Source organism: Diadema antillarum, unplaced genomic scaffold, assembly GCF_040938485.1.
Source record: "Diadema antillarum isolate AM-2024a unplaced genomic scaffold, OU_Dant_1.0 seq00000654_RagTag, whole genome shotgun sequence".
Classification (NCBI taxonomy): Eukaryota; Metazoa; Echinodermata; class Echinoidea; order Diadematoida; family Diadematidae; genus Diadema; species Diadema antillarum.
In genome coordinates, this window is record NW_027271567.1 from 368,338 (window position 1) to 440,426 (window position 72,089).

Here is a 72,089-nt window from a genome sequence, read left to right on the forward strand (position 1 = left end):
ACTTTTGGAGATTTGTTTTTATTCCATGACTCAGTTTGTGGTTTGTTCAAAATAGGACTCATAAATACTTTCTAGACAGAGCAGGGTAAATTTGCTTTTGCTGCAACCATTAATAATCACATGTCTGACTTCACAGCAAAGTGAAAAGTTGTGAATTGCACTTTTTTCACATTCCTACAGGTGTCTCAGGTCAGAATGCCATATGCCTGCAAGCTGCTGTTCCAGGAACTGATGTCGATGTGCATCGCCCCACGAATGATGGTCCTTCCAGCTTAAATCCTCTCAGAAGCAGCAAATTGATAAGGAAAATAAGCAAATTTAATATGAAACCCTGTATTTTTCACCTTCGCCAACATTTCTTTAGATATTTCACATGTGGATTTGTCCTGTGACTGATCCTAAGGTGCCTCACTTTCCAGGAAAAGTGGGTAGTGCTTACGTGAGATTGGCAATAGTGGGTAAAGTTTTGGTTCTTTTTCCCTCCAGAACCAATCCTCTTTGCAGAACCAATCTTCTGTGCAGGGTCAAGAGGACAGAGCTGCCGGGTCTTTCTGACTCTGTGGTTGGCTTTCTCAAAATGCAGACATCTTTTCATGTCTCCGTCAAGAGAATATGAATCCCTCCCATGACTTGGGCTCTATTGTTTTTGCCTATTGAGCTGCTTGTAACATGCAAGCATCTCCCTGATTGCTCTGTGGAATGTTCCAGAGTGTCATGAGTGAATTTTGGCAGCCCTTAATCAAGATTTTGGAGCCATAGTTGGACTTGTTAAATCTTGAAAGTGTTGCCATAAAGACAGGTACATTCAAAGACTCTGGGTTCCAGTACTAATTTGACAGGAGAGTTGCTGAATGCACTTTGCCATGCCGTGTGGCAATTGAATGGCTCCCTTGATGTGGCATGGAAATAAATTGAAAGGGAAGTTGATAATAGATTATAGAAAATAAGAAAGAATGAAACAACCTGTGTTAATTTAGATTTGTGGTACACTGAATGGGAGAGCCCCACCCCCCTCCCCACCCAGCAGTAGTAGGGACTTGAAATTACCGACAGTAGTTGTGGAAATTTGCTGCATTAAATATTTCTGTTGTTCTGACTCTGAATTCATGACAATATCCTTGATGAGATTACTTGTGTATTGTACACATCATTAAACCCAGGATCAAAAGATTGATTTACTAATGATTATCAGAGAAATGGAACATTTTTAAGGTATCGAGAAGGAAAAAAAACGAAGCAAAATAAAAACAAAATAATGGAAGTGAAGAGAAGGGAATGATTGTGGTTTGGATTTATGAGGGTGCTTTCATAGTTCGAGATTCATCAAAGGAATGAGAAAGACAAACTGCATAATGGGATACAACAGGATTGTGGGCAACAGACTCATCAAAGGTTTCCCTCCAACATGAAATGAGTTCTATGTCTGTGGTTATTATCATTACTGTAAAACATGATATATTCGCGGCATGAATTTTTCGCGATTTGGAGCCGACGGCCTTTTTTGCGGCATGAAATTTTCGCGAACTGCCACTGGCATTCAGTGCATATAGTGTACAAAAGAACTTTCGCGTGCATTTTAATTTCGCGAATCTTCACGCTCGCGAAATTCGCGAAATTAAAATGCACGCGAACATTTCTCGTTTTACAGTATTCACTACAGCCATTAATGACCAAGAATATGTGGAGTTTTAACTTGCATGCAGGCAGCAATTAAGTGCAAAGAGAAAATGCTGAAACTCAGTGAGCATGAATATATTTAGACATTTGTTGTGAAGCGCTATTTTGTTTGGTGCATTTTGTATTTCACTGGGTCCTTGAGTGATTTGCCTGAAGTTGCAGAAAAAATGGTAAAGATACAACAGATATGTGATGTCACCTTGTTAGTCCCTACTTCATCAATATTGTCATGGGACTATTGTCATTTTGAGACATTTTTGTCTGTAAATTCATCTGTATAGAACAACATGCAATTGCAGGTTGCACATAATTTCAGTGCTGCAAGCAATCCATATGTGTATGTACAAGCCAAGGGAATTAACCCCCCCCCCCCAAAAAAAATAAATAATAATAATAATAAAAAAAAAATAAAATCAGCAACAACAGTCTGAGGAAGAAGAGTAAGTAGCAGGTGAGAAAGAATGCCAACCTACTGAAACTCAAAGCAAACACACGAATATGGTGAGCTCTCGATGAAACAAATCACAATTGTGTGTGCACGCTAAAATCTGAATTGTGAGAAAAGTGTTCATCTTCCATGAGATTTCATTTAAGCCGGCTAACTTTGAGTAACTCAAATATTTCTGCTATCATGAGATTTGACGGTAATCTCTGCAGGTTTCAAAGACATTTTGAGACTCGTGCTGAGCTGAGCAACAGTCAATCATAAAAGGACACTGTACTTTGACATGTAGCTGTTGCCTGTCATTGTATGTAGGGTGAATGATGCATTCTGTGATTTCTTTTTGTCTGGAAGCTCACATGTAAATACATACATCAATTTTGTCAGCAACAATGAATCACGTGCCTGGCTATTTGTTGTTTGAGTTTGAGCGTCCCTTGTCGCTGTTGACTTTGGCTGTATGGTTGTACTGCGTATTCCTTGTGCCGTGCTGCGTTTCATTGTGTGCAGTATACAACAATGGTTCACTCTGATTGAAAATATGTGGATTATTGAGCATGTGTTTGGAGAATGCTGTGGAGTGGGAACTAGAGAATGGATTTATTCTCAGAAAATTGCACTCAATGACATTTTTTTTTTTCAGTCTCTGCGTTTCTTTGTCTGTCTTGAAGCGACCACGGGTTATGAGTGATAAAAAGTAGAGATGTTCACTCTTGTAACTTCACACGCATGGAAAATTTCACAGCCAGTCTAACACACATATCTGCGTAACATGTTGTGATCTGCATACATATCGACAATTGTATACATACTGTACGTATCTATCCACCTACCTACCTACATATATACTTACACTTGCATGCATACATGCTTATTACATACATACTTGCATACATACACACATACAGATAAACAAGGTACATATGTACGTATATGCCCTTGTGCTATGGTCACATGCACCCCTTTGGTAGTTCGAGGCCGTGTATGAATTGCAATTGAGGAAACCCATGCAGCCAGCCCCACTCAAGGTTTGATGAGCTTTCAGATTTCCTTGGCCGCCGCAGACCACATGTCTGAAATTTCAAGCTTGCGCAAAATTGTGATTATGAAGTTGAAGCATTCCATGTTTCCATTTTTTTTTCCTGCTGTAGCTCTAATGAACTCGAACATCAGTGCTTGGAAACAAACCGATGGCTAAGAGTGCTAATTTCTCTACCAAACTGCACAGTTATCATGGAATCTATCATATTCAAACTTATAGAATCTCTGCAGAAGTAACTTATTGGTCCTCATCTGGCCTACGGAGAAAACTCTAGCTGTCGCCTGATGAGGATCAGGCGCAGGGGTCGTGGAGCGTTTTTCAGTGGGAGGGGGTGGAGAGGATGCGGGGGTTGTCAAGGTTGTCAAGGTCAAGACAAAATTTTACTCTGAGTTTACAAGATTTCATAGTGTTCTATAAGTTCATAGTAATGTATTTTAAGTACAAATTACAATAAAGGGCACATTGATATACACTACACATATGCGCGCAATTCATTTTCTTTTTTCTTTTTTTTTTTGTAGGATGTTAATGTGCGTTACAAAGTACTAGTATTTGACATTATTCTGAGTGGAACCATTACCTGACCTTTTTCAACCCTCACCCTAACCTTTCCATCAGGCGACAACATGTAGATTCTGTGCTATCAAACTAAAAGGTTTTTATCCTAAACTAGCCTCTATTCACGCTTCATAGCAAACGACAGAATGAACTCACCCAGGTCTCTCTGGCCTGGGGTCAATGCAAATACAGTTTGCCAATTATCATTTGTCTAGAGATATGACAATATATCTAGAGCTATTTGCCAGAGGCGTCCTTTTTTTTCTCAACCTTCCTTTCCAAGGTGATGATACTGCAATAGGCTATAGGTGTATCATCAACAAGTGCCGTTGCGGTGTAATCGGAATAATGCATTCTGTTATTGTTGGCGTTCACTATGCGACACTTTACAATCATTTACAAGAGTCGCTGAATAACGGGGGGGGGGGGGGGGGGCTGCGGCCTCCAGTATTTTTTGCTCTTGGGAGTATATTACACATCAACTATTTACCTTCCCCCATTGGTCCGCAGCTCCCCACCCCCCCCCCTCAAAAAAAAAAAAAAAATCGTTTTGCGGCCCTGATTTAAAGTACATTCCACTCCATGTTCAAGTTGACTTTTATGGAGGGATTAAAATGTGACGACAGTGCAGTCAAAATCGAAGGTAGAACAAGACGATCGGGCTAAAGTTTTACAGGTTTTAGCAAAAACAGTCGATCACAACACCAAGCAAATAAATTGAGGTGATAATTTTGTAGCCTCAGAATTATCCCAGTGACTGTCAAAAATGTTTCATTTTCTATCCAAATAAGAATCAACTGAAAGATGTAAGAGGGATAATTTGTATCTTTCCTATTAAATTACTAGTCGTGTATCTGCGCTAAAATAATTCCATGAGGAACAACGGCTTTTAGTGATTCAAAGACACCTTAATGTATAGCATGTCAGCTATCAGATGAAGCAGAGTTCCTTCACAACTACCACCCCTTTGGAAATGGATATATTGCCCTTTTATGATTTTCTGGGATAAATATGTATGCGGAACATGGTATTATTGTTACCATAAGTTCATTTACAGAACATACTAATCTATTCACAGCAAATGATGAAAGGCGATGGTTAAGGCCTCACCTTAATAGCAAAAAGATGAAAGACACAAAGAGATAAATGAAATGCAAATAGAAAGTTCAAAAGAGCATCGATTTTGAAACGAAATCATTACACACTGGCAATGATTGCAGTAATTCCAGTTATCGCCCTTTTTTCCACCTAACGACCGCGCTCGCATGCGTGCGCGCGCGCACACATATATATAGGCTACACACACAAGTATTTCACACAATGAATCGACGCTCTTGCTGATCTAATGCCGACTGTTGCGACAAGGATTGTCGCCCCGACAAGGATTGTCGCCACCGGCTCGGGGGCGACAATCCTTGACGGAGTTGGCGTCAAGGATTGTCGCCCCGTCAAAGATTGTCGTCTGGCGACAATGACGAGGGCTGGCGGCAAGGATTGTCGCCCACCCGCCCTCGAAGCACATTTTGCTGGGTATATCGTTCTTGACATAGTCATTGAAATACCAACACATAACTTACATGGCTACATCCATGCAAACATGCTGAGGTTTCAAGGATGTGTGTATGTGCGCACGCACATGATAATTCAGCGTCCGTTTGTGTGTGTGTGTGTGTGTGTGTGTGTGTGTGTGTATGATGGAAGAATGTGTTTATTATGTCAGCGTATGTGTTTTGGCTGCGCGTGGGGAGGGATACCTAGTAAAGCTGTTGCTGGCATAAACGTTATATTGATTTTAATGAGTTTGACGGATTTGTATATGAATTCGGAGTGGTGCTTGCGTACGGGCGGATGCTGCTTTTATGTCTTATGTATCAACATTGGGAAGTCGCTTCATCAGGAAGGAAGGTGGTATCGGTTCGGGTTTGTGTGTGTGTGTGTTTGTGTGTGTGTGGGGGGGGGGGTTACATTTCGTTATTGCGAAGGTTCGTTATTGCGAATTTCATTTTCGGACAACGGCGTAGCCAGGATTTCATCTTAGGGGAGGGCGGTTAGTCTGCGAGGGAGCGAAGCGACCGAGCCCGAGCGAGCGGAGCGAGCGAGGGGGGAGGGTGTGGGAGGGGGGTGTCCCCCCTCCCACGGTAAGAACTTTTTGCATTTTGATGTTGTAAATGGTGCAATTTGATGCATGTTTTTGCGCGTTTTATCGACGTGAAACAGTCCCACTTGTTTATGGTAGCAGTTTATTTTGATGTAGATTATTATTGAACAATTTGCCTATAAAATGGTATAATTTAGATACACTTCTTGTATGAATTCTTTTCACTGAATATCATGAACGCGACTGAACCCGAGCGAGCGGAGTGAGCGAGGGGGTAGGCCAGGGTGTGGGAGGGAGGTGTCCCCCCTCCCACGGTAAGAACTTTTTTTTTGCATTTTGATGTTGCAAATGGTGCAATTTGATGCATGTTTTTGCGCGTTTTATCGACGTGAAACAGTCCCACTTGTTTAAGGCATATAGCAGTATATTTTAGTGTAGATTATTATTGAAGAATTTGCCTATAAAATGGTATAATTTAAACACACTTCTTGTATTAATTCTTTTCACTGAATATCATGAACGCGACTGAACCCGGGCGAGCGGAGCGAGCGACGGGGAAGGGGAGGGTGTGGGAGGGGGGTGTCCCCCCTCCCACGGTAAGAACTTTTTGCATTTTGATGTTGTAAATGGTGCAATTTGATGCATGTTTTTGCGCGTTTTATCGACGTGAAACAGTCCCACATGTTTATGGTAGCAGTTTATTTTGATGTAGATTATTATTGAACAATTTGCCTATAAAATAGTATAATTTAGATACACTTCTTGTATGAATTCTTTTCACTGAATATCATGAACGCGACTGAACCCGAGCGAGCAGAGTGAGCGGTGGGGTAGGGGAGGGTGTGGGAGGGGGGATGTCCCCCATCCCACGGTAAGAACTTTTTGCATTTTGTTGTTGCAAATGGTGCAATTTGATGCATGTTTTTGCGCGTTTAATCGACGTGAAACAGTCCCACTTGTTTAAGGTATATAGCAGTATATTTTAGTGTAGATTATTATTGAAGAATTTGCCTATAAAATGGTGTAATTTAAACACACTTCTTGTATTAATTCTTTTCACTGAATATCATGAACGCGACTGAACCCGGGCGAGTGGAGCGAGCGAGGGGGAGGGGAGGGTGTGGGAGGGGGGTGTCCCCCCTCCCACGGTAAGAACTTTTTGCATTTTGATATTGCAAATGGTGCAATTTGATGCATGTTTTTGCGCGTTTTATCGACGTGAAACAGTCCCACTTGTTTAAGGTAGCAGTATATGTTAGTGTAGATTATTATGAAACAATTTCCCTTTAAAATGGTGTAATCTAAATGCACTTCTTGTATGAATTCTTTTCACTGAATATCATGAACGCGACTGAACCCGAGCGAGTGGAGCGAGCGAGGGAGGAGGGGAGGGTGTTGGAGGGGGGTGTCCCCCCTCCCACGGTGAGAACTTTTTGCATTTTGACGTTGCAAATGGTGCAATTTGATGCATGTTTTTGCGTGTTTTAACGAGTTGAAACAGTCCCACTTGTTAAGGTTGCAGTATATTTTAGTGTAGATTATTATTGAACAATTTGCCTATAAAATGGTATAATTCAAATACACTAGTCTTCTTGTATTAATTCTTACACTGATTATCATGAACGCTGTCTGTTCAGCAATCAAGCAGAAAAAGCATGCACACGAGGGTGTAGATAGGGGCATATCCACTGCCACACGAAGGTGATTTTGCGTTTTCAGACTTGAAATTCAGCGATCTGGTGCAAAGTTTTGGTGCAATACTTTTTCATCGAAGTGTTAAAATCACGGAATTTAGGGTACATGCAGGTAATATGAGACTGCAGGTAATATGGCACGCGTGACTTAAAAACCCTTATTACTCCACCTGAACCAGTCCAAAATGCATATAGCGCCATCTGTAGTTTTATATCATCACTGTGCTTAGTTCTTGATGATTTTCCTGCTCGCTGACTGAAAGTTTGGTGAGAATATCACCAAATACTGAAAAGATATGTAAAAATTACAGTATTTTTTAGCCTTGATATAAGATTTGGCATTTCACCAAGTAAGTAAAGTTATTGTGTGTGAAATCAATTCTTTGCATTTTACGGAAGCTCATTGAATGGTTTAACCAAAGAAAGTGTGTTTTGGTCTATATACTGTACTAAATATGTGTTATATGGCTTCAAAGAGGACCAACAAGACCCAACAAGCTGCAGGTAATATGAGACGTCAATATGGCGGACAGGTTTTATTGACATCTCTCATTTCAAGTGACTTGCCCAATTAGATAGAAGCCAACATCAAAATACCTCATTTTCTTCTCCGAGTTTTTTATATTCAAAGTATATAAAAAAAGTATCACAAAGTACAACACAGCTGTATGAACATGTATGTAAATTAATATTTGTGTACTTTAGATAGGGTGCTTCCAAATTAATGCCACAATTAATTTGGTTTGCTATAATCTTCAGTTTAAGTGTTATTTTATATGTGTTAGATACTGTACACAATTACTTCAAACATTTGAATTCACAATTTTCATAGTTTTAAACATAAAAGACTGGGGTCTCAACGTTTTGTGTGATATTTCCACGGTTTTTATTATTTTTTATCAATTTTCTTTTTGCAACTGAGCTAGGCCAGGCCTAGCTCAGTTGCAAAAAAACAAACAAACAAGAATGATAAAATATAATAAAATGCCCATCAGGATTATCTTTTTTTCTTTGAACTTTTGTGCAACATTTGATACCAATTTTGTAAAAATAAAAGTAAAAGACCTTTACGTGATAATCTCATGTCGGTAATGAAATCTCATGTCGGCGTCAAATTTGAGAATTTCTGAGATTTGTGTACAAACACACGGAAAATGGCGTTTCATGCTTAAAATCAATTTTTGGCTTAAAATTGTGTTATTTGTCTCGGTTTTAGATAATATTCATATGATATCTATTAAAATTAGATAGTCAAACAACACCAATAGAAAAAAATCATGAATTTAAGACATAAGATTGTCATTTTAACATTGACACAATGTCTACCATGCACAGTCTCATATTACCTGCACATGCAGGTGATATGAGACTTCTGCGATGATGTCATAATTTGCATATTACCTGTCAACAAAAATATTTGATTGGTGCAAATGCTATATAAAAGGAAGGATGAATAGTTGCTAATTCCCCAAAACAAAGTTTGATGGGTTTCTCTTTATGCATCTTCATGCCAATTATGCAAATGAGCTTAATAGTCTCATATTACCTGCATGTACCCTAGCTCTCATTCCGAATGTGCACCATCTGTGTGTATGTATAAAGTCTAGTGAGGTAGAGCTTAGGGGAAGGGGGATTCCCCCTCCCGCTCGCGGAGCTTTTGCGTTTTTAGAATTGAAATAAAGCGATCTGGGTATAGCCACAGTCTACTTCTATGCATGGCGGGGGGGGGGGGGGGGGGGGGCGGGCGAGCAGGGAGAAGGCATTGACGAGTGTTATCTCCACCCTTCTCTTCCGATGGAGCTTTTGCCTTTTTAAGGTTGAAATTGAGATATCTGGTATACGCATATTTGATGGAATCAACAATTTTGGGAAATCACCAAAAAAAAAAAAAAAATGGGGGGGGGGCTGAGGGAGGAAAGGGTCGATTAAAAGGGGAAATTCCCCTTATACATGAAGGAACCTTGAGTTTTCGGAATATAAGTGATAAGTCTTGTGTACTCATAATTATTCATAATTTTTTGTAAATCTAAAAAGTGTACTTAGCTAGGGAAAGAGGCACGAGAGATTTTGCATATTTTGAATTGAAATTCAACGATCTGGTGCACACTTTGAGTGAAATATTCAAAAAAATATCTTATTGGATGAAAGGTTGCAAAGGAGACCCGCTTCATGTGCATGCATACAGTATACACGCATTTTTTTTTCCGCCTCCCAAATCCCCGGTCCAAATCTTAGGGGGGGGGGGGACCGCCCCCATCGCCCCCCCCACCCCCCCCCCCCCCCCCCCCCTGGCTACGCCAGTGTTTTCGGATCAACGAACCTTCGGAATAATACCACAAATGTTTGGATTAACGAACCCTTTTTCATTTTCGGATTAACGAACCTCTAGGTATAGGGAATTGTGTGTTTCGAATAAATGAACCTTTGGAAAAACGAACCTTCGGAATAACGAGCAGCACCCGTGTGTGTGTATGTGTGTAGGTGTGTGTATGTATGTGGGTTGGTGAATGTGGATGTGGGATGATTTAGGTTTTGGTTAATCGGGGGTTGGTGGGTTGGGGGTTTGATTTGAAGAAGGATAGTTATAAATGGTATGACAGATTTCGGTAGGATTTAATATTTAGGATAGATGTAGATTTGTTTCGGTTGGGGGGGGGGATTGGTCGGGTTTTGTATGACTGATTTCATTTTAGATTTGTATAATGTATTTGTGTGGGTTTTTTTATGTATATGCCCTTGTAAGTAAGAAGGTGTTACATGATCCAAACCAATATATTCAAGGGATATAGGTTTGGTAGGGCCCTACATGTCAAAACTTTCTCGTGAAGAAATTGTTAGTAGGGTTGGTCTATAATCGAGTTATCTATGTTGAAGTGAGATCATTTGTAGTATAAATTGACAAATGGATTCGTTTGTGATTCGAACTGCCATTTGTAATGTTTTTGTTTATGTTACACCCAGATTGGGTCGCTTTATGAATGATTTGAATGAAATCAATTAATATCAAAGAAAAAAAAATGTTGACTCAGAGGTGGTTTATTTGCATTATGAGGATTTGAGTGTTTGTTGGTGTTTTTTTACACTACGTATGTATTGGCGGTGTGCATATGACAAAGAATAGTGATATGGAAGTTATAGTTAAGACTGATGGAAGAATATGACTACAGTGAAAAAATGAACAAAGACAGATAACATTTAGGGAGGGTACCTCCCTCGTATGCCTTTTCTCTCGGTCTCTCTCTCCTAGCCCTCCTCACCGCTGAAATTGACACCCCCATAAGTCAACGCTGCTGTGAACTCTATAAATACGTGCTCACCACACGTTGAAGGCATTTTCATTGCCACAGTAGTGCCTGCTGCTCAAAAAAGTTTGTTCGCACAAACATCAAAACACAAACACAAACAGACACACGTACGCATACAGGCACACGTATACACACAAACAAACAAACCACTACCACTATACAACCACCACACATGCACAGTTTCTACATATTGTATTATTATACTCACACACACACACACACACACACACACACACACACACACACACAAACACACACAGCTATACGGAAACTCATACACAAGTCAATTATTGTACGCACCTACAAATCATACACAGCACATACCATGCAGCTCCCAACACACACACACACACACACACACACACACACACACACACACACACACACACACACACACACACACACTCATAACTTACCAGTCATACCCATCCCACCAAAGCATAACACCAGAGCAACCACCCCTAGCCGGGGGCGACAATCTTTGACGAGGCAACAATTTTTTTTTTTTTTTTGCCATCATAGATTGTCGCCATCGAGGTCGAAAATTGGGAACTGCGCAAGCGTCACAGATTGTCGCCAGTCGTCAATCTTTGACGGGGCGACAATCCTTGACGCCAACTCCGCCAAGGATTGTCGCCCCGAGCCGAGGGCGACAATCCTTGTCGGGGCGACAATCCTTGTCGCAACAGCCGACCTTCCCCTTCTCAGTCCAGGGGCGATTGAGAGACAGTCTAGACACAGTCTGTTTCTTTTGACGGAAATATCAAAAGGAGTAAGTCGAGCATGGAACTCTATGCGTCTACAGTATGCGGCAGTGAAATGTGGGACAAGGGGAGGGTGATGAAGGATGGAGAGAGAGGGGAAGAGGGAGTTTGTGGTGATTTCGGTAACAAAAAAAAACAAAAACAAAAACCCACCTCAAAATTTGCAAGGAAATTCGTCAGAAAGGTGATACGATTGTATTGTTGGTCTGCCGTATTGCCGTTGCACTACTACGGGGCAGAGGCCAAGACGTGATTTTCCAACAGTGGAGGCAGGGCGGGAGAATTCTGTTCATTTTCTTCACGCCTCCTTCAGGACCATAACTCGGGTACAGTCCTTTTGTTCTTTTTGTTTGCATCGAGTTTGACAAGGTCATTCTACTAGTGTTTTGTTCGCAATATGATTTGGGGCGAGACGTTTGCATTTATAGTTTCACTATTTTCGTATAATGGTTGTGCATTCTGTGTGAACATCACCGTGGGTATCATCGACAGAACTTTGGAACTTTTTTGTTGTTGTTGTAGAATCGATATTTTCATTTTCATTTCATTTATTTTCACTTAATAAAACATGCATACATAAAATGTGACAATGGTATGACAAGTATAACATGACAATGTGACAAACAAACAAAGCAAACAAGCAACCAAAGATATCAAGTGAAGAGGTTAGTGAGAAGGCAATGGGCCTTATTTAAAACTAACCCCGGAAAAGTAAATACAGCGTAAATACAGAGAAAAACGTTGGCACACACACAAACACTCACACATACACACACATGCATACACAGACAAAAACATACACCAGCACATTAACAATACACAAGATGCCATTTTCACAAGCACACCCTATCTTGCTAGTCTCTTATAAATTCATAGAATGATATCGATAACTCCCAGAATGCCTTTCAAGTAAAATACGCTTGAAAGCTTTCTTAAAACTTTGTACCGTTTTTTTACATTTCACATCAGAGTGGATGGAATTCCAGATTTGAGGGCCTTGAAAAAAATATTGACTTTTTGTAGGAGGATGTTTGAATCTGAGGTAAGTAAAAATTTCTACAAATTCTTGTGCCTTAATTATGATTATCTTTGTTTAGTTTAAAATAACCAAGTAATGATACAGGTAAAATGCCATTATAACATAAGAACATAATCACTGCACTTTGTAATAAATATATATCATACACAGTTAAAATAGACAAAGTAGAAAATATTGGAAAAGAAGGCGCTCTCATATACGGTCGGTGAATGCGAGACTATTCTAATAGCTCGCTTTTGCAGTTTAAATAGTCTCTGCATATTATACTCACTATAGATTTCCCCCATGCTAAAATACACTTGTGATAATTCAAATGTGGTAAAATAAGGGTGTTATATAATAGTAATAACAAAGATCTAGAGTATGACCGTAGTCTGTTTAAGATCCCGATACTTTTTGATATGTTGTTGCAGATGACACCAGTGTGTTCCTTCCATGACAAACAGTCATCAATTTCAACCCCAAGAAATTTTACATGAGAGGCACGTAGTATTCTATTTTCATTAATATGAATCACAATTTCATCTTTATTTATGAGCTTATTTGAATACACCATATAATTTGTTTTATTTAAATTCAATGCCAATTTATGTACTTGCAACCATTCCATAAGTTTACTTATCTCATGATTAAATGTATATTGTAAAATATCAGAATTACAGTGGGACAGGAACACACTTGTGTCGTCAGCAAACTGAATAAATTCAAGCTTGCCTGAAATATTGTACATATCATTTTCATATAATATGAATAATAATGGTCCAAGGATAGAACCCTAGGGCACTCCACACCTTATGGCTTTCTGTTCAGATTGTATATCATTTAACTGAACATGCATGCTTTCTGGCGATTAGATAACTTGTAAACCATTGCTTATACACCGCGAATTCGATAATCATATAATTTTTGTATCAATTGGTATGGTCCATCATATCAAAGGCCTTACTTAAATCAATAAATAAGCCAACCATTATTTCTTTTCTGTAAAAACATCAACAACCTTATGTATGAATTCCAATAAAGCATGGGACGTGGAATGCCCACTTCTAAACCCATATTGATATGGCGATATTATATTACATTCGTTTGAAAAATTAGACAATCTGTTGTACACACATTTTTCTAAAACTTTGGAGAAAACAGGCAATATTGAAATGGGACGACAATTGGAAACATCATCTTTCTTCCCTTTCTTATAAACAGGCACTAACCTGGCAATCTTTAATTTGTCTGGAACAACACCAGTAGATATAGACAAGTTGAATATTTCTTTCATTGGATAACAAATTACATGAATTACTTTTTTTTTATCATATCAGCCTGTATTTCATCAAACCCAGAACTTTTACCATTTTAAAACAAGTTACAATCTCAATGATTTCTTTTGGAACAATGGGAGAAAAGAAAAGCAGTGTGATCATTCATTATTAGATATTTTTTGAAGTCATTCGAATGCTCAAATTGTGATGAAAGAGTAAAACCGATATCAGTGAAGTAATTGTTAAAAACATTACAAATATCATCAGTGGATTGCACTGGGTGATCATTCCACATTATCTTGGTAGGATAGGTACAATTACAATCCTTTTTGTGTAATGATGCATTCACATTCCACTTTCTTTTCATGTTTCCATGAGCAGAAGTATATTTGTTCATTATAATAATTCCTCTTAACAATCTTTACTTTATTATTAACAATGATACGGTATGTTTTATATACACTCAGTCTATACTGGGTTCTGTTTAGTAAATATTTCCTATACAATGCATGTTTCTTTTTGCACATCTTCTTTAATTCCTTTGTAAACCATGATTTATTCCTATGAGCACTATTACATACAATTTTCTTCTTAGAGAAACATGAAGTATGAATACCTAAAAAATGTGTTTTTGAAACAAATTCATAAGCAATATTTGCATCCTGATTTGTCATCGTCCAATCAGCAACACTAACATTATGTACAAATTTCAACACATTTTTTTCATTGTACTCCCGCACACTAAAATATGACTTCTCTTTGTCTTTATCTATAACATAATATTTTGTTATAAAAGATATTGGGAGATGATCACTAATATCCGTCAAAAATATTCCAGAGTAAATATCATTAATATCGTTTGTGAAAACATTATCTATAAGAGTTTGTGTAGTTTCCGTTTTGCGAGTGGGACCCTAAGTCAAAGGGGACAATGAGTATGTCATTAAAACATCTAAAAGATCATTGGCATTGTAGCAAGACTGAGCATTCAATAAATCTATGTTATAATCACCAACTAGATATAAAATCTTATTCTCTCTATTTTCAGCGTCTAAAATTGGCACAAATTCATCAAGAAGACATTGCACAGAATAGGCAGGGGGCCGATATATCACTCCCAATATATATGATATTTTTCATTGAATGTACTATCTCAATAAAAATAAATTCTATAACATTTGTACTCACATCAGATTCACATCTTCTTTCAAAATTAACACCATCTTTGATATAAATGCCTACTCCACCACCTCTCCTACCTTCAGCTCTTCCATTTACAATGAAATTATAATCATCTATATCATGCATTTGATTATATGTAGATGACCATGTTTCAGTTACACCAATAACAGTGGATTCCCTTTCAATACCATCCAAAAACATATTCATATTATCAACATTACTATTTATACTTCTACAATTTAAATGTACTCCAGAAAATTCATGAGCAGAAGAACTATTGACCTTGAATTGACTATCAAACTGATTATATTCATCTGGAGTAAAATACGAAGACACAGGCCCATTTTCACACTCTGTATTATCTGTATGAGAAGATAATATTCTGAAAGACCATGAAAATCAGTACTGCTTAATGTATCTAAAATAGTAGCATGATTAGGCATCATATATCACACAAACAAGGGACAAGGCCACACAAGCAGACAAACACACACACACACACACACACACACACACACACACCTTGCAGGGAGGGAATAGAAATACAATAAAAAGTCACTTATTCAAAAGAAAAAATGTTCACAAAAGATAACCTTCATAAATCGGTCAGGGAACCAAGATAATAAAATGTGACGGAGTCCCTTTTTGAATCACGTAGTACATAATGCGTAGAAAAAAAAAATATACCACTATGTAAGATATTTGAGATCACTAAGGCAAGAGAAATATCTAGATAGACATCTTAAGTGCTCCTTATTATCAATTAACTATTAGTCTCCCTTATACTGGCAAGCTGTGGATTGCCTTGCTAAATAATGAATATTCATCGTTACAAGAACTCTTTAAGCTTGTGGATAGGCAGCTGCTCAGCTACCTTAGAAGTTACATCGGGGTCATCCCATAAGACCGACACCCACACGCGTCATACAGCCCACGAGTTCGACATTGAAAACAGGTCCATGAGTTATACAGCTCATGAGTCATACAGCCCATGAGTTCGACACTAGGCAAATAAAGCCCATGAGTTCGACAGATTATACAACACGGGGTTTAATGTGTCGGTCTCGTGGGCCTTGTTTGCCTGGTGTCGAACTCATGGGCTGTATGACACGCGAGCTGTACAAAGCGTATAAAAAAAAGGTAATCCAGCTTTGGAGGGTTGCCATTTCTAAATTGTGAGTTATGAAGAGCACAATGTTGATTGCAATGAAAGGGGAACTCTTCTTCTTTCCATTGATACCTAATTATGTTGACAATTATCATGCATGACTGAGCACATCGAATTTAAAGACAACAATAACACATTGCACTTTTTCCAAATTTGCGTGTTATTGTGAAGGAACAATGCATGTCTCACTGCATGGATGGGATCTGTCAATGAGAGTTGCCAAATAGGCCAGCCTTTACGAATGCAGGTTTGTGTTTAGGATCTGTGTGTAGGGTTTGTGTTTAGGTTTTCTCCTAACATTTTACGGTCCATAACCTTTAACATGGCCTTTTGTCCGATAACTTGGTCGCTCCCACAGAGGCCAACCCACACAATCCATTTTTACACATTCAACACATAGCTCCCAGTGGCAAACCATGTCTTGAATATGAAGAGAATAAAATGGATAATGGTTTTCGGCTTAGTGGGAAGGACCAAGTTATCGACAATATGGACATGTTGAAGGTTATGAACCATAAATCGTTAGAAGAAACCCTAAACACGGATCTGCAGTTGTGCAGGCTGGCCTGACGATTCGACCACTTTCATTGACAGATCCCATCCATGCAGTGAGACATGCATTGTTCCTTCACAATAATACGCAAACTTGGAAAAAGTGCAATTTGTCATTGTTGTCTTTAAAGTCGATGTGCTCAGTCATGCATGATATTTGTCAACATAATTAGGTATCAATGGAAAGAGGAAGAGCTCCCTTTCTTTACAACCAACATTGTGCTCTTCATAACTGACAATTTAGAAATGGCAACCTTCCAAAGCTGGATTACCTTTTCTTTTTTCTTTTCTTTTTTTGATACGCTCTGTATAACTCCTGGGCTGTATAACTCATGGGCTGTATGACTCGTAGGCTGTATGACTCGTTGGTGTCGGTCTCGTGACGTGCATCCGTTACATCTAAGTCATTACAAGAAGAAGAAGAAGAAGAAGAAGAAGAAGAAAAGAAAAACAACAACAACGAACTTGGACCGTCGTGGGAATAAAAAGGCTTTTGTACGTTTTGACGCCATGCGTGACAAAAGACCCGCAAAGTCCCTCAAGCCCTATACCTCCCCTTGCTAACTTCCCCCAAATATTTATGCTCTATTTCACCTCCATACCTGTCCTCTTCTGTCCTGCAAAGTCGTTTTAAAATCTAATGCATTTGCAATCAGTTACTGGTCCTTTCTCCATAGGTGCAATCGAATTATGTTCTTGTCATTATGGGCTTTATATTTAACGATCTTTGTTTCATAGACGGTTATCACGGAAGTGAGAAAAGCATGTAACAATGTTGTTGACATTTGATATTTAAGGTCAGTATGATCCATTTTGTTTTTACGTGGTTGGTTGGCTTGTGGGACCCTGCTGCTCCAGTATGCCGTTGACTGCATGATAGTTTTTATTCATGTTCCATTTCATTTTTAGCTTTAATCATAAAAGACCAAGCAAAGAAGATAAACAAGTGAAAAGGAGTGTGATGTTTATTCAATCTTATCAGATTCTTCCTGAAAGTCGGGATTAAGGTAAATTTAAGGATCATAGTTTAGTTACTGGAATCAATGCAGTTGTTTAATCCTGATTGAACCTCTATTTAAACGTTAACATTGCCAATAAGTTTCAGTTTCAGTTTCTGTTGGGCAAGATAGCTTCAAATTAATAAACCAGGAGTAATCTTATGGCGATGCTGGTGTATTTATGTTACGGAATGATATGGGCAGGATGAAAAAGTACTGCTCGCATATAGACTATTAAAAAAAAAGGCTTTGCTGGATATAAGATGAGACCGTGTTGTTATTATCATGGAGGATATAATTCTTCCTAATTTTATATCTGTTTTGATGAACATGTTAACGCGGAAGATATCTTTTACGTGGTGATCTACCTTCGACGCTATTATTAAAAAAGAATTAGCCAAAATTTGTCTTTTTCATGAATGTTTCGCATTGAGTTAAAATTTCTAGACATGATAATTATTTCATGGTTCCTCCTACCATTGCTTTTTCTGTGTAACTTAATATCAATTGTAAACATGTACAATGATTAGAATTGCATTGGATATGCAAATTTCATTCATTTATTCATTCATTCATTAATTCTCGTACCTTCTGAATGTACCCCGTCTACTTCATAATCTGACTATTTTTGTGTCATAGACGGTTATCACGGAAGTGAGGAAAGCATGTAACAATTTTGTTGACATTTGATATTCAAGGTCAGTATAATCCATTTTATTTTTACGTGGTTGGTTGGCTTGTGGGACCCTGCTGCTCCAGTACGCCGTTGACTGCATGATAGCTTTTCTTCATGTTGCATTTCATTTTCAGCTTTAATCATAAAAGACCAAGCAAAGAAGATAAACATGTGAAAAGGGGTGTGATGTTTATTCAATCTTATCAGATTCTTCCTGAAAGTCGGGATTAAGGTAAATTTAAGGATCATAGTTTAGTTACTGGAATCAATGCAGTTGTTTAATCCTGATTGGACCTCTATTTAAACGTTAGCATTGCCAATAAGTTTCAGATTCAGTTTCAACTTATTTATTCATTCCACAGACACACACACACAAAAAAAATCAAATGGGTATTGTATGCAAATGTACCAACCTTTTACATTTAATGAGCTGCAAGAACGATAAAAAAAAAATGAGCGATTTCTACCTTCATAGACAAAGTCTGAAATGTTGATAGACAGCGTCTTAAATGTGGAACACGTGGCCTTCATTAGAGAATGGGAAGCACATTGAGAGATAATGACCTCGAGTAAACACTTGTGTGTAAATATGCAAGTAGACTTTGAGCACACACAAATTATTGAAAATACACAAGTGAAGCATACAAAGACGCCGACGGATATAATGTTTGTTCATGGTTGGGCAATGGAATTGAAATCATCATAGTGAATGCACAAAATATGTAGGAGACGTTAATGCGATTTCATGTCATGATCTGATGATTGACATTAGAAATGAACTCCCCAAACATGCACTAACGAGTCAACAGAATTCCTTTTCACGGGATGTCCTGGGCATATATCTTCAGGCCTATTGTCTCCCCCCCCCCCCCCCCCACCCCTCTTTCACATACATCCGGGAAGAGCATAAAAATACGACACAAAACTGTTACACTAGCCCTCTGAATTCCGTGAAAGTTTGTGCATGAGAAAAATTTCAGTTCAATATCTTAATTAGTACTTTTTTTCCACTGGCAGGGAATGGAATTGTATATGGTGTGCCCGTATCACGATATGAACGATGTTCACTGAAACCTCCCCTGGAACCATTCCCCAGGAATACCGAGTAAACAAAGTGAGGTAAGTTTAGCTTCAAACATCAAATACTCTTAAAAGATGAATTAAGAAACGTTCTTATTTTCATGATTGTATGAAATCATGGTCTAAATTAACAAGGATATAATTACGAACGTAAACACTTCATCCCACAATATTTCCTAAACCCTTATGATTTAAAGTTATTCTAATGATTGCAATTTATTAGCTTGAAAAAGCCTTTTGCAGAAGCACAGGTAAGTCATGACGAATACAGCTCGTCTAAAACTAAACGTTTTGAATGTTTACACAAAAAAAAGGAACTGTAATCATGTTAAAGCATAACAACAGCAAAATGATACCCTTCCTCAATTATCATGATGGCAAGTCTAAAGGCTTACAACAATGCTACCAGGCAGTGATAGCTCAAAATATTTATAAAAGAGATTAAATGTGATTAATTGACAAATTGCCCTACATCGACGAAAGCAATGAATTGATCAGTATTGAAGTATAGTCATGACAAAAGAATCGTGGGTATACATACTCGAGCAGGATTCGAACTTACGACCTTTTGATTTTCGTAATTTTTCACATTTGTGAGTTTAGGCCCTGTTGCGTGTAGGGATTTTTCAGCACGCAAGGTAATTTTATGCGGGCAGACAAGGATTTGGGCTAGTATTGTCTTACCTACTGGACGCGTGTTATTTACGTCCTACTTACGTTCTAGTAACGGACAACATACGGGCACTGTGAAGTACATGCGTTACAACTACGTGTTACCTGCATGGGAGTCGCCTGCGAGATGCGGCCGCTACGAGCCTCCTACTGGTGTTCTGCTTGGACCTCTGCGGACAATCCCCGCGACTCATCCGGAAAAGGTTTTGACAATGCTCAAGGACTTGTCATACCTTTCCGGGCAAGCCTTGCTTGTGGAACTTTTTTGCTACCCGAAGGTCCCCGTAGATGACACGCACCCGACAGTACCTAGCACGTCTCTCGCCGGTGGTTTCCGGGACGTGTGCACGCAAGTCCACTTTACCCGCAACCACGATTTGAGCATGCCATCCATGCAACTGACACACATGCTACACGGAATACACGAGTAGAACGTAAGTAGCGCGGGTCCAGCAGGTAAGAATCATGCAAAATTCGCCCAAATCCTTGTCCATCCGCAAAAATTTTCCTGCATGCTGGAAGGTCCCCACAGCAACAATCCCGCGTAAGTTTGCTATAGGAAAGGCGTATAGGACTTGCGTGCGCAAGTCTGGGCAATTACGGGCGTGATACGTGCTAGTTGTGAGGGCCAGCTACGGGAACCTCCGGGTAGCAAAAATTGTTCTTCGCAAGTCACACGCAAGACTTGCCCGAAAAGGTGTGACAGGGCCTCTTCTTCCGTCGATGTGGGCCAATAAAACTCGCAATAAAACAATTGCAACTCAACATGAGTAACCAAGTGGTTAAATGTGCAGATAAGAGGATTGTTTGGTAAGGCAAAACCATGTTATAAGGCAGTGTTTTGTCTGGGTCTGTCTTAGACTGACTGAATTCCTAGTGATGGCTGATAATGGTTGCTAGATAGATAATAAAAGAGTTTATCACCTCATTTTGACATAAATATAAATACTCAGGTGCTTTAGCTACAAGAGCTGTGATGCGTTTGTATTGATTATGATGGTGACTGATCCATTTAAAAGGGGTGGCTAGTAACTGATCAGTGGGAATCAGTGGGAATGCTGGGGGATGATTGTTCCAATCCCTGTGAGATTCATTTAAGAGTACATTTTATATAACGCCTGAAGAGATCCTTGCCATTTGATTGGTTGTTTGACATTGATCATTCGGCCCATTTCACTATGATGCCAATTGTGGCTCCATTTACCGTGCAATTTTGGATCCATACGATTTGCTCCATTGCACGCTCGCAGAGAGCCCGGCACACTGCGCGTGTTAAACGCGCTTGCGTTTGCAGTGTGTGTATGCGACAGCGCGCTATAAGTATTCAAAGCGCTCAGTGAGCACTCTCGCGATCTCAGATTTTCTCTTGTTTCTAAATCAATAAATCATCAGATGACAAGGATCTATTTCAGGCGTTATATAAAACAAATAATAAATGTTTTTCATTCGTGCGATGGACATAATATTTCATTCGGTGAAAGATGAAATATTTGATCCATTCAACGAGGCGCAGCCGAGTTGAATGGATCATTTCATCTTTCACCTCATGAAATATTCTGTCCATTGCACTCATAAACATTCATTATTTGTATAATATTATCATATTATAATAATAATAATAATTAATTAGTTTAATCATAATAATATGATAATATAATGTACTCTTAAATGAATCCCACAAGGATCGGAACAATCATCCCCCAGAATTCCCACTGATTCCCACTGATCAGAGACTAATTACTCAGTATCCCCTTTTGAGAGTTGTTGACAACGTTGAATGCTTAGTGCAGCTGTAGCACTCTTGTAGGATAAGAACAGACATCTAAGTTCGTTCGAAACTGAAACTAAAACGGCGTCATCTCACTCGTGAATAACATAATTTGGCAGATCCATAGGAGTCCCCGTTTAATCTTTTCTTTTTTGATAACAGAAATAAGAAGAAAAAACAATGAAAGGAGGCGCTGAACTCTTTTTTTTTTCTTAGGTGTCAGCCGATTAACCCCGGAAGTGGTACGAGAAAATACCTATTGATGTCTTTTTGTCTGCTTGGCAGCTGATAAAACCCGAAATTGGCACCAGAAACATTTTTTGTTCCTACGCCCCACCCCCCCCCCCCTTTTATACGGAATTCCTGGGTCCGCCCTGTTTTCATATCAAGTTCCCAACAATGATCGCAAATAAGAATGGATAAATATGCAATCAATTTAATTGACTGTTAGTCAACATATTCATTCCTTCAGAGATCAGCTAAAAGAGTGATATCTTTATCTCGTTCCTTTTCTTATCTTTTTTTTTCAACTTTTCTCGTAATACTGAACAGCTGGAAAGACAAATAATTACAGTTCAGCTAGTTTATATAGAAATGAAGGTCCTACTGAATAGTGTTTATTCTTCTTCTTCTTATCGATAGCCTAGATTCTTGGAAATTTGGAGATGATCCCTACCCAGTCATTTTGATGTCTAAATATTCAGGTCTGGAAGTCACTGGAAGTCTGGAATACCGAGTGGGTGTGACCCCAGCGTTCGCAAGCAAAAAGTGCTGGCTGCAACAAGCGCGAGGCATTGTCTTCTCAGAACCCTGCTGGTGTGCTGTTCATCCACATACCCCCTTGCGCTACTCCGGAGCCCTGGACGGAACATCGGTAGTCGAGTGAAGCACTCACTGCCCCTTTTGACGCGTCTTAAAAAGGTGAGTCCTTTAGTATTATAGGCCTGATAAATCCCAGAATATAAAAAATCATAGTAAATGTGATCTGAATGTGTTGTTTCATATTTAAAAAAAAATTGACTGCTGCTTGGATTTTGCAGACTCGTGTTCTGGTAGAAACTCGAAACGTATTTTTGTTTTCATTTATTTTTCGTTAGTGTTTTCCAACCATTCCCCACCCTGCCTATGGTAAGCACATTTTCCGAATCTGTGAGAGCACTTGTATACAATTTACTATTCGCTTTGATAATGAAACAGTTCATGCTCTTTCACCGGGACAAACACGTCAATAAGATAAGGATGTTCAGTAAATCTTTATCTATGTGTACATATCTACATGATTTAAAATAGAATGGTATCATTATTTTCTGCAGTCAGAAATATTCCAGCCGTACTAAAATGTATAATCTCCATCTATACACACATCTAAAGAAACGAAAAGAAAATAATGGAGATAGAAGATAATCAACATAATGATACACTACATCTTTGTAGCTGGTCAGTTCTGCGGGCGTAGAGCGAGGTATACGAGCAAAATGCGTGCATGCTGAGTGTTATAGTTACTGGCCCTCTTCAAATGCGAAACTCTCCAAATCCCTGACCGGCCGCAGAAATTGTCGTGCATGCTGGAAAACCACCAACACGCAACAAGCCCGCGTAGCTTGCCCAGAAACGTGTGGCGGAGCTTAAGGCCGTGTCACACCAAAAAACGCGGGCTTGTGGCGAGGAGGTAGTTTCCAGCACGTAGAAGATTTTCAGCGGGCGAACAAGAATGTTTGCAATTTTCATTCATGCCTTGTCATACCGTACGGGGGAACTTCTGCGGCTTGACTTGCGGGGAAACAAATTTAGCGCGTAGTTGCCCGGAGGTGCTCACGCAAGTCCGATTTAACCGCAGCCAAGTTTTGAGCATGACCAAAACTTTTTCCGGGTGAGTCGCGGGAATGCCCGTAGAGGTCCACGCAGAACGCCAGTACGAGACCCTTAGCGGCAGTACTTCCCAGGCAATTCCCACGCAGGTACTTCGCAGTCCCGTATGCAGCCAAGATAATGAAATTCTATGAGATTTCAGCCATTCCATTAGAGGAATTCCTTCACTAAGTTGTCAGCCCCCACGCGACTGGTACAAAGGTCACACAGTATACTCGCAAGTATAACGCGTCCAGCAAGTAAGACACATGCGCTGACTCGCACAAATCCTTTTCCGCCCTCAGGAATGTCCGGTATGCTAGAAAATCCCTACACGTAACAAGCCCGAGTAGTTTGCCCGGAAAGGTGTGACAGGGCCTAAACACGGTTGCGGGGAAAAAAAATATGCGTGCGCACCTCCGGGCGACTACTTTTGAGATACATGCTAGGTACTGTCATGTGCGGATATCTACGGGGACCTCCGGGTAGTCAAAATTGTTCTTTGCAAGTCGCACGCAAGGCTGGTGTGACACGGCCTTTAAACTTAGCCACGGGTAAATAGGACTTGCGGGCGCACCTCCGGACAACTACGGGCGAGATACGTGCTAGGTACTGTCGTTGTCGGGCCATCTGCGGGGACCTCCGGGTAGCAAAAATTGTTCCCCGCAAGTCACTCGCAAGGCTTGCCCGGAAAGGTGTGACAGGGCCTTTATCCTATACCCTGCTAAAACAGTTTCCTCAAAATAATTCAAAGAAATATAACGAAGAATTTGGATTTCGTGTGCTTTAAAACAAAGGCAACAACCACCAAGCTTAGATATTTTCCCTTTCTGTAGAGTACTAGAATTACATATTTTCACTCATCACTTTCTCTCTCTCTCTCTCTCTCTCCCCTCCCCATAAAGTATAAGAAAATCTGGAAATCTTCTGAGCATAATTATCAAAGAACAAGAAATCCAAAACACATATCCCGAAAGTCCATATTCTCGAATGTATAGCATTAATAGATCAATTTGTGCTTGAAAGTACAAAAAATACAACAAAAAGTAGTTATACCCAAAATACCAAATCAAATGAGATTCAAGATGATTTCGCTTATCGGGAAAACAGAAAGAGTCATCAAATATATACAGAGCGTATAAAAAAAAGGTAATCCAACTTTGGAGGGCTAGCTACGCTACCATAGTACATCGGGCACATCTCACTGGCACTTTTCAGCTCTCTGGACGGGGGAACAGCGTGATAGATCGTAAGATCGTATAGATCGTTCAGAGCGTAAATACAGCGTGTATAGATCAGGGGCCCGTTGCATAAAAGTTACTGTTATGGTAACTTTGCCATCCAATGGTAACTTCCATGGAATTCTTGACTTTGATTGGCTGTTGAGTATTGTTGCCATGGTAGTTACCATTAGATGGCAAAGATACCATAATAGTAACTTTTATGCAACGGGCCACTGATAACATTGGGAACATCGCACTGACAGCGTAGTTAATTACATCGTTCTAAAGCGTAACTGCAGCGGCAGAAATTGTAATGTCTCATTCCTGTTCATCGTAGTAAGAGCGTAGAAAGCACGACCGTGTTAGTCGTAAATACACCGTTCTTAGAGCATTCTAACATCCTACTGTGTCCAGATCGGCTCATGTTTTACCCGATCCTTCCTGATCTGAGAAAATCTTCAAATCGTGGCGAGAACAATAAAGTGAAACAGGGGCTTCCAGTGTCCTGCTCACAACGAAGCAACCAAACTATATCAGCCAATTGCAACATACATCATTCTAAAAGATGATATCAGGAGCCCAATACTAAAACCATACACACACAACCTAAATTGGTAGGCAGGACTAATAAGAAGCTAGTCCAGATGGTGTCACCCTGGACTAGTGTTATTCTAGTAATGCTAGCTTGACTTGCTTATTGGACTACCGTGAAGTTAGTAATGACTACTGGACTTGGTAAGCCAAGGCAAGTAATGACTTCTGGACTTGCATAATGCTAGTCATGATGTTAGTTAACACTGCTGGACTAGGGAAATCAAGCTAGTAATGAGCATAAAACTACTCATCATGTTAGTAGTGATTGCTGGACTAGTTAGGCAAAAGATAGTCAAAGAGTGCTGGACTAGCACAAAGCTAGTCATGTCTGCTGAACTAAGTTACTAGCTTTGGATTTCCATGCTAGTCATGACTGCTGGACTAGCATGAGACTTGTAATGGATGCTGGACTATGCTGAGTAAGGCTAGTCATTGCTGCTTGACTAGAAAACGACTAGCTTTAAACTAGTGTAGATGGTGTCAAGTTACACTAACATAGAGCTAGTACAAACAGCTAGACTAGCTTATTGCTGGTCTGGCCCTTTTGACTAGCTTTCACCAAACCTAGTGCAGCATGCGTGACAAGCGAAAGCTAGTCAAGGTCTCGGAGATGAATCTGAAATGAAATTACATGTATGCAGATAATGTAACTGTGACGAAAATACATTAAAACAAAAGCAATAATATCAGGTTAAAGATTTCAAATTTTATTCATCCAACGAATGCAGCAAATTAATGTAGGCATCATTAATATCACAAATGAATCTTACATAATTGAAAAGAAATTGAATTGCAGCATTGAATAAACAAATGAATATACAGGGTTACATAAAAACACTCAATGCACAATGGGAAGCATGAAATAAATCAAGAGTCAAGCTCTACAACTGCATATCTCCTTATATACAACATTTATATAAAATTGAACCCGTAAATGGCCATGTGTTGTGAACTTGCAACCCAAAAGGGTGGACCAAAAAAAAAAATTATGTTATGATTCATTGTTATATGAGCTCATTAAGCACATGAAATTGTGACACGGCAAGTGATAGAATAAAAAAACCATGAAGGTGCGGGGGAGGTGAGGGGGAGAGGGGAGAGAAACGGTACACATAAAGTCTATGGGAGCGATTTTTTTTAATTATGTGAATAACTTTGCTATACTAGGAACTAGGCAGTTGATTTTGGTTTTATCTTACAGCTAGGACAGGTATAATAATCCAACTCCAAATGCATTATAAATTTCTCAATGATAATTATCTCAAATCAAGTCACAAAAGCTTTAATCATATGACCAAGTCAACTTAACACTATGAGAGCAAATTTATAATAATTCATAATTTTGGTATAATATGGGCTACAAACTTGATTTGAGTCTTTCTCATCCTTCTCATTATTTCAGCTTCATAACGCATGTTTTATTGTACAGTGTATTAAGAACTATAAATTATATGTGGCTATACAACTCGAAATCTGTGTCAAGGAGTAGCCGCAAGGCAAAGTCTGAAACTAAAGCAGAAATTCATTCCCACGGATTGTGTACTAAATGTACAGTACATGTATTTTGGAATTTAATTAGAGAAATCTGACTCTGGTTGCTTTCTTACAAATGATTATAACATAGGCATATAGTAATAACTCATTGAGATAATGTGTGTGGTTCCTATACAATTTCGTTATCACAGAGTATATTTCATAAACTTTCACACACAAACACATTACTGTCCATAAGAATAAGATGTAATGAGGCTTGGAGTGATGTAACATCCAATACAAATGTAGGTACATGTGATGTATTAATCTGATCTAAAAATACAACAAACGGAACAATTTCTCTAAAAATTTCAGATTTTGACTTTCTTTTTATATCATGCCATTTTGTACAGAAAGGATGCATTTCTGAAGGTGGTATCAAGGTATGAAATCAGACTAGTACAAGACCGATGTTAGTACACAAAACAGTCTGTCCAAAGGGGTTTTCCGAGGTATTGTCATGAACAACATTTCATGAATATTCTTTATCTTTAAGGTATCTACTTAAAACGTATCTTGACTGTAATGCGTTCGGGTCTGGGTCTTTTCCTCTCTTGGGGGCCCTATCCTCTGCCCCCCCCCCCCCCCAAGCTCTAAGGAGGTTATCATAGGTATTGAGGCATTGTCATGAACGTATATTCTTCACCTATAAAGATATCCACATACACCATATCTTGCCTATAATGCTTTTGGATCTGGAGCACAAAAGTTTCTCCCATCTTCCCTTGCCCCCCCCCCCCCTCCCCCCCCCCCCACCCCCCTCGACCACATGCTCAACATGAACAACCTTGGGACCCTACCCACTAAGGATGATCCCAACCAAGTTTGACTGAAATCTGGACTCCGGTTTGAAGAAGATGGACATGTGTTTTTTCCCCTTGGCCCCCACCACCGAAACTTGGGTCTTTCCATGAACAAACTATATTCTTTATAGGTAAATGTATAGATCTACAAATAACATATTAACTGCATTGTTTTGGGGTCTGGAGAAGAAGATTTTTAAAGATTACCCCCTTTTTCCCCTTGGGGCCGTCCCCCTGGGCCACATGCTCCACATGAACAACTTTTGGTCCCTACCCCCTAAGAATGATCCCCACCAAGTTTGGTTGATATCCGCCCACCAGTTCTTGAGAAGAAGATGAAAATGTAAAAGTCTATGCACGACGCATGACGAACAAAAAGCGATCGATCGCAATAGCTCACTCAAGCCTTTGGCTCAGTTGAGTTTAAAATAGACACAATGAACATTACCCACTTCACTAGCAGTTGTTAAGACCACATTTTGAAAACAGTACAGGGATCGACCAGTCTCTGTCCTAAAAATAGATCATTTTTTTTTTTCACCAGAAAGCCAGTTTCTGACTAAAGCCAGTTTATTGTGTTACTGATATTTGATCATCTAACATTCAAATTAAATATCAAGTAGCACTAATTGACAAAAAACTTCTTCAAATGGGAGCAATTTGAAACAGTTAACCAAAATAAACTAGCAATTATACTTCAAATGACCTTGTTTTTTGACTTTTAAGGCTTTGACCCTGTCATGTGACTTCAAAGTGTGTCATAAGGGGAAAGTTACCATAGTGCACCTATTATCCAAGTTTGGTTATGATTGAAGTTCAAAAAAGTTACTGAAACTGTAACAGATGGACACATGGAAGGAAGCATGGATGAACATACAGAATTTGGATCGTTATGTGTCATCACAATATTTGGTGAATACTGCCAGTTGTTTGGAAAAATAAAATCTTCCCTATAATAAGGTTGTTTTCAGGGCAGCTTGAAGTTTCAAAACAAACTCTTTTCATCGACGAACCCTGTTCTACTTTTAGTGTTGAAGTGCTGCAGTACGTCCTGGTAACAGCTTCATGTTCAACTACAGATGAGCCTGATGAGGCTGACTCTTCAACAAGAATGTAAGTTCCAACTTCAGAGGAGCATTTAATGTATCTCAAAAGAGGAAAAAGCAAGGATATGTACGTAGGCCTATACACCGATGGTAGCTGTCTCTTCTCATTGGGCTTCTAATCTAACGTTGGAATTTTGTTCAGTCAGGGGCTTGGTGGGAGCTGCAACTACTCTCTCTCTGCCTGAGTTGATGAGTGGTGTCATAGCTCCTAAAGGTCTCCAAACGATACTCAATGAATCCCGAGATCCTTGTCATACAGGTACTCCTGAAATATAAGAATGCATTGTAGGTCAAAGCTTTTTCTCGAGTCTCAACAAATTTCACTTTGGCACAGAGTTGACTATAACTGATGAAGATCTGATAGCAGTAGAAATACATGTAGTGGCATTCTTATGGAAGAAAACGAGAATAGGTTTATAATAAATGAACGGCGCAACTGGCATGTTGGAGCTTACGTTACATTACGTTACGTTGGAGTTTACGTACATCCAACCTAAGTCATGGAATCAGACCAATCTGCACACAAAATTTATTAGACATCTATGAAAATGTACATCAAAGATTATCAAAAGCCCCCACATTGCCTGTATATTTGCCCAATGATTTAATTAAGACATAGATGCAATTAATTTCCCTGTAAAGGCCCCCCCTTTTTTTTGGGGGGGGGGGTGGCTCATGACCATATCCTGAACAACTTTGGGTCCTTGCCCCCTAACTAAACAAGGATGATCAACTCCTAGTATGGTTGAATTCTGTCCACTATCTCTGGAGAAAAGTTGAAAATGTTCAAGTTTTTGCAAGCTAGATGAATAAGATACCATGTATGTCACTTAAGCTTTCTGCTAAAGAGGGCTAAAAAGTTGTAGATCACATAAACTTATGAGTATAAACTTACATATCCTTGTGCACCTTGTGTGGTGTCTCACAAAGTGGGGTACTGCATCGCAACTGCCTTGGCTTCAACGCGTCTTTTGCTCACTACTTGGGTATCTGAATTTAAAAAGGAAGCAAGAAGAATGTTAATCATATTCTACGAAGCAAATATATAACATCAAAAAATTGACCCTCATTTCAATCTTTTAAGGGGCTGAACTATTTTCATGGTTTTTTTCTTGGCATTAATTTCTATTGCTATTCAGTACTGCTGTTTCAAGTACATTTATTCATGTGCTTCTTACACCAAATATCAGTTAATACAAATGAAAATTTCATGCAGATGGGTTAAGTGTGGATGTGCACAGTTAGTAGAAAAATACAAGATGTGATTATCCATCGAACTTTATGGCAAATCAATTTCCATTTTTTTTATTCATCATTATTATAATTATATCATAAGTATTAGGACTATTATCATTTACATGTGGCCCAATGGGGCTACCAAGAAAATAAGTCAGCGCGGAGTCTTGTAGGTACACTCTGTTTACATGTTTCATACAAGTATATCAGTCTTTATTTTTAAATCTATAACCATCACTTCATTTACCACGTTATACTTACCGGTCCCTTCATTTTTTTTTTTTTTTTTTTTTTTTTTTGGGGGGGGGGGGGCACATTTTAGTCTGTTATTCTCTATATTTGAGAAGACAAAAACAAAAGTGAACAGGCAAATTAGATGGTGCTACAATTTGTATATTGCATGGAAATGTATAGTACAAGACATGACAATGGGAAACTGGTTTTCCAGACCAGTATTCAAACAATTGAACTTACGCTGTACAGTTTTCTGCTTCCATTATCAACAAGAAATATGCTACGATGATCTGGATAAGCAGGTGTCTCCTTGGAGCAGTCAGAACTCCTTCCATCAGCTATTGAAGTATCTCCTCCCCCTTGGAGTGATGTGTGTGTTGAATTCCTGGGCAAATAAGTAAAATTTAAAGGTTTTACAAATCATACAAATTATGGCATGAGGATAATAGGTCCCTCCAGTTTACATTATAAACTTGAAGTGCAAAATCATTTAATATACATATTTGCCATAAGCAACGTTCAGCTCTACTTACACAACTCAAGACTGACCATAACATGGTTTTCACTTCTGTCGATACAGCAAGTACACATTTTTCTTAAATACGAGTACTAACCTCTCAAGGCTTTCATTTTCAGAGAGAAGGACAGCTCCAAAACTGCTCCATGAAGAATAATTAATACTTGAAAATCATTTCTTCAAACAAAACAAAACCAACAAAACTTTCAGTCTCTTAATGTAGCCTCTTATGTAATTACTGAGACTCTAGAATGTAAAATAAATGTGAATCAATTTCAAACTAGTCTCCCTTCATTAATCATCGTGGAAAACAACAGAATAGCTTACAGCAGGGTTAGTGCAATGGAAGTCCATATCTCAGAGGCTCCTTCGCTGATGTTGGCCCGGTGTTTCCAGCATTCGTCAACCCTGCATTCAATGGCTAGTCGTTGGCCACATCTGTTACATGTACTTCTTCAATCTGGTGATCTGCACCCTCGTGGTGTGACAGAGACTGTACAGCTATCAATCTGTCTTCGTTCTCCAAATGATGACCCCTATACCGAGTTCCTTTAAATCACCATCACTCCCGAAGAACTGTCATGTTACGTCTTTTTATCTGGAGGAAAGCATGAAAACACAATGTTCAGAAATGGATTTAGAACTCATCTCCACAAGACAATATGCAGTTCCGTTTTGTCCACACAAATACTAAGTGTGCATCAATAGAAAAGCTAGTAATTACTTTTTAGCTACATCGATCAGCATATTTAGAAAGACCCAAAGATGATCTCTGCCAAATTTCAATGCCTAAGGTCACCTGTAACTTTCATAAAAAACAATGTTCAAATATAGTACCCGTTGTCGTCTGCTAAAAGGGGGATCGATCTCCATGATGTGTGAGCACGTTGATCTTCAGCTAGAAGTGTGATGTCACAGTGGACTAACACTTAATAGTGCATGCATCGTATTTCTTACTTAGATGATTGCCACACATGACGTGGGAGTGCAATAGCACTATGGTATTCTCCCAGCTGTGTGGATGCTCGAATGTGGTGGCAAATAAAAGTCCTTTTTACTACATAGGTCATCACAATTATATAAATCACCAAATTTCACCATTTTTTTTTTTTTTTTTTACCGTATCAATCGAGATCACCTTCTGGCAACACAGTGTCAGTGATTCGGCTGTCGACTCAATAGCAATGTAGAGTTTCTAGACGCTTCTAGTCTATTGCATTAACCCTATTTCAACTGGGCTATTGGAGACCAAGTTTTTACGGGGGGGGGGGGTCAATTTGACCCCCCCCCCCCCTTCAGATCTCGGCCGCCGATCGCGTGATCGCCGCAAAATGTTGCCTGAAAATAGAGCCGGATGTCAACTACAAGATTACATGGTCATACAATAGAAAAAATGTTGATTTTATATTTTTGAATAAATTAATTATGCAAATTATATATTATTACATATAACTCCAACAAAAAGACTGAAGGATTGCTAAATTTTTGAGTTCCTCAAGACACATCAAACAATTTTCTTTTAAAAAAATAGCGCAGTCAAAATCAGTTTCTTTTGTTTTTTTTATTGTTTTGTTAATTTTTCATGTATTTTACTGTTTTTTCGATCTTTTGTTTTCCATTGTTTGTTTGGGTTTTTTTTCCAAAATTTGTTGCAGGCACTTTTTCAAGCGTATCTACATTAGAATTGATTAATTTCAATGGTTAAAAGTTGAAATAATCTAATTTATATCAATTAAACAAAAAAACAAACAAACAAACAAACCACAATTTGCATAGGATTTGCACAGAAATCATGAATTTGAGCTGTTTTCAGGTTGACATGCATATATGCAAAACATTGCGTAACTTCAAAACGGTGTACCCGGACGTCGCAAATTTGGTCTCAAAATATGCGGGAGACTTCAATGAAAAAAGTCATGAAATGACGCGGCAAAATCTTTGCGCGTTGCGAAATCGTGGCGTGAAATGTCGAGAAGGGGGTCAATTTGACCCCCCCCCCCCCCCAGTTAAAATAGGGTTAATTATAGCACAGCTTTATATACGTCGATCTCTAACCGTGGTCTAAACTCGACTAGACGTCTCCCTCTACATACTTTACAGTGATCATCTCTGTGTGCATGATGCTATGCTTGTAGTCCATGTAGAGTTCATACCACTGCACTGTAGGCCAAACGTTAGGTCTATAATACCGCAATGAGAACCGGACCTAGGGTGGTATTATGTCAGAAACTTAGGAAGTGCCTAGGAAAGACAAAATTGGTATTCTGAAATTTCTTCCTAGGCACTTCTTAATGCAAATTAGGCCATCCTTATTCCCGCCCACGTCCTTTCCTAAGCCAATACGAAATGCCGTATCATAAGGAACTAACCGATGTCTGCCAATGACAATCGCATATTACTATGACGTAGGGTCAAATACACGAGGGCGCGGCATGTCCCCTTTCTCACGCTCATTTCGCGCATCAAAGTACATGTGCGCGCAATGACTGACAAGCGCGCCTATCACGATGCTTGCAGTTTGCTATTCTTAACAACGTACTTAGGACAGGGGTGGAGCTTTCCTAAATATTTTCCTAAAATTCTTTCCTAAGTGCATTCTAGAATACCAACTTCTTCCTAAGTCAGAAATTTGCATATTCCCGCCCCCTTCCTAAGTTTCTTCCTAAGTCTACTTAGGAAGAAACTTAGGAAGATTTTCAGAATACCACTTAGGAAAAAATCCTGACTTAGGAAGAAATTTCTTCCTAGGAAGGATTTCAGAATACCACCCTAGGATATAGCTTATCCTGGAAAACCGTTCAATGTAGGCCCTAGATGTTTAACAGTGGTCTAGGTTCTGCTTCTACTATGTTCTAGGGCTAAATCGTGATATCGGTCCCCTCTCATTCTGCGTGTGTGTCTCCACTAATGCGTAAAGTCTATGGAGGTTGAAAGAAGTCCCCAGCTATAGCGGTGAAGGGTGAGTGGGGACCTAACCGGAGTTCTAGACTACCTACTAATACTAGTTGGGCCTAACCCGTTAGTAATAGTAGGCCTATTTCGCGTTAATGCTGTTCTAGTTGGAATAGAATAAATGAGTAGGGCCTACAACTAACGCCAACGGTTGTGAGACTTGTTTAGACTAACGGTTAGACTTTTACAGTTAGACTTAGAGTAAGCCCTACCTCGGTAGAACCCCAACTTAAGTACATGTACTATGTAGACTAGACCGTGTCTAGTTCTATTAGTTTCTCTAAGATCTAACATTACACTGTTAGTGTTAGTAGTTAACGTTAGGCCTACGACTAACGTTCTGGAGAATTTAGACTCAGAGTTTAGTGTGTCCCAATATTTTCTGAAACGCATAATGTTAACGTTAGAACTTTTAGAACTCTATTAGAAGAATATAGCTCCTGATGATCGATGTATCATGAGGCATTTTTTCAACTTCGCTCTATAGGTCAGGGGCGTCACCAGCTTTTTTTCAAGGGGGGTGCGTTTTGACACTAAATGTAACGAGATTTTTTGGACAGACATTATTTTGGAATATAGGAAGCTCTCAATCCCTAGACTTTTACTGTTTTTTGAGGGAAACCAAGCGGGGAAAGGGCACCGGCGTAGCTAGGATTTCATCTTGAGAGGGGGGTGGGTGTTAGTATGCGGGGGAGCGAGCAAGGGGGGGGGTGTGGAAGTGCCTGTTGTCTCCCCCCCCCCCCCCCTCTCCTCCCACGGTGAGAACTTTTTTGCATTTTGATCAGTAAGTTGTAAATGGTGCAGTTTGATGCATGCTTTTTGCGTGTTTTTATCGACTTGAAACAGTCCCACTTGTTTAAGGTAGCAGTACATCTTGATGGAAATTGTTGTTGAACAATGTGCCTATAAACTATATCATTTCAATAAACTTCTTGCATTGATTCTTACACTGATGTCATGAACGCGACCGAGCCCGAGCAAGCGGAGCGAGCGAGGGGGAGGGTGAAATTGCATTTTGATGTTGTAAATGGTGCAATTTGATGCATGTTTTGCTTGTTTTATCGACTTTAAACATGCCCACTTGTTAGCAGTGTATTTTGATGTAGATTGTTATTAAACAATTTGCCTATAAAATAGTATCATCCAAATAAACTTCCTATTTTAATATTTACACTGAATATCATGAACGCGGCCAAGTAAGAGCGAGAGGAGTGAGCGAGGGGGAGGATGTGGGAGGGAGTGTCCCCCTCCCACGGTGAGCACTTTTTGCAGTTTGATGTTGTAAATAGTGCAATTTGATGCAAGTTTTTTGCGTGTTTTATCGACTTGAAACAGTCCCACTTGTTTAAGGTATCATAATTAATCAGTACATTTTGAAGTAAATTGTTATTGAACAATAATTGCCTATAAACGGTATAATTTAGATAAACTTCTAGCAATAATTCTTACACTGATGTCATGAACGCGACTGAGCCCGAGCAAGGGGGGGGGGAGGTTGTGGGAGGGGGTTGTCCCCCCTATAAAGGGATTATGGAATGACGGTGTGAAACAACAAATTGTGAACGACAAATTCCTGGCAGCAATATCAGGAGAATGGCATAACGACTACATGCGAGCGAGAGGAGCGAGCGAGCTTGAAAATGTTGACATTTTACAGTCCCCAAACTGCCGTTTGCAGCCATATTTTTTTGCTTTGGAAATTCAGGGGGGGGGGGGCGCACCGGGCGCAACTGCTGGCAATTACTGGCAGCAACATCAGGTGAATGGCATAACAATTAAATGCGAGCGAGCGAAGAGAGCGAGCTTGAAAATTTTGACATTTTACAGTCCCAAAACTGCCATTTGGAGCCATATTTTTTCGCTTTGGAAGTAAAGGGGGGGGGGGCGCAAAGGACGCAACTGCCGGCAATTTCTGGCAGCAACATCAGGAGAATTGCATAACAATTAGATGCAAGCGAGCGGAGCGAGCGAGCTTGAAAATTTTGACATTTTACAGCAAAAAAAAAGTGCCGTTTGTAGCTATATTTTTTTCGCTTTGAAAATTAAGGGGGGGGGGGGGCACCGGGCGCAACTGCTGACAATTACTGGCAGTAAAATAAGAAGAATTGCATAATGATTAAATGCGAGCGAGCTTGAAAATTTTGACATTACAGTCCAAAAACTGCCGTTTGAAGCTCTGTCTTTTTTGCTTTCGAAATTAAGGGGGAATTAAAGGGGGGCGCATCGGGCGCAACTGCTGGCAATTACTGGCAGCAATATCAGGAGAGCATAACGATTACGTGCGAGCGAGCGAAGAGAGCGAGCTTGAAATTTTTAGATTTTACAGTCCCAAAACTGCCGTTATTAGCCATATTTTTTCACTTTGGAAATTAAGGGGGGAGGGGGTCGCACCGGGCAAAACTGCTGGCAATTACCGGCAACAACATCAGGTGAATTGCATAACGATTCAATGCGAGCGAGCGAAGAGAGCGAGCTTGAAAATTTTGACATTTTACAGTAAAAAAACTGCCGTTTGTATCTATATTTTTTCGCTTTGGAAATTAAGGGGGGGGGGCGCACCGGGCGCAACTGCTGACAATTACTGGCAGTAACATCAGAAGAATTGCATAATGATTAAATGCGAGCGAGCTTGAAAATTTTGACATTACAGTCCAAAAACTGCCGTTTGAAGCTCTATCTTTTTTGCTTTCGAAATTAAGGGGGAATTAAAGGGGGGCGCATCGGGCGCAACTGCTGGCAATTACTGGCAGCAATATCAGGAGAGCATAACGATTACGTGCGAGCGAGCGAAGAGAGCGAGCTTGAAATTTTTAGATTTTACAGTCCCAAAACTGCCGTTATTAGCCATATTTTTTCACTTTGGAAATTAAGGGGGGAGGGGGTCGCACCGGGCAAAACTGCTGGCAATTACCGGCAACAACATCAGGTGAATTGCATAACGATTCAATGCGAGCGAGCGAAGAGAGCGAGCTTGAAAATTTTGACATTTTACAGTAAAAAAACTGCCGTTTGTATCTATATTTTTTCGCTTTGGAAATTAAGGGGGGGGGGGCGCACCGGGCGCAACTGCTGACAATTACTGGCAGTAACATCAGAAGAATTGCATAATGATTAAATGCGAGCGAGCTTGAAAATTTTGACATTACAGTCCAAAAACTGCCGTTTGAAGCTCTATCTTTTTTGCTTTCGAAATTAAGGGGGAATTAAAGGGGGGCGCATCGGGCGCAACTGCTGGCAATTACTGGCAGCAATATCAGGAGAGCATAACGATTACGTGCGAGCGAGCGAAGAGAGCGAGCTTGAAATTTTTAGATTTTACAGTCCCAAAACTGCCGTTATTAGCCATATTTTTTCACTTTGGAAATTAAGGGGGAGGGGGTCGCACCGGGCAAAACTGCTGGCAATAATTACCGGCAACAACATCAGGTGAATTGCATAACGATTCAATGCGAGCGAGCGAAGAGAGCGAGCTTGAAAATTTTGACATTTTACAGTAAAAAAAAACTGCCGTTTGTATCTATATTTTTTCGCTGTGGAAATTAAGGGGGGGGGCGCATCGGGCGCAACTGCTGACAATTACTGGCAGTAACATCAGAAGAATTGCATAAAGATTAAATGCGAGCGAGCTTGAAAATTTTGACATTTTACAGTCCCAAAACAGCCGTTTGAAGTTATATCTTTTTTGCTTTCGAAATTAAGGGGGGGGGGGCGCACCGGGCGCAACTGCTGGCAATTACTGGCAGCAATATCAGGAGAATTTAAATGCGAGCGAGCGGTGCGAGCGAGCTTGAAAATTGTGACATTTTACAGTCCCCAAACTTCCATTTGTAGCTATATTTTTTCGCTTTGGAAATTAAGGGGGGGGGGAGCACCGGGCGCAACTGCCGGCAATTACTAGCAGCAACTTCTGGAGAATGGCATTACGACTAAATGCGAGCGAGCGGAGCGAGCGAGCTTGAAAATTTCGACATTTTACAGTCCAAAAAATGCCGTTCGAAGCTATATCTTTTCGCTTTTCGCTAAGAGGGGGGGGGGGGGACGCCCGGTGCGCCCCTCCCCCTGGATTCGCCACTGGTAGTCATGGGTGTCGGTTTATGTTCATGACTGGGGGAGGTATGGCCAGCGAGGTGGCGTCGAAATGACCAAGCGGGGGAAGGATGTCCGAAATCTGCACTTTAGAGCATCCCTTTATTGTGCGTGTTTGTTTGTGTGTGGTGTTATGATATACATGGAAAAGTTATGAAGTAGCCCAGGTTAAGTCTTTTTATTGGCAATGCAAGACATTTTTATATAGACTAGTATGTAAAGCAACACTGCAAAATCAATGATCTAGCTTTGATATAATGAAGCGTAAGGTACAAAGGTGTACATTCTACATCACATTGCGCAACATTGTAGCGACTCTTTTTGCCGTTCGGATGTTCGGAGTACACTGCGCACATCCTGCTTATATGCAGAATGCCAACCAGGAATCACGCTGAATCACAATCTTTTGTCGGGTCCGGGCTTTTTGAACAATGTTTCACACTATATACCTATTTGATTATGGTTAAAAGAAATCATAGAAAAATATCTTATTTCTTGATCACCCTTTCATTCAAAAGCAGTTTACTAACCCTTGAATTACTATTTTGGTAAGTCATTTCCCCTCCCCCCCAATGGATGGGGGGGGGGGGGGGGCGCACCCCCCCCCCCCCCCCCCTCCGTAGTTACGCAACTGCTTTTGGGTGAAATAATTGGACAGATTTCTAACAAAAAAGCAAGAAAATCTTTTCATCGCGGGAATTATGATTATGTGGGATGGTGCAAATGGTGCGATTGCCTTACAATATTCTTATGGGGGCAACATTTTTGTTTTCTTTCAAAAGCAAGAAAATCTTCTCATGTCGGGAATCATTAATTATGTATGGGGTGGGGGACAAAATCAAAATATGCTTGCCCCTCCAATATTTATATGGGGGTAACTTTTTGTTTTTCTGTCAAAAAAAAATGGTAAGAAAATCTTCTCGTCTCTAGAATTATGGAGGGGGGGGGGGTGGGCAAAATGATATGCTTGCCCCTCCATTTTTGTTAATGAGGCTAAGGCTCGCTCTTGGGCTGGCTATATGGATTGGTCAGAAGTAACGTACATAGACCCTACATCGTCTTGTAAGTAGCACACGTACATGCAAACGTGTACGTGCTCCGTATCGTACGGATGTATAAAGTACGGTCGATAAATAGTAAACACTGTATAGAATACTAGTAGATATGTATAAAATTAGTGCTGCCAGAACCAGGGGTGCGAATTTGTTTTTGCCCACGATTCTTTGTTGTTGTTGTTTTTTTTGTCCCTGGTGCAAAATATAAAAAAAAATAGAAAAGAATAATTATTTATCGTCCGGCGTTGAGGTCGCTCGCAGGCCGATTTTTTTTTTTTTTTTTTAAGGATCTGAAGGGGGGTGCGTTCGCACCCAACGCACCCCCCCTGGTGACGCCCATGTAGGTGCCTACAAAAGTACAAGTAGCCCCCTAACACAGTTACAATGTCAGATGTACAATGTCAATGACGGTTACATTCGTCACTCATTTTTGTTAATTTTGGAAATCATAACCAGGGGCCCGTTTCATAAAACTTGTCATCAGTGACAAGTTGTCATAGATGTGACAAGCTACTGAAATCCTCGCATCTGATTGGCTGAGAGTAAATTTGTCATAGAAATGTGGCAGTTGTCACTGATGACAAGTTTTATGAAACGGGCCCCTGGTCTAGACTCTATTTTGTTTGAAAAATGCGTTTCTAACGTTAAAAAGTTAAAGACTTTAGATTCTATAGTCCGCGAATAGGCCGAGCCCCATCCCAACATCACAAAGACTCAAAGTATTACTGTAGCATATCCTAACACCTAACAGTTGAGTTTCGGCCTCGGATTCTAGCTGTTAGGTGTTAGATCGTAAGGTAACTGCGACCAGCCCCATAGCTAACTGTGTACACTAACGTTACAAGGAGCGTCCCGGGCCCGGGGTTATTCGTAAGGTAACTTAGATGGTCGTTTACGGAGAGGTAGACTAGCCCATAATACTGGAAAAACTCAACGAGTTATAATTAGATCGATCTATGGTTTGCTTACCTTCAAAAATGTGAATAATATCTCCGCCCCACTCCATTTGAAGACAGAAATTTTCTCACGTCCATTACATCCAGGCGCTGATTCTCACGATTGCACACGCACGTAAATCCTATGCATACATAAATACACGCACAGCACATGCATCGTATACACATGCACACAGTACGTCCACGTACAGGCGACGCGTCGCTCAGGTAAACCTTCCCGCGCCCAAACCAGGGGAAATTGCGGCTGGTGATTGGCTTAAAGTAAACACATGACAGGGGAATTCTCAATTTCTATTGGCCTAACCAAATGCATTCAAATATGTATTCACTGGAATTCACCCTAGTTCTGCCAACTTGACTTACTAGTTCACGGTAGTTCCTTCAGTTTTACTAACATGCGCTGTTTTCGTAAGATCAACGAGTTTATGATAGTTTCTCCACTTCGACTAGCTTTACACTAGTTCCTCCACTTTGACTAATTCTTGGCGTATACACTGCAAACTAGTACAGCATACAATTTTATGCTAGTCAGACTTGATTGACTAGCTTTGGGTTAGTAAACCATGGCCTGATTTAATCCAGCAGAGCATTACTAGCTGCATTGCCGCATTTTACTATCATCATGTTCGTATAGCAATTTTTACTAACCGTGCTCGACTAGTTTAATGCTAGTCAGGCCAGGAATTGACCCATTTAGGTTGTGTGTGTAGTGCCATCATTTAATTGAAAAGCTGTGGTTCAATCAACCCTATATCAATTAAAATCAAAGATAGATTTCAAACCATTTACATACTACTACATCTCAGGTGGCTGTTAAACCCCGGTACCCAAAGCATGGCTGCACACATCTCATACACATGCAGTATATTTTTGCTTTGTTTTCAATTTCGTGAATTGTATCAAAGTCAACTGATATTCATCAAATTAACATCTTGCAAAAGTGTTGCCTCCAGTAATGCAAGTGCATTGCTTATCCATGGAAATTGATACTTTTGTCAATATACGTGGACCTTGATCCTGAATTCAACCACTCACGAAATTGTCCTACAAGTCCTCATTGGTAAAATATACTAATGAAGTATTTATGATGCACACAGAATTCCTCAACTTAACACCCCCTCCCCACGGAAAAAAGAGCAATAAATAAAGAGACAAGAAGTATTAACAGCAACGTCTCACAGTCTCATCTAGACGATAATCAAACAGGCAAATTTCTGAAGTTTCAGCAATAAGGGGCGAATTCTATCGCAAAATATTGTACTCTGAAGAATATAATATCTAATGAAGAGAAATGACAGAACCTGACTGAAAAGCAAGATGTGTAACACCTTTCTGCTTTGCTCATGTCCCCTTTATTTTATTTGAAAGCGATACTCTGGAATCCAGCTCCACCTAGTGTTTTCACATCTTAGAGGGGTCCCTTGCCTTTTGCTCCCTGCTTTTTTTACACTATGCCCACATGGTAAAATGCGATGACAAGTGTTATCACCAATCAAGAACAGCCAGTGATGACGATCAAATTAAAATGTGGGAGAAGAGAGGAGGGTTCACACATATTGGGCAACTACCCTCCGGCATCCCGATTCTTTTTGACCCCATGTGCCTGTGACGAGCTGAGATGTGACAGAGGATCTTAAAGGGGAAATCCAGTCTAAATAATAGTCTGATAAAAAAGAGTAAAATCCTACGAATTCAACGGTAAAAATTAGCCTGAAATCGGATGAAAAATAAGGAAGTTATTAAATTTTGAAGTTTTGCTTATTTCTGCAAAACACTTCTTGTACAGTGGATATGAATATGCAAATTAGTGAGCTGACCATGTCATACCCTCACAATTTTTCCATTGCTCGTGTAAAAAAAAAAAAAAAACAAAACAAAACATGACGAAAATTCAATGTTTCTGTCATTCAAGTCTAAAACATGATGTTATTCCTGGTTGATAACTTCAGAATAGTGTTCGGTTAGATATATCATGATTTGAGCCTAGGGCATAATTGTGTTTGAATGAAAAACTGGAAATTCCAAAATTTTATGTACGAAATATATGGCAAGTTGTGAGGGTATCCTATGCTCACTTTCCCATTTGCAGATTCATATTGACCGTTCAAGAACTGTTTCCTGAAAACTTCAAAATGTCATAACTTCCTTATTTTTTGCACCCGATTTCGATCAAAATTTTACCATTGAACCCGTAATAATTAACTCTTTCTTATTAGACTAACTTATATTTGGACTGGATTTCCCCTTTAATGGTATGTCAAAACTGGTGGCAGCCCAACAAATAGTAGCCACACAAGCTTTTTCAATCGCTGGTGCAAGCAGCATGCTACGGTTTAGGGTTGGGGATAGAAGTGTGCTCTTCCCTATTATTGCATGGGGGGGGGGGGGGATGATCTGCGGCATATCAGTAGCATCCACGAATCAAATTGCCGATCATGCTCAGGACATTTTTTGCAAGCAACTGGTGCATGGCATATATAGCGCAACAGTTGCACTGTGCTTGGGGGGGGGGGGGGGCAATGAACCACATTCATAGGATTAGATGTAAAGAGAATATATATGCCACTTAGAAGTCTGGGGTAGGTGGAAGGGTATGTGAAAATGCAAGTTATGAATCACGCATGCCAATGACATATTTATGGTTGATGCATGACGTATATGTATGTACTGATTTGCATGATCTTCCTCCCGATTGACAATGGAACAATATGCCAATTTTTTAAAAGAATTTAAGACTTTGTAAGAAAAAAAAATCCAGAATAAAGATGCTACCTCCTGCAATGAAGGACTAGAATAAGGGTAAATATCATCATGAATTCTTTCAGAACTTCCCCTTTCTTGACTGACATTAAAATATGAGGATATGACTGACCTGATTGCTGACATTCATTAAAAGTGGAATATAAGAACATTTGAACTCAGCTGTCTTTTACAAAAGACCAGGTCGCATTGGGATACCGTGGAGGAGGAAGCTGGCCCGGCTCAAATATTTTCCGAAATCCGCATAACGAATTGTGTACAGCTTATCACCGATTGCTATGTGAGTGCATAGAACCAGACGAAAATTCAATTTTCTGCTATAAAAGTGTAAAAAAACAATCCTGACTGATTAGCTTCAAAATAGTGATCAGTCAGCTCTTTAAACTGCAAATGTCGCTATTACAACTGGTATGCCTCCGCCATGATGCATAGTGCTCCCAATAAGTCTATAGTACGGCTTGACAATGTGCTGTTGTTGTTGTTGTTGTTCATTTTCCATCTGTGAAGATGGCTGGATAGCCCACATTCAGCTACACTAAGCTGGTCTTCATGGGGTCCAGTTGGATGTGGGGTGGGACCACTTCACCGGGTTGGACACCCTGTTCTTTGCGATGAATGAATGAAGCGGGATCTTGTACGTGCATGAGCTGTGACTCTCTCACACACGGGACCTCCATTTTATGTCCTATCCGAGGGACAGTGTGTTTTGCCTCTTGCTAGACGGGACGGTATGTTTACACACAACATTGCTCAGTCCAGACTCGGGTTCGAACCCGGGCCGCGTGATCGTGAGGCAGACGCGCTACCGACTGAGCCAACTCACCGCCCTAATGTGTGATGGCAGTTTCACAAAATTGGCAAAAAAAAATAAAATGACATATTTGCCACAAATGTGGTGATTGTTCACTTTCCTTGAAGTGCATGTAGGTTTGACCCTTGAACTTTGGCCCCATGACCCTAATATTACCCAGGGAATCTCCGACAGGCAGTACAGTATGTGTATGAAGTTTCATGATGAAGAAGTGAAATGTAGCGTTTTCACTTGACCTTTAACCTTTTGACCTTTGACTTTTTGGCCAAAAATTTTCCCAGAGAATTTCTATTTGGTAATACATGTATACACTGAGTTTCAAGAAAAATTCTGCTGGCATTGCATATATAGGTATGAGGGAAATAGTGAATCTTAAGGAGTTGACCTTGACCTTTTAACCCTTGATTTTTAACCCCATGACCCAAAAATTCCCAAGAGAATCATTGTCAGGCAGTACATGCACATGTTCTAAGTTCCATGAGGACACTTTGGGCCATTTCTGAGATATGGAGAAAAAAGTGAAATTTTAGCACTTTCACATGACCTTTGACCATTGACCTCACATCCCCAAACTTTTTTTCTGAAAAAAAAAAAATCTTTCTCGGGTATTACATGTGTACGCTAAATTTCAAGAAAATACTTTCAGGCATAGAATAGAATATGGGGGAAATAGTGAAATTTTGAGCATTTGACCTTGAGCATGTGCACCCAAAAGTTGACAGGCACAACTTCGTCCACATATATATATATATATATATATGCCAAGTTTTATTAGGATACCTCGAACGGTTATTTAGTTATACGCTGTCCACAAAATTCATTACGGACGGACGGACGGACAGAAGGACGGACAACCCGAAAACATAATGCCTCCGGCGACACTTCGTGGCGGAGGCATAAAGACACCTCTTTGAAGTTAAGTACACTAGAGGGCTTTTTACACTTGTAAATTTTTGCTTAGTCCCGTACCAACGGTGGGGCTAAGGGGGGGGGGGGCCTTAGCCCCACCGTTGGTACGGGACTATCCTTAGCCCACTTTCTGTTTACACTCGTTTTTGCCGAAGTGGGCTAGCCCCACCGATAGTCGCCGGTACTATCTGGCCCTGCAAAATAGCAGGGTTAGCACCGCAATTGCGGTGCTAGCACCCTAATTGCGGTGCCAAGCAAGTGAGTGTAAACAGAACGAAAAAATAATCCTGGGCTAAGCGACGGAGACGAAGTCCGACCCCACTGACCAATCAGAAACGAGGTAATCAAGTGCTGCCGGTGCGTGCGTGTACGTGTACAGTGCACAGCGTAATCATGAATATTCATGTGGTTTGGAAAGTCCGGGGCTAAGAAATACAAGTGTAAAAAGGTCAGTTTTCTCCTTAGCCCCGGACAAGAGATAGTACGGGGACTAATTGGCCAGTGTAAAAAGCTGAAAAAATTGGTACGGGACTAACGATAGTCCTGGGTCAGAGAAAGTCCGGGGTTAAGAAACACAAGTGTAAAAAGGGCTCAGGTCACCTTTCCAGTATGTGGAATAAAAGAAAAGACAACAACACCAACAAAATAATCTTCGATGGTATCCTCAGGGAAAGGATTACGCACTAAAACTGTTCTACCCATGTCCAAGTTTCCCAGGGTTTTTTTTTTTTTTTTTTTTTTCACGGGACATGGGAAGTACGCTGTACATTATACCGGGATACGTTTATTGGGCCGGATGCATAAACGCTAGCAATTGTTTGTGCTAGCCTTTTACTCGAATCCGTATGCATAAAAACAAGCAATTGCTTGCAAGCAGAAGCTTTTGCTAGCAAGCACGAGCAATTGCTTGCTGCCCGCAAGCAATTGCTTAGAGACCAAGCGTTTGCTGAAAAACGTATGCATAAAACGTACCTTTTGCTTGTTCTTGCTAGCAATTGCTTACGATTTTCTAAGCTCTGTAAATGAACTTGAGCTTTTGCTTAACTTGGACGTTCCCTTTTAAGTACCATTTTCACATTCATACAAGAAAGACCACACTTGTGCAGGAGAGGTATAAATCTACAAGAAATTACTCTTTAGCAGTGTTAGAAACTTTTTCATTTCAACAACGGGGATGTCCAGTGGTCAGCACGCAAAATGTGATGAAAAACAGGTAGATGTCTGACTTCGGTGGAGAGCAAGGAGACCTCTCTCCACGTGAGATCTGGCAGATCCGAGCTATCTCTATATAAGCAGTGATGGGAATCAGCCAGTACGTGTGTGTGTATAGATGTGTGTGTGCGTCTGTGTGTGCATTTATGAGTGCCATTTCATAGCTCTATTGCTATGTCAGGAAATGTTTTGCACACACACATCCTTTCAAATACCGGTACATGCTGTCACACTCGCCTTTGCAATTGCTTGTGCGGGACAAGCAAAAGGTATGGGTACAAGCAAAAGGTTATGCATATGGAGTTAAGCAATTGCTTGAGCTAGACCTTTTGCTAGACGAGCTTGTGCTTTTGCTTGAAGCAATTGCTTACAAGCAATTGCTTGTTTTATGCATTCGGCCCACTGTCAAGATGGCAAGAGAGAGTATACCACAGAAGGCACGTTCAGTGGGCCGAATGCATAAAACAAGCAATTGCTTGTAAGCAATTGCTTCAAGCAAAAGCGCAAGCTTGTCTAGCAAAAGGTCTAGCTCAAGCAATTGCTTAAATCCATATGCATAACCGTTTGCTAGTGCTTATACCTTTTGCTTGTCCCGCACAAGCAATTGCTTGCGTTTTCAACAAAAGGGACGTCACGCCTGTGCGAACACAAGAACAAAGGCGAGTGTGGCAGCATGCATTTGAAAGGGCATGTGTGTGCAGAAACATTTCCTGACATAGCAGAAGAGCTATGAAATGACACTCATAAATGCACACACAGACGCACACACAGACGCACACACACACAACTATACACACACTCGTATTACTGGCTGATTCCCATCACTGCTTACAATAGCCCGCATCTGCCAGATCGCACGTGGAGAGACGTCTCCTTGCTCTCCACCGAAGTGAGACATCCTACCTGTTTTTCATCAAATTTTGCGTGCTAACCACTGGACATTCCCGTTGTTAAAATGAAAAATTTCTTACTCTACTTAAGAGTAATTTCTTGTAGATTTATGCCACTCCTTCACAAGTGTGGTCTTTCTTCCATGAATATGAAAATGATACTTAAAAGGGAACGTCCCAGATAAGCAAAAGCTCAAACTCATTTTACAGAGCTTGGAAAATCGTAAGCAATTGCTAGCAAGAACTAGCAAAAGGTATGTTTTATGTATACGTTTTTAAGCAAATGCTTGGTCTCTAAGCAATTGCTTGCGGACAGCAAGCAATTGCTTGTGCTTGCTAGCAAAAGCTTCTTCTCACAAGCAATTGTTTGTTTTTATGCATACGGATTCGAGTAAAAGGCTAGCACAAGTAATTGCTAGCGTTTATGCATCCGGCCCGTTGTTAATTATTGTCTGACGTGTCTGACTTTTCACACAGACAACCTGTTTGTTAGTACAATGTATCAGAATGTAGGGGTCGATGTACAGTTTTGTATCTGTCCCATTATGTAAACGAAGTGGCCTTGGGAAACCCCGCTGTTATCTGGCCATGTGCGAATCATGTGCAGTTTTGTTCACGAGAACAATGGTATTTGAACAAACCTATTTTCTTCTTCTTCTTTTTTTATCTCGCACAGTCCTGAATTTGGGGAAGTTACAGACATTGAATGGTCAATTGCAATTTGGAATATGCGTGGGTGGGTGTTTGTGCAACCATTTGTTCTGAAAGAAAATCCCATCTCATCTTAAGTTGATTCAAGGAAGAATGAATTCAATAAAAGAGAAAGGCGAAGTCTTCACAAACTCGGACAAGAAGAAGAATTAGGTTGGATTTTATGTGTAATGATGTTTTAATTCGTAAATTAGACCAGGTGGTGATGACGTTATCGCCTCGTACCTCTCACATTTTGCTTTGTATACAAAGATATACAGCTTTCTGTTTATCAATAACTCAGCAAACTTAAATCCCCGCCTCTTCATAAAAAGTCGTTAGTGTTATAACTCTATAATAGCCCCTAAAACAGAACTGCGCGATGTACCGATGTACAGATTCTCCCACTTGGGATTCATGTTCAACAAGACACTCTATTCAAATTTGCGTACAAGAGAATGTGACATTTTAGATTTGAGCACACAATATCATCACCTCATCAAATTCGCATATCATTAGATTTGGATTGTAAGCACCGCTCTGGGAACATGTTAAACTGGAAAACTGTATACGTCCCAATTTTTGTGCGATATTTTATTACATGAATTAATGTTTGTTAAGTTGACTTCACAATGTTTATCAAAGTAAACTAAATCAAAGGTTGGATTATCATTTTTTAAGTGCAAGCATTAATCAATGTTGATTACTCTTAAAACATGAGAACATTCTCAAGATTGGCATGAAGAAAGGACTTACGAGGAATGGGTAATCCATCTGGTGTTCTTGTTCTAGTTTTGTTTTTGTTTATTTTCCTTAAGGGTAGGAGGAAAAGAGACAAGAAGAAAATAAAAGAGGAGAATAGAAGGCAGGAGTGCTTTAAGTTCAGGCCGATTGTCATAAAATAATTTGAATTGATATTAACGCGTTAAGGCCCAATGCATGGTAGCTCTGATTGGTGTAAACCACATGGAATACAAAAGATTCAGTGCTTTTTGGTTACTTTCACAGCAAACAGTATAATCAGACCAGAAGAATGACAGAGACAGAGGTCTTGCCAAAGCAAATTTTAGAGTCTAGGTGTTTAAAACAAAATGATACTGATAGTGGTTACAGACTACACAACTGAAGTTATGATACATCACCTCTTAACGTCCAGTTTTTGAGAAACGAATGTCATGAAAATAATTGTTAGGATGATGATTAAAAGAAATATGCCTTTCTTCCCTATGCAAGTCATTATTGGTGTTGCTGAATTGCAACATTCAAACATCGGTGCTAGTGATGCCGCTAAGGCAGCACAAAGGAAGCACAAACTCAAACGTACTAAGATTTACAATAAATTTACATTTCTAACCAAGGGCTATGGATAGGAGAGAAGAATAAAAATTTGCAAAGGTCGGATCTATGACTATCTATATACGTTTCTTCTCTTTGAGCTCAAATTGCCAACAAAATGGCTTCTGAAAGGAAGGGAAAACGTGATGTAAGCGAGCACGCACTTGTTGAGCGCTACCAGAACGATGCTCGAAGAGCAGTGGAGAAGTACCAGACTCTCCGTGACCTGGACATCTTTGTTCTGGACAATTCGATCCGGGAGAGCACCGTAGGGCAACTGAGGGGCCACACCCTGGAAAACAAGTGGAAGATTTACAACGAGGTGAAGAAGTGCGGCTTCAAGCACACCATCGTGGCCTCCTTCTCCCACATGACCCGCGTGGATGATGTCTTCATCATGCAGCTGAAGGAAAAGGGGGAGGATCCCGAGGGCCTCTGGGCTTTCTCAGAAATCACAGAAAGTACGTAAAATCTTTAGCTTCCTAAATTCCAAACATCACAACATCGTTTAAATAAAAATCCATCTCAATACAGAAGTGTTAAAGATACAAGCCGATCAATTCTAATTTCTACATGCCTTGAAAGAAAAAAGAGAACAAATGTGAGGAAGCTGTTTCTGAAAGTGCGTTTGGTATCAAAATGACAGTGAACAAAAATGATCCATCACCCGTTATCAATATTGGTGTAATAACTGGAGAGCCTTAACACGATGCTGATGTATCGTTTCACGCCACCAGCAGTAACAACGACCATTTATCAATTTTAGGACTACATGCAATCAGCTGTCATGGGTCAATCGATTGATTATTATGACCAAATTTTTCGAAAACTAAGGGGGAGAGGAAGACATTTCTATTTTCAATAAGTTTGCGAAATAATAAACTGGTCAATTTCTGAGAAAGAGACATTATTTACTACGTAATTGCTTGTATTAACTCTCGAAAATTATATTAGCACAAGTTTCTAATTTGAAAGAGAGCTCTCTTTGGTGTCGTGTCTTAACTAACAGGTACCAAGGGCAAGGTACCCGACTTCGAGAATGTACCGGTAGGTATCAGGAAACTAAAACCAGCTGGCCTCTACAGCGTAATCTTTGAAGTCGATCTTGGTGATACAGTCTACGATTTCACCAAGTTTTCCATAGATGACATGTGCCAGTTGCTCAGCAAATGGAACGACTGGTGTTTCGACAATCTCAGCCCGAAGGCAAAGGTGATGTTCAGCTTTCGCGACTTACCCGACGTCATGCCCGAAGACAGCGACCGAGTGTTCAAGGTCACCAATTTCCTGGCCAGGCTTCCACCAAATCGACGTCCCTTTGGTATGATGTTTGAGGAGCCAAGGGGAAAGTCCGTCCCGGAGGAGTGCGGCATGTGGGCCAAGTACATCCGGATGGTCATGGACGCCAATGACTGGAAAGGTCACTTGCTCGCTCACGTCCACGAGAAGTTTGGCCTCTGTGATATGACAGCACTACAGGTGAGCTAACATTGTCAAGACATTTCCACTGTGAGGTAGCAACATAAAACGCATTGGGAACCGTGGAGGAGTCATAGAGAAAAGACTTCTTCTTTATACTTAACAGCTACCACCCCACAAAACGTTCAACTAAAGGTTAAGATTGCCGAGTAAATAACTAATTGTGAAGCTCAAGATGGAATAGAAACAACATCACAAAACACAACGACCTTGGACTGTTTACTGATCATCACCTTAGATTTATATTATTGTCGTAGTCCATAATTTTACTACAGTGCTTAGTTTCCGTTTGGCACAGATGTCTGGAAACGAATTGTCAATGGATAGAAATGACCTAACTTCCTATTCCCCATTGCGTCTCCATGACCTTTGTGTTGGGATGAAGTACGTTGCTACACCACAGTATTCTTACAACTCTATAAACAGGTCAAGTCTAAATTTGTACTAAATGATAACGAAAACAAAAAAAAAAGGTTACGAATGATGATGAAAAAGGCCAAGTGCCTGAGTACGTATATAGGGTTGAACACAATCTGAAATAAAATGAAAGGAAATGAAATGAAATGAAATGAAATAAGATTTATTTACCAAACAAACAAACAAACATCGTCAACAAAGTCACAACAATTAATAGTTAAGATATAGTTTGGCAAAAAAGAACTGGCAATAGCGTTCAGGCTAGTCGAGGCCAGTCCTTTCAATGATATAGATCATACTATAACGTATTTACAATATTCACAGAAGAATTGTTATATGTACATAATTATTTACAATCTAGCATGGTGAATCGTCCTCATGTGGAAAGAAGCGGTAAATGGCGACCTCTATCTTATTCCGTGAATTGTTTGCGTTTCAGATTCTTATGGATGGCGCTGATGGTGTCTGGGCCAGTGTCTGTGCTGAGGGTGCATCCATGGGTAACGCCCCGTCCTGCGTAACCCTCCTGAACCTCATCCGTCTCGGCAACAAGAAGGTATTGAAAAAATTTAACTGCACCTATCTGCGACAAGCCGCCATCAATGTGACCAAGATCACCACGGGAATGGATCCCCACATCAAACAACCAGTCTTTGGTGCTAGAGCCGTAGACTTCGTCTTCGATCTCAAGCCCGAGGAGTTCGACTTCGCAACCTTCTTCGGTGAGGAAGCTCCCGTTCGCATCACGACTATGGCCAGCAAGGAGATGATCCAAAAGCGACTTGTCGATCTCTTTGGAAATGATCCACAATTCACCTTGGATCTGGCACACAAGATGAAGGAGCTCATCCTTGAAGATCTTCGGAGTGGCAGGTGAAAAAGTTATGTTGATCTTTTTTTAATCCTGCTCTGCTTCTTCTTCTAATCCAGATCAATTCCCTCCCTTTTTTTTTTTTGTTGAAAACATTTGCAGCTAAACTAGATTCGCGGACTCGCCAAATGAAAATGTCACATCATTAACATCAGATTAAAAGCGATAAATAATATTCGGAAATGCATCCCTTTGTTTTTACGTTACTATTGAAAAGGACAACTACCTATTGTCGCTGGCATAGTTATCAAAAACCTAATGTGCTTTGTCTAAGTCCGTAAGATCTGAACAATCAATGCAATTGCATTTTCATCTTCATCATTCTTTCCATGTAAACAAGATATAAACGTAGCGCGGTAGGACTGAAATGTAGGCCTATTTCCATACATTAACAAATTTGCATAGCTTTTGAATGAAGTGTAACAGAGCTGACCTTGACTCAGCGGATGTCGTCGCACTTTATGCATATCATGAGTTCTTTCCTTTCATTTTGTAATGGTTCAGGAAGGAGGAATACATGAGCATGGTGGGGCTGGCCTTGCTGCTCGATCGAGCCGGCGGGAAGTTGAACGCCCAAATGCGAGATGCCATTGATAACTTCAAGCTGAAGGCACCACATGCCCAGTCCTTAATGGCAGAAATTCGCAAGACGTGGGACGAGTGGGACTTGAAGGAAGGGAAGAAGAGGGACAACATGCTCGAGTTCGACTCCTTCTACAACGGCTTCATGGCGCCCTACTTCTCCTGCTACCGCTGCTTGGACACCAAGAAAGCGCTTTCGGCCATCGATATGGACAACGATGGTGCGGTGGATTGGAACGAGTTCGAGACTTACCTGAAGTGGGCGCTTCATCAATATCCAAACATCAAGGATGCAGACGAGCTCCTGGATGTTGCCTTCCGGAAGGGAATCATCCCAGCGATGCAGGATGAGTACAGAAAGAGCCTTGAGGCTTTGAAGAAATAAACTCGTAGATATTCAATACATAGCAGGCAATGATTTATTTTATTTCATTTAAGTTACTCTTGTGGTAAATAGAAGCTTGCGACAATCACAAACTAACAAATTCAATCATAAGTCGTGGTATATTTGGAATCTCTCTTTCCCCTCTATTGTTTCTTCTTTAATATTTACATTAGTATGTACAATCAGCGCGATAGTAGGTGAGGTGAGATGTGTCTGCTTCTGGGACTCATGATGCTTTGACTTATCTTTAAGCTTCTGGTTTCGTGTAAACATTCTTAGCAAAAGAATGAATGTGATACGATGTTATGATGCCGCAAAGATTGATTGATTGATTTTTTTTTTGCAAGCAAACAAAGATATCCATCTCTATACGAAACTATATCTGCTATGATGGAGCCCTGCACACAGCTTTGGAATAGATATTGTCTAAACAGGGCGTAGAAAAATGGCACCATAAGAAAAGGTTTGACATCAGCGGTGGCCTGGGGGCAACAGAAATCGATGTCGGGCCACCTTGTGCGATTTTGATATCTCTTCTTTTTAATTAGTACATTTATGACCAAGGTGACTATGTAAATGTGAAGTGATAACTAGATAATGAGATAATAATTCGATGAAGTTTATCGGGATGGCATTTATAGTCGTGACTAAAAATTAAATGCGAAGAGACAAAAGATGCACAGTGCCATAATAATGTAATTGCAATATAGGTCCACACACAAAATGAAGAAACAAAAATGAAAGTTTATTTTGTGTCGCTTGATTATTTTGGCCCACTACATCTTTTTCTTTTCCTGTCCGCCGAAGTAAAACGTCGGCATTCAGCTCCGCATACATGTAAGGAGTGGAAATTTATATACAAAACCATTTACAGCGCAGCGTTGAGCGTCACAAAAAAATAAATAAATAAAATAATGGCTGCATATCATATTATGTCTGCATGGGGTGCGCGTGCCAAGTACTATTTACTTGCAAAGTGATATTTCAAATGCTTCGATTTTGCTTATTTACCGTGTCTTAGATGATTCTATTCAAGTTTAAAGGAGAATTGAAGGCAAGGTTATCACTCGCATGGATTACAACGTAGTAGGCCTAACTTTGGGGAGTTGATGTCATTAAAAATTGTGTTTATGCTTTGTGTATTCGTTGCTTTTGTCATATGGTAAGCGGTTTGTACAGTCGTCCTTACATTAGAAATCTGTACTAGTATAAGATTATAAATGATCTAACTTTCTTTCCACGAATTGTTCTTGGGTTTTTTGATAGGTATAAGTACTGTGTTTTACAAGCAGAAAACGATTATTAAAAAAAAAAACGGCGAAAAGGAAGATGTATCCCATACACATATTTACCTTGGTAATCGTCAGCATGATGTGTGGTAAATGGTACTACAGGTAATACGGATTTACTGCTCCTCATTGCCTGCGAATATGTTTACATGAGGTATGTAGTTATGCAAATAACATTTACTTGCACTAGGATGTACACTTAACGCAGCAAGCAAAACACATTTACAAAGTCCTAGACTGACGTCTAAAGCCTTGTTTAACCAAGGAGGTATGACATACCACCGTGGTTTAAAAGACAGTATACCCTGACAAAGTCGGAACAACGTCCGAAGAACAAAATTTCTCGACTCGGGCAATACAAGCGCAGGAGAGAGCGAGGGGATACGTCTTAACAGAAACACACTGAAAACCTTCCCGGGGAGGTTTCCATAGAAACTTGCATGTTCATGCGCCAAGGGGATGTGGTTACAACCCATGCACGTGATAAGTCTTGTTTCCAGACCATTTGTAAACTATACTCCTTTTACAAAAATCGCCCTCCGAGGCGACGAGCTGCCTTCACCGAAGGCCTGCAGGACCATCCAGCTGAACCTGCTAGAGTCCGACCTCTCCTATCCCATTGTATACGGACAGTTGTGGGGACCGGCGCTCATCCGGATACAGTAAACGATTTGGCCGAATACCCAATGGTACAGGTACATGTACATGCCATAATTTTGCGTGAACGTGTCAGCGTGGTCTGCGTTCAGAATTGTCTGATAATTTGCTCAATGAACGATCATGTGTACCGTGGTGCCTTTATAATGAAAAGTTTTCTGTCCATGCTCTTGTGGTGATTTGGGGATAGTGAATGTCTAATTGCATATCATTTAGATGTAAATTAGATGTGAATGTATGTTATGATGAGTACCGTATGTAATTCATTTGAGTTTGTGTACACCACAGTGATTTAGTGCATACAAATGTATGGCCATTGATATAAACAAATTGTCTGCGATTTCTAAGGTAATTCCTGAACCACTCCAAGGTCGTGTGTTATAATTGCTATCTTGAAGGGCATTTGCAAATGAATTTCAGTATGTTCATTTCTGCTATTTTTACTTTTGTGCCTCGGACGACAGAAACGAATGTTCACTCATGCGTATAGTTTCCCGTAGTATAAGCCCGCCAGATGTTGATAGCCAATTAAATAACCTTTAATATGGTATACGACACAATGATTTTTAACAAAATCGTCTTTGAAAATTATGAACTTGACAAAGTGTTTATTTTTTTTTTCCTGAGTGTATATCCGGATAAAGGGAGGCTGGAGAGAAGACGTCGGACTCTACTTCTTTTGTAGTTAGAGGTCTGCTAGTCTGGAAGCCAGACTAGCATGTGATCGGCGAGCGGCGTGTCATTCTGTTTGGACGATAGCGCATGCGTGTTGAGTATGTTAACGCGAGAGAGTTTTAACAGAAGAGTTGTCGGGGTAATGGCAGGGTATGTCCGAGTACTTGTTTTAGCTGACTAAGGTAGAAATTTGCAAATATTACCCCGACAACGTCCAAGTCAAATTTTGCTGGGACCGTTTTAACAGGCAGGGTAAAAAAATATGCAAAGGCGTTGTTGCGTTAACTCTGGTTTAAAAAGCTCTGTTAAAACGGAGCTTGAGATACCTGTTTCCCGTTTGTTTGATACATTATATAAGTATTTTGTCAGTACAGTTATTTTTTTCTCTATCTCACAAGGTGTTAAGATCAAGTTGACATGAACTGAATCAAAATGAATGTAAAGAAGCATATTTGTAGTAAACCGCGCTGTCCAGAGATGTAGTGTGTCAGTTTAGTGGTCTGTGTTACATATTATTAGTTTGAATCCTCAGCAAGTTGAAATAAACAAATAATAAACAAGCAGACATTTCAGTCTTGTCCGCTGCTGAATATTCTCCAACATCTTGCACGTGAAGTGAACTATGTCTAAGCTAGACTCTGTCTGTGTTTGTGTGTGTGTGTGTGTGTGTGTGTGTGTTTGTGTGTGTTTGTATAACGTGTGTATGTAAAAGAATGCATGTCGGTTATTCCAAGAACTTCAAATCTTCTAATTTCAAAATTCTTCCCAAGGAGTCACTAGTCGCATTCACACGTACAAAAGAGCAGGTTAGCGATCGCGCTCCGAAACTCGAGTTTTTTTCTGCAAGCGTTCACACGTACTGAAATAATCCTCTTAATTGCCTAAGGAAATTATTCTATTTCCATTCAAAGTCCTAGGGGCGATTTTTAAAATGTTATTTATTTATTCATTCATTTGTTTTTTTTTTTTTTGCTGAGCATCTTCTAAAAGGTCTTTTTTGGGGGGAGGGGGGGGGGGGGGGGGGGGGAGGGGGGGGGGGTATAAAATCCTTTTGTTTCACAGTAGAGTATTTACAATTACCCAAAGCGGAATGATGTATATAAAATTTTACAAGTGATGAACACGGGAAAGAATGCACACATCCCTGTGGCGATGCCATAAAGAATGATAACAATAGTACTAATAAAACTGAATGTAACACACATGTTATCATAAATACTTCAACAGCAGATTATTTTTTCCAAAAGAAAAGACCCCTAATAGAAATCATAATATAAAAGTAGGTTTCGTGTTTATTGCTGTTACGTTTTTTTGGTTTTTGTATCGTTTTTCTTTTTCTCTCACCTGAGAAACAAGTCTCAAGAGAGCTATTACGATTATTAATTGCCCAACGTTCGTCGTGCGTCGTGCTAAACCTTCTCTCTCTCTCTCTCTCTCTCTCTCTCTCTCTCTCTTTTACGTTTTCAACTTCTTCTTAAAAACGCCACGACGGATTTTCACCTAATGTGGCAAACTTTGGCAATAGTCTGCAAGAATGTGTAGATACTCCCCGTCCGTTGAGAGCTAGACCCCCGGGTTTCTTATTTGTCCTTGTTGGGTTGCTGTCATTCACTGTTACCACACTGTCAAGGCTACAAGCCTACAAGCCTACTAGCCTACCTGGGATACAGGTCAATGTGCACTCAAACTATATTGGATAAAGCCAAAAATGTACTTCTGTAGGTCGATCTGGAAGGTAAATTCGAAAACCAAAAGGAGCACATAATTGTGATTCACGACAGGACCGCAGACAACAGTAACGATAAATTACGTGACCTTCCTGAGGGGGCAAAGAGAGTGAGTGGGTGTAGGGCCTCAAAGGATTTTTTTTTTTCCGTGAGGGAGGGAGGGGGACGGGGGACGCAAGCGCTAGAGCGAAGGGTGTGTTCCCCTCCCCAGACGAGAGAGGTTTTGCATTTCTGAATTGAAATTCAACACTTGAATCCTTTGAAACATATTCTTTTTAATTGTTTTATTTAGATTTCCAAAGGAAACGAACACACACACAAAACTGAATTCTTCAATTTTTTAACCAATTTTCTCAATTACTGATATTTTTGAAAATGTATATCTAAGTGATATGTTCGACTGTGTACGGAGAGGGTGTGGGAAGTGGGTTTCCCCCATCCCAGACGGGAGAGCCCATTTCCACGATCTATATGATATGAGATGATATGATTCATGATAGATATAATGATATATTATGATATGACATGATATATGATATATTATGATAACATGATATCATGTTATGATATATATGATATGATATTAGAGTTGATTTATTTATGAAATGTGCACAAAAAACAGTAAAGAGAACGAACAAAAATAGCAAGTGAAGTAAATATAAAGCGTTCTGATATAAAATCACTAAAGAAATCGTAGAAAGGTTAATTCTGATAATTACAAACACTGTTGAAACAAACGACAGAAATTCTCACGAGGTATGGAAATCATTGAAGGATATTATACCATTGAAGAAGAAAGATCCAGACTCGGTGTATTCACAAGAAAAAGATGGTGCGTTGATGAGTTTAGAAGAGGTTTCAGATCGATGTAATGTTTTTTTTTTTCTGTTGGTTTGTGTGTGAGTGTGTGTATGTGTGTGTATGTGTGTGTATGTGCGTGTATGCAGGGCTCGACATTAACGGTGGCCCGGTGGCCCGGGGCCACCAAAAATGAAAGTCGGGCCACCAAATTTCAGAAAAGGGCAAATTTGGTGGCCCACCTCGGGCCACCAACATTTTTTGAAAAGTGTGTCAATACATTCGTAACTCTTTGCGCCGGAAATGCATAAATGCATGCAGTGAGTGTGCGACTTATCAAAAAAAAAAAAAAAAAAAAAGGACTTTTATCATTTTTTTTCCGGGCCTCCAAATTTTTCTCTCGGGCCACCAAAAATTTGAAATTGATGATTTTGGTGGCCCCATCGGGCCACCGAAAAATAAAGTTAGTGTCGAGCCCTGGTGTATGTGTGTGTGTGTGTGTGTGTGTGTGTGTGTGTGTGCATGTGTATGTGTATGTATGAAGTTGGTCAAACTATATCCAAAGGGACGTCACACATGATAGTAATGATAGACACAGGAAATATGTCGCAGTAAATCAACCAAACTAATTTTTTAGACAATTCCTGTACCGAACAACAACAACAACAACAAAAACCCATCGAACGTGGTACGTTGCAACTATAAGTATAATGTTAAAAGCTGTTTTTGAAAATAGGCCCTATTATTGCACCACTAGTTTATAATAATATTCAATTTGCCCATTAAGACTGGTAAGATTCCGACTACACTGAAACGTTCCAAAACCATCCTTTTTCACAAAAAGGGAAAGAAGACAGATGTTAATAACAAACGCCAATGTAAATTCCGCCAATCATTGTGAAGATGCTTGAAAAGATTGCGTACAGTCAAGTTTACTCTTATAACCATTTTAATGATGCCATTAACAAGAACCAGTCAGGGTTTCGTCCACAGCGACAATGACCACGTTTTTGGACGGTACAGAAGACCGGATCTCCTGTATGGATGACAGGATAGTGTATGGACTTACGAAAAGCCTTTAAATTGGCACGGTGAGTGGTAGATTAGCTGCAAATAATTGGTATGGACCCAAAAAACTGTGGATGGTTGAAGGATTACCTGAAGCTACGGTCACAAAGGTTCGTACGAACACGATGCGTAGAGTTCGTAGAGATTCGTAGATGGGGCACAGATTCTTACGGCCTTTTTACAAATTTCGTAGGAACGCTGTTTAATTCGCAAGAACAACTTAAGACCTTTTAGAGAAACGAAATGATTTTCAGTTATACAATGGCCGTAGAATTCGTACGTTTTTCGTAAGAATGCCTTGAGTTATTCTTTCGTCAGACTTACGGCCATCTTATGATTTCTTTTTGTCGTAAGATGGTCGTACGTGCAACTCACGGCACTCTCAAGTCATTCGTAAGAAGATTTTATGATTCATTTTGTATATTTTGTCGGGTTGTTAAAAAGTCGAAAATTCTGTAACAGTTGAAAGTTTCATACTTCAAGATGGCCATAGTGCCAAGGAGACTACAACTGCAGCTGCATCTACAAGTAGAGGAGGAGGAGGTTGTTGCTCCAACTCTCCCCCTCTCGCTCCTTCCTCCTCATCTCCCTCCTTCCTTTTCTTCCCCTTCCCCCTTTTCCTTTTGATTGCCTTCCCTTTGGGTCCCATATTTAACAGAGATGCTTTCTGGTCGAACAGTTATAGAACAGAGTGAGGATTTGAACTTCGCGCATTTGGCTTTATACCCCCTAACAGTTGCACAAATTGTGTACCTACGCCTTACGAGTCCCTTACGAACGCCCTACAAACTCGAAGAGTTGTTCGTAAGAACGCCGTACGAATCTCCGTTCGTAAGGCATTCGTAAGACGTAAAAGCCCTCTTTGAACGACTTAAGGCGTTCTTACAATCATCGTAAGAATTTAAAGCTTCTAGAATTGTCTCTCGACCCTATGTTACAAAATCTTGCGTAGTTCTTACGATGTTCGTACGACGTTCGTACGGCCGCCCTACGAAGAGAGGGTTTCGTACGAAGTTAAGATAAATCTTGGACAAGACCATCGACCAGGCTACGAACTGTCTACGAACGGTCTACGAACGCTGGTTTCGTACGGCCTTCTTAAGAAGATCTTACGAAATTGTCTAAAAATCGTTCGTACGGCGTTCGTAGCAGTTCGTAAAGGCATTTGTGATCTAGCCTTGAGCAATCACACACTATATACACTGAAGTGAAGGATTTGAAATCGAAATCTCTCGGCGTATAGAATGTGGAGTACCGCAAGGGTCCAATCTTGGTCCATTAGGCTGCGTTCACATAGAAGTATTCGGTATTCGCTATTCGGTATTCGCTATTCGCTATTCGGTATTCGGGCACGAATACACCGCAACCCGCACCGTCAACTCACCATCACATGCAGTGAGGATTTCTTCCTCCTACATCCCAGCAAATCTTATTAACAATTTCTAAACTGCATCAGAATGTCAGTCTACATGCTTATTTTTGCTAAAGGGCAAATCCAGACCAAAAGTGTCATTATTTCATAAACGAGAGACGGTATACGCTGCAAGAAAATCGAACAAGCTCGATTCCCACTTTGCTATACTTTTCGCAGCTATTCGGTACTTTCGAATAGTGCCCTCTTATGTGAACCGGTGTGAGGAAATCCTATCGTTCGATTCAAGCTATTCGCGTGCCCTCGAAAACCGAGCCCGAATACCCGAATAGTATACTTCTATGTGAACGCAGCCTTATCACGATTATTGCTCACAACCTAAATTTTATTTCGACGACCTGCCTGACTTCTTAACAATGTTCATCGGTTGCATTGTATGCTGAATTAGACACGTGATTTACGTGTCAGGTCAAAATGTGAAGCAGATTGAAGAAATCTAAACCACGATTTGGCCTGCATTGCTGATTGGTTATCAGTTCACTCTGAATTTGGAGAAATGTGAGGTAATGCTGATGTGGTCTAAGAAAAAGGTTAAACAAGTGAATTTGAATGTGAATATGAACAACGTCAAAATCAAGTCAAGTCTTTCATTTTAGGCAGTGTGACAACTACACGCGTGTGTCTTTACCATCCAGCCACACGAGTGTGGTTGTAGCCATGGCCCGATTCGCTGGATACAGCCACACTCGTGTTAGTGTACATGTACATAAGGAATCAATGCACACACGGTACGGAGAACATGATCGCCGTGCGTGCATGTCAAACACGTAAACGCCACACAATGAGCTTGCTGACGTGATGAAAGTAACCTCATTTTCATACCTTTTAATATTGTTATTTTACAAATATATTTTTCGCTCCATTCTCATCTTGTTTGCTTGATATGATGGGTTTAGAATTAATAGCAAGGTTACAACTGCCGCTAAATTGGGGGACTTTGTATTGACATTGCTAAACTGCTAGTGGTGTGCTAGCGATCGCTCAGCGCAGTCTCAATAACGACACGATGTATCACAATTAATTGTACCTTTGAATTCACCTCATCAAATCAAGAAAATGAGAATGAAGTTAAAAATGAAAAAAAGTAAATTTGTCTAGATGGTGTGATAATATTAAATGGGATCAATCTAGGAGGCAGGTTCATGTTCATCGCTTTGCGGTGGTGCATGATCGTGGCTAGTTGATGTAGCCGGTGTCACAGGCGATCCGTTCCGGCCAGTCGATAAGTTCCGCCGGAACTTATCGGCGGACTTTAGCCAGTATATCAGATCCCCCAGATCCAATCGGCGGGATTTTTGCCTCACCGCCGATAAGATCCCCCACCGCCGATTCGATCCGGGTCTCTACCGTACAATGTATACAAAGTGGTAATGGAGAAACACCCCTTCAGTAAAATGTACTCTTCCAGTCTCCCTCTACAGCCAATGAACTTCTCCAAATCTCTCTGACCAGCCAACCGAACAAAGTTGCCAATTTGAAACCCGGACTACAAAGCGATTCCTTTTTTTTCCCCTCCCTTATCTCTAAATTCGTCGTCATGGTGGCCATGGTACAGTCACAGAACTCTGCTCTGTAGAGTTCTGCACGATGTGACGTTGGTCATGCCAACCTCTCTCTGATTTGAATTATTTTGAACAGAATAACCGAATGAGTTACTGTAATTGGGATGTTCGGCATGCTTCATGTTAACTACTGTAATACAAGGAGCTTCATATCAAACATACTATGAGCTCAAATAGTCCACCTTCATTTTAATGTCTATTTTCAGGGCACAGAGTCTAATCATTTTAGTGCGATATAACGACCAATAATATAATCGCCAACGAAATCATTTTGATGATACTCTATTAGATCGTGTATCCTATGTAAAATTTCTTGGTATCAGAGTAGATGAAAAACTTTCGTGGAGGCCTCATGTTATTAAAATAAGTAAAATGATTACGCGTAATATTGGTATCGCATTCCAACGTCTTCTTTGTTAACATTGTATTTTCTTTAATAAAATTACCTTATCTCAAATACGAAATTTTAGCATGGGGCAGCGCCCATCAAATTTTATTAGATAAATTATTGTTATTGCAAAAAGTAGGCCCTACTTCGTATTATCTGTGGGGTTTCGCTACTCGGATTCATTATTCATCAAAAATACAAGATTTAAAAAATTAAAGATTTGTTTCGTTTTCAACTGGGGTCAATTCATGTTCATCTACAACACAAACGTTCTCCCCAATAGTTTTAATTCAATGTTTCCACGAAATCAATGGTTTCATGATCATCCCATACACCTAGGCGGTCTGAGTTTCATCCAACCCTTTTGAGAACCTTTAGCCCAGAATACATTTATATACACCGGCTCTAAAATTTGAAATTCCTGAAGTTCTGTAAAAAAAAAAAAAAAAAAATCTCCATCATTATACTCTTAACCGTTATTTTTTTTTTTGTTAAATTCTGGCTGAGATATTCATTTTTCATTCAATATCTATGTAGGTTACAGCAAATTAAGATTCATTATTGGTAACTCCCCAACGCACTGAAAAAATCACATTATAAAGTAATGAAATCAGGCATTTCATTACCATAATTTTTCCACAGCTGCATGCAGTCACCAACTGCCGTCCGAAATACATCCTCAATCATCAGGCAATAATTATTGAGCAAACTAAGGCTGGATATAGAACACTGATGGTTCTTTTCTACAATTCCTTTCTCCAGTCTATTGTCATGTATAACTTGATTTGTTTTTATGGCAATCTTACACAAAAGGACAAGGCTATAGAATCGATAGACCGCGAAAGTGGCAAAATATCATTGGGTTGGAATTGCCAGTGGTACAGAATTTACACGTGGAAAGAATGATGGTCAAGGTAAACAAGATAATGACCGATTTAACACACCGTCTGTACGGTTACTATTGCCTGAACAGATCATGCAGGTATCAGACTCTGTCCTCCTCGCACTAAGCGTACCCGTTTAAGAAGTGCTTTTGTCCCGGATTCCATTCACACGTATAATGCCAGAGTAATTAGATAAGTTGTAATGATTAGTTTGTGGTGTATCTATATCATCATTATTATTATACTCCCGCATATCCAAAGAGTATAAGGAGGTATATAGGAGTCGTGTGTGGTTGGTCGGGCGGTCGGGCGGTTCGTCTTAAAGTTTACGTCGCGAACTTTTCTACAGCTCTGAATTAATTATGATGAAATCTGGGGTATATGGTGATATTGAGTGATTTTTTTTTTATTCCCATAGTATTTGAGTTATGTAATTTCAAATTTGGAATATGTAATGATTTACAGGTGTATGCAAAACACATTTGGTGTTATTTTGATAAGGCGCTGCCATGGTAATTATCATATTCATATTGGAATTGTTTGGAGTGAATTATACAAATATATTGGGATATGAAGGTGATATAATATTGTTTGGTGTATACTGATGATGTATGAAAGGATATTATCAAATAAATCTATGAGTGGAATATTTATATGAAAGTGATATACAGCTGTATATTAATAGTTTTTGTATACATGTAGTTGTAAATGTTGGGTTAATGTATTATGTTATTATGGTGCATACGTTACCGTATGTTAATGTGGGTGAGTTTCATTTTGTACTCTGACATGTCTGATTGTGGTGTACCTGTGACGTATTGAATGTTAATTTTGGGCGATATCCAATGTATAACCAGAGTGGACAATTTGAGTAATCAATCAATAAATCTCCTCTTCCGTCTATCCTTTTCAGCATGTAGGCATTCTCTCTCTCTCTCTTTCTCTCCTTCTTCCTTTAATTTTGTTTTTGCTCTATTCCTTTCATTCGTATATTCCCCTCAAGTCTAGTCATGTCACGTTGTTGTGTCTCTGTTCATTTTGTCTTATTTTTTGCATTACATAATTACGTATTTGAAAGTATAACAAGTATTTTTGAAGATATTTTAAAGTGGTCTAAAATCTACAAGCAGTGCTTTTTAGTGGACCTCTTAGTTCTCATTTTTACTCTGCAAACATTGTAATTCCAGTATGTGTGCATATCTTTATTAGTTTCTTAATTACCATTGAATGTCATACTTTGTAATGTATATTTGCTTATGCTGTTTTGAAAGAAAAATGAGAATAAAATAAATAAATGAAATGAAATCCACATGCACAGCTCCATTTTAGTCCCCTGCAATCACATTAACAATTTGTTTGCAGAGTATTAGACCAACATTCTTTTTTGTTTTGAAGTACAGCTGAACAATAATTTTCTTATCAGAACAAAGCTCACCGGAAAAAAAAAATGTTTATCCTTCCTGTACCCTGCCAGCAAAACCTCCCTCTCTCTTCCTTCCCACTTCAATACTGCTATAAGGATTAGAACCAACACTTGCTGTCGGGCGAAAGCTCGGTGGTCTAGTGGAGATGACGCCTGTCCGGTGATCAGGAGGTCGTAGGTTCGAATCCTGCTCGAGTATGTACGCCCATGATTTTTTTAATCATGGCTACTACTAAAACACTGATCAATTCAGTGCTTATTTACGTCGATGTAGGGCAATTTGTCAATCAGTTGCAATGAAAACATCACGACGGAAAAATTTTCATGAATTTGAATAACAAAGCAGTACCCGCTGCATGCTATAAGGATTAGAACCAACACTTGCTGTCGGGCGAAAGCTCGGTGGTCTAGTGGAGATGACGCCTGTCCGGTGATCAGGAGGTCGTAGGTTCGAATCCTGCTCGAGTATGTACGCCCATGATTTTTTATCATGGCTACTACTAAAACACTGATCAATTCAGTGCTTATTTACGTCGATGTAGGGCAATTTGTCAATCAGTTGCAATGAAAACATCACGACGGAAAAATTTTCATGAATTTGAATAACAAAGCAGTACCCGCTGCATGCTATAAGGATTAGAACCAACACTTGCTGTCGGGCGAAAGCTCGGTGGTCTAGTGGAGATGACGCCTGTCCGGTGATCAGGAGGTCGTAGGTTCGAATCCTGCTCGAGTATGTACGCCCATGATTTTTTATCATGGCTACTACTAAAACACTGATCAATTCAGTGCTTATTTACGTCGATGTAGGGCAATTTGTCAATCAGTTGCAATGAAAACATCACGACGGAAAAATTTTCATGAATTTGAATAACAAAGCAGTACCCGCTGCATGCTATAAGGATTAGAACCAGCACTTGCTGTCGGGCGAAAGCTCGGTGGTCTAGTGGAGATGACGCCTGTCCGGTGATCAGGAGGTCGTAGGTTCGAATCCTGCTCGAGTATGTACGCCCATGATTTTTTTAATCATGGCTACTACTAAAACACTGATCAATTCAGTGCTTATTTACGTCGATGTAGGGCAATTTGTCAATCAGTTGCAATGAAAACATCACGACGGAAAAATTTTCATGAATTTGAATAACAAAGCAGTACCCGCTGCATGCTATAAGGATTAGAACCAACACTTGCTGTCGGGCGAAAGCTCGGTGGTCTAGTGGAGATGACGCCTGTCCGGTGATCAGGAGGTCGTAGGTTCGAATCCTGCTCGAGTATGTACGCCCATGATTTTTTATCATGGCTACTACTAAAACACTGATCAATTCAGTGCTTATTTACGTCGATGTAGGGCAATTTGTCAATCAGTTGCAATGAAAACATCACGACGGAAAAATTTTCATGAATTTGAATAACAAAGCAGTACCCGCTGCATGCTATAAGGATTAGAACCAACACTTGCTGTCGGGCGAAAGCTCGGTGGTCTAGTGGAGATGACGCCTGTCCGGTGATCAGGAGGTCGTAGGTTCGAATCCTGCTCGAGTATGTACGCCCATGATTTTTTATCATGGCTACTACTAAAACACTGATCAATTCAGTGCTTATTTACGTCGATGTAGGGCAATTTGTCAATCAGTTGCAATGAAAACATCACGACGGAAAAATTTTCATGAATTTGAATAACAAAGCCCTCCTTTTTCCTCAAAGATTGTGTTGTAATTGTTGCTTTGAGATTAAAGTGGTACATGTAGATACTGATCCCCGTGTTTGTTTCGTTTTTTTTTCTGTGTATGTGTCTGTCTGTCTGTACAATGTATGTATCCATGTATGTAAGTATGAACAGATATTATACAAATTGTACAAGGTGTATGTATGTTTTCACAGTCAAAGTTGAATGCTCCCTAAAAAAGAGATGTTGCAGTGCAATCTCAGAAACAAAACAAAAACATGACAAAATCTTTCCAGCTCAACAAAAATACAAAGCAACACATAAATTTGTAACAACAAAAAAGCAAACACATGTGCATTTTCAGTTGTTCTGAACACTTGCAACAACAACAAAAAATTCCTGACCTTTCATTTTCTGAAAGTCTGCAGTATTGATGTGGCAAACCCCAATTGCTAACGAGCACCTGGGGAGTGCTAATGTGCAAGTCAAAATCCAATATGTGGTACCAAAGCGTAGCAAAGGATCACAGATCTGGCATTTGCATGTGCCTATTCCTGTTTCGATCAATACTGTCGTATGAAGTTTTGTCACAGTCATAATCAATGCAGCCAGTGACGTTAATAGTGGTGGCCACCCTAAATGGAGACCACGTCACTCCAGTATCCAGCGGGTTAATGCAAGTTGCTTCTATGGTAGGACAGGTTTTTACAGCTATTACACACGGTTAAAATGGGCTGCCAACTTTTATGCATCCAAATTGAGCAGGCTACAGCTCGAGCAATCACAGAGGTACAGCTGTACATTCTGTACAGTGTACAACTGTGTACTTCTGAATTCCTAAAAGCACTCAGAAGGTGAAAAAAAAAATCTCCATAATAAGGCAGGTTCCTACATTTTCTTGTTATACAGTGTGATGAATATTAATCTAATTTTTCATAGCGCATCTTGGGAATCAGAAAGACTTGACAGCTAGATTTATGCTGTTAATACCATGTATAGTAAACCAAATTGTAAACTATGGCAATACACTCTCAGAGGCATTTTGGAAGTGACAGTCAAAAATGGGGATGGGGATTATTTTAATGTCTGTAATATTTTGTTGTGCCCTGCAAACATTTACTTAAAATGAGCTAGCAAGTGGCCCTGGAATCCTACTGAAGACAACAACAAAAATTACATCATAGAAACACAAAAGAACATTTGTTTTCTTTCTTTGTTAGATTAACAAACTACATTTGTTTTCTTTCTTTGTAAGATTAACAATCACTTTGAAAAGAACCACAGACACAATTGCTGGGTGAGTTAAGGTAATCATCAACGAACAATCATGTGAGAGGGTGTGCATTTTATGAACGTTAATGTAGCTACATACATGTACATGTACATGTCATAATATAACTTTACATTTTGTTGTGATAATTTCATCCCTTTTACTGTACTATTATCCCCTTTAAAAGAGTCATCATACAATGTATGTATATAATGTATGCAATGTACAACTGTATGTACATAACCACAGTTAATAATTTGGGACAAATGCAATACAGCCAATAGTGAATATAAACAGCAAGAAAGAGATTTGTGCAAGGACGGTGAGAGTTTTTCTTTTACTTTTTTTTTTCTTTGATCAAGTTTAGGTATGAAGACATGTAGGGAGGATGGCACCCTAAAATTCCATCCATGCTATTGTAAAACAGTATTTGTGCATTCTAGAAGCCAAACCTTCCTACATTTCAGCTCTAATATGATTTCATGAACTTGAATACCGGTAGTCTGGTATGATTCCTTTTCAGTGCTGAGGAGATCAGAAAATGTTTCATCTCAGCAATATCAATTTCCCTACTATTGGTATTCCTTTTGAATTTAGCACATATCATTATATTACTTTAAAATTGTTCCCATCAAACGAAGAGGAGTACCAAATGTATTCAACGTCACAGCATATAAAATCCAATAAGGTCCCATTTTTCTGCAAGACAATTCACCACCACATGCAGAGAAAGAGTACAATTGATCCAATTTCTTAGGGTTGTCAACATACAGTACATCACATGGCACAATCAGCTGTATAAAAATCAGAGAACACTCTAAGGTACATGTATGGAAGAAAGCTGGTACAGCTGTACAGTTCTCTGAATACACATCGAAGATTTCTACAAGTTCTCTGCAATAAAACTGCACTTTGGTTGGAATACTAAATTTATGAACTGTGTCACATGCCATTAAATCCATCAGGAACTGTAAAAGTGGATATTTTCATGACAGTAATTTTTCACTCCTTAGGGCCAGGAAAGATGAGTTTTGGGTGTGTTTTGTTTTGCTTTTTTATTCCACTGAATCCAGGCATCAACTACTGCCTGGAACATAATTATGGCAAGCAAAAACATTCATACGCTCTATTGTATATTTTCTTTTTTTGCTAGTTTCTGGTTGTGTAAAATGAGCGAAAATTTCAACACCCCCCCCCCCCAAATTTCAACTTTTACAGCAGATGAAGATGTGAAGGTATTTGATGATAAATGTGGAAATATTCAAAACCCATAAGATTGAAACCCATTAAATCCCACAAAACACATTTCAGAGGTTTTATACTGTATATCATAATGTCATTAACTTTTCATCATTACAAATGTATCATTTTTATAATACAAAATTTACTATATGAATACATTGTAGTATCATATGGATGCATAAAATATCATTTTCAATTGAGTCTTTGTTTTGTATAATTTGGGCAGATTTTTTTCACCACTTGCAAAATTACTATAAAAAAAAACCATATACATTAAAAAGTTAAATTGAAAAAGGGCCTTAAAGGTAAATTGTATAGTTTTGGTTGAGACCGAAGTTCAGGTTTCTGACATTTTTTGGTGAGATAATGAGAAACCTCTTATGAAATATGAAAGAGCATGTACAGTAATTCCATGAGGAATTCAACTTTTATTTGATGAAAATTGGTTTTGAAATGGCTGAGATATCCAAAACAGAGTGATTCAATAAAGTGTGGGACCCACATTTTATTACGATCGCTTTGTTTTACTTTGTTTTTGGATGTTTCAGCCATTCCAAACCTGATTTTCATCAAATAAACTTTGAATTCCTCTTAAAATGGTATGCTCTGTACTAAAAGTGTTTTCTTGGTATCTCACAAAAAGTTAAAAGCCCAATTCTCATCTCAACCGATACTGTACTATCCCTTTAAATTGGCAACACACTGTCAAAAACTTGTAATTTCTTTTCTGATTTTGAGCAGATTTGATGAACTTAAAATGTTATACCAGATCCATTTCTCTAATATTTACATAAATGGGTGTACTGTAGAACATGTACAATTTGTACACAGTAAATAATAGCGGAGTTGTCAATTTCAAAAGGACAAAATAATAAATTCTGCAGCAAAATTCCCTCGGGACAAGACGGGTTAAAGGACAAGTTCACCTTCATATACATAAGGATTGAGAGAATGCAGCAGTATTAGTAGAACACATCAGTGAAAGTTTGAGGAAAATTGGACAATCCGTTCAAAAGTTACGAATATTTTAAGTATCTGCGCAGTCACTGCTGGAAGAGAAGACTACTAGAGTGTATGATGTCACATGCGTACAACTATATAAGGAAAATAAAAAGAGAATTTCACAAAACTTTACTTTTTGAATAATGTGCACATTTCTTCGACTTGCTACTGACGTATGTTGAGGGTAATATTATTTCCCCTGCCTTCTGAAAGAGAGAAGTCGAGTGTTCTTTTGTTCTGCGAGAAAAATGGAAATATGTTGAATTTTCTTTATTCTTTCTTTATATCGTTGTACTCATGTGACATCACAAGCTATAGTACAGTCTTTTCATTTAGCCGTGACTGAGCAGAAACTTCAAAAATTCATAACTTTTTAACGGATTGTCCGATTTTGCTCAACTCTCACTGATGTGTTCTACTACTATTGCTGCATTCACTCAACCCACATGTCTATGAAGGTGAACTTGTCCTTTAAAGAGCTGCTCTTCTGTGAGGCAAGCTCCCCTGAGTGATTGCCGGTGAAGTGGAACGACAGGATGTTTAGGGGATGGCCACAGTAGGAAGAGAAAAGGAGCCGGGTAGGGAAAATGAAGGAAAGAGAGAATGGTGGGGGGGAGGGGGACAAATTTGAGGCAAATAGCAAAGGGAAACTGGGGTAGAAGATGGAGAAAAACAAATGGCGGGGAGGAGACTAAAGTGCTTTGGGAAGACAAATAAAAACAGCATGGCTGTTCAAACAGGGAATGCTTTACATTGCATGATAAGACACTTAATGCACACCATTTGTATTCAGTACAATTCCCACTTAGTAACAGCAACTTTGATTACTCTGTTGTGACAAATAACCTCAGATGCATAAATGTACGTGTACGTGGGCACCTCAAAGCTTGAATACCTTCATACCTGTTACCTTCAAGGCTCTGCGTTCGAGACCTTCAGTATCTGTGTACACTTGACTACATGTACATGTACATGTACATGCCAACCCACCCCACCCCCCCCCCCAAAAAAAAAAAATAAATAAGGAATGGGTTTACTGTATACACATTGCAAATACAGTACAAACGAATAGCTTACATGTACTTTGTGAGAATCAAACTTTTCTTCTCATTTTAAATCCTATTAGGTGTTTTTTTTTTCTTCTTTATAGTATGAGTATGTGTAATACGTCACTGCAGAAGGCCACAGATTACTTGTACACTCACTCAGTAGAAATGAATCCATGTAAATTCCATAATCATTTGTACAATTGTAGATGTCCAGGTTTATGTTGAAGAGATATACAACATTGTGAAAAACAAACAAACAAAACAAAACATGAAGGTCAATAACATCATGTGGGGGGACTGTACTGTCAATCATTTACAGTTGACACACATCTATCTGCCATATTCAAGGTGCTGTCAAATTGAAGGCGTTCTGATGCATGTACCCAGTGATGTGCAAAACATGTTTGTTTATAAATTCTTCTTGTTTCACATTTCTGTCAATCAGTTTCTACAACCAGAGTCTGCCTTGATGATGTGACGGTTGTTACTTCTCTGTCTTATAAAAGTGACAGGCAAATTTCACACATTTTCCCTCACATTGGCTTTCATATTTGTACAGTACACTTTGGAATGGAAGTGGAAATATATATCAGTGATACATTGTACATATCTGACAGATATTTATCACACAAATTACACAGTAAAATACACTATGTACAAATAAAATTAATTTGCCTGTACAGTGTATGGCCTACAATAAATAGTGTACAATTGTACAACATGGTTAAAGTCCTTGTCTTAACACTCGGGAACTCCATTCAATTTATAATAGATAAAAATTGATACAATCTTGGGGCTTTTTTAATAGGAAATTTATTTTGCTTATGAACTATTTCATGTTAATCCCTGATTCCAAAGGCAAAATTTGATACTTATATATTTTCTTGATATCTATTTATTAAAAAAAAAAAAAATTTCACAAAAGCGATGTTTACTTGATGGGGCTCTATTACTGGGTTAAAGAACAATGTGGATTCATACCATGGCTGGTGGAACCGTGGGGGCCATGGGGGCTCGGGCCACTACACTTTTTGTGCACCATACAGTACAAAGGAATACAAAAAGGTGTCATCACTTTGGGCCCCCACACTTTTTTTTAAACCCAGAAGTACATACACTGTAAGTACAGTAAGTGGCACCAAATAGAAATAGATAGAGATCTTGAAGTGTGAGCGCGACAAGGTTATGTTTTTCCACTGAGGACCTTTTTTTTTTATCTTGTACAGTATGTAAGCTGAAAAAATCCCGTAATGGAAGGGGAGAGATGAGCTGAGGACCTTTTTTTTTTTTTTTTGCTTGTCAGCTGAAGAAACCGGAAACCCGGAAATGGAAGGGAAGAGATGAGCTGAGGACCTTTTTCTTTTGCTTGTTAGCTCATGGAACCCGGAAGTGGGCCCCCATACTTTTGAAAACGCTCCGCCGGCCCTGCATGTACACAAATTAGCGGTGTTTAACCATGTCATCTGCCTTTAATACTGCACTCTGATAGTCACCCAACA

The 72,089-nt window shown here is 39.6% G+C and overlaps 2 protein-coding genes and 1 long non-coding RNA gene across 4 annotated transcripts in view; 2 read left to right on the forward strand and 1 right to left on the reverse strand.

Annotated features, from left to right (window-relative positions):
- Positions 1-1,217, forward strand: part of LOC139736571 (DNA-directed RNA polymerase II subunit RPB2) — a 29,095-nt gene extending 27,878 nt beyond the window's left edge. The window contains exon 23 of the mRNA XM_071647319.1: positions 181-1,217. Within this exon, the coding sequence (XP_071503420.1) occupies positions 181-276 (96 nt within the window). The 3' untranslated portion in view covers positions 277-1,217. The remainder of the gene's footprint in view (positions 1-180) is intronic.
- Positions 1,218-22,792: 21,575 nt separating this feature from the next.
- On the forward strand, positions 22,793-53,854 carry LOC139736573 (uncharacterized). Its single transcript, XM_071647320.1, has 5 exons — positions 22,793-22,895; positions 48,826-49,185; positions 49,734-50,203; positions 51,060-51,493; positions 51,996-53,854. The coding sequence occupies exons 2-5, from the start codon at positions 48,843-48,845 to the stop codon at positions 52,456-52,458; spliced, it is 1,710 nt and encodes a 569-aa protein (XP_071503421.1). The 5' UTR covers positions 22,793-22,895; positions 48,826-48,842; the 3' UTR covers positions 52,459-53,854.
- Positions 29,321-40,193, reverse strand: LOC139736572 (uncharacterized). Of its 2 annotated transcripts, XR_011711264.1 has the most exons (5): positions 40,131-40,193; positions 31,396-31,666; positions 30,792-30,936; positions 29,977-30,071; positions 29,321-29,346 (listed from the first exon to the last, which is right to left on the reverse strand). It is a non-coding gene; the product is annotated as an uncharacterized lncRNA (long non-coding RNA). The 2 variants fall into 2 exon arrangements; XR_011711263.1 differs by lacking the exon at positions 40,131-40,193 and having other exon boundaries at positions 31,396-32,160.
- Positions 53,855-72,089: the final 18,235 nt, after the last annotated feature.

Bases quoted from the DNA above. Each gene is read 5' to 3' on its own strand.
- LOC139736573 (XM_071647320.1), top strand. From the start codon at position 48,843: ATGGCTTCTGAAAGGAAGGGAAAACGTGATGTAAGCGAGCACGCACTT. The intron at 49,186-49,733 runs GTACGTAAAATC...CTTAACTAACAG, and splicing joins TTTCTCAGAAATCACAGAAA to GTACCAAGGGCAAGGTACCC. The intron at 51,494-51,995 runs GTGAAAAAGTTA...GTAATGGTTCAG, and splicing joins GAAGATCTTCGGAGTGGCAG to GAAGGAGGAATACATGAGCA.